Here is a 65438-nt window from a genome sequence, read left to right on the forward strand (position 1 = left end):
TTGTACAGATTTGTTGGTTGTAACAACAATGTAGTTTTTTTGTTAATGAAGAAGAAAAGTGCTAGGAACAACAACTTCATTTTGTTGTCAATTGCAAAGTAAGCCAGAATCCTAAAAAGAATATTCATAATTTTTTTAATGAATGAGCAAAATTTTTGGAACTGACACAATACTTTCAAAAAAATTCCACAACAAAATCTAGGTGACCAACTGTTAAAGGTAAATAAAAAAAATATTGTTAGTTGTGGGTCTAGATAAAAAGCCATTACACCTTGTGTCATATTATTATAAAAATATTGTGAAATTAAAATTAATATGATCATATTCGAGCTTCAAGCTTATTTCAATTGAGTTCAAACAAAATTTAGGATTTGGGTGTTTAAAATTTTATTTTAGGGGGTCAAAATGAAAAAATTTTAAAAATTTTATTTATAAAAATTTTGATTAGGCCAGGTCAGGGGGTTCATTTGAACCCCCTGGCCTTAAGCAGTATAATGTAACTGTCTAAAAAAGAGCTGTCAATATTTCGAGAAAGTTCTCAATCATCAATACATCTCAGACAGCAGCAAAGATCCTACTTCCTGTTCGTCCGTATAAGTATATGTTTTTCAATAACTAATTTATTTATGAGTTATGACATAGATTCTTATCTTATATTATGCATTCTTTATTATAAAGTACAAAGATTCGACATAGCACTCAAAACGCTATGCTACCCACAAAAGTTTGGTCCCACACTAACCCTAGTGCTTCGAATGCAAGGGAAGAAGAAGAAAAATGATTTTTTTTTGGAAAAAAAAATGTTCACCAAAGGGGGAACAGAGTTAAGTCAATACTGAAAAAAATAATTTGGGAGTAAAATTAGAGAGCACTAATTATGATTTTAAAGTACATTTTGAAACTTTGTTTTTTAATAGAAACAAACACACATAGGGGAGAGGGAAAGATGTTCTAACACAAAGGCATACTAAAACTCCACTCAAAAGTCATGGTAACTTTTAAAGAAGGGAATGACAAGTTATACTACACACAACACATATTTTTAAGTAATGTGAAACAATTACCCTTTTTTTTTTTTTGAGAAACAAACACACACACAGGGGAGAGTGAAAGAGATTCTAACACAAAGGCATACTACAACTCCATTCGAAAGCCATGAAGCAGAAGAATTATTCTCAAATTATGAAAATGTCCCATTAGTTTATGAAAATCTCTTAGGTAAAAAATTATTAATAACAGGTTAAAAAGTGATATCAGTAGTACATGTAATTAACTAGTAATAAAATGTCAATTAAAATTTTTCATAATAAATTTTTTTTTATCTTCCTCAAAAAAAAGTTTTATTATGAAAATATTGTGAACATAATATAATTTTTATTTTTTTAAAAACACTACATATTCTCATTTAAATGACCTAATTTCCTTATTAAAATAGAATCTACTATTTTATTTATAAAGATTCAAATTTTTTTAATGTAGAATTATATTTTTCATACAATAAATAAGAGGAAAAAAAGTTTACACCAAAAGTAGAAGTTAGTTTTTTTTTTGGCTGAAAATAGTAGAAGTTGATTTAATTTCATTTTTAAATTGTACCAAAATGGAGAATAGACTGCCTATAGTGGTTCCACTTTAAGAATAGAAAATAAAAGGTCTGCGGAAAAAAGCACGAAACTCGAGTGAGCGCAAAAAAAGAAAACCAGAAAAATAATAGCCATAAATTTTAAGGGTCCCGTTAATATGTGTTTTAATGGCACACATTAAGACATTCATTTTTGAAAAAATATTTTCGAGAATTGAAAAAGCTGTCAATACTTTTTCAATTTTTGAGAAAATTTTTCTAAAAATAATTAATTATTGTGTGCTCTTAGGGCACACATTAACAAAATCCAAATTTTAATACCACCTAAATGCTAAATCTTATACTGTTATCAATCATTCAAAAAATAGTTCTAATCAATAATTTATTTATAATACGAGTTCTAGTTAACTTGATTAGTAAAGTTTTTTTTGTATTCATAAAAAAGAAAAATCGCGTATTCTAATAAGTATTATCGTTTCCTGAAAAAAAAAAAAAAAAAAAGGGATATTTATCTTATATTGGTTATGTGTGTTAAAGTTTCAGTCCTTGTAACCCCAAACTACTACTACAAAGGTTAGACCCTTATAGTGGTATTCTGGTTATGTAATATATTATAAGCCTGTTTAAAAAACTCTATATACTACTTTCGTGTTTTTGTGTTCTAATAAGTATTACTATTTCATAAAAAAAAAAAAAAATCAAAGCATGTCAACTTTTTGATTGACTTTATAATATCATGTCATATAAGGCTTAAGCTTTTGAAGTTTCACAATTATATAATAGAATTTCGACACATCATATATATATATATAAATGATAGAATACATAGTTTCATATATAAATACAATTATAATAAATAAATACTTACTAATAATTTTAGACAAATTAATAATTAGTATTATTATTATCAAATTTTTATTTAAAAATATTAAAATAGAAAAAAAATCATAATATGTTCTCGTGCTTACGAGATACCATAATATTGACCAAATATCCATAATCATATTTTTACCACACTAATTTATAAGTGCACTTTTAGTCCCTACATTTTGACCCTATTTCTATTTTGGTCCCTACATTTTCATTTCACAATTTTTAGTCCCTAAACCAATTAACGCGTGTTATTTTAGTCCTTATCGTCACTCAACTAACAGAAAATGCTGACGTGGTTAATGGCACAGTAAAATAATAATTAAAAAATCTATTTTAACATTAAAAAATTGCCGGCGTTTAAATTAATTTTAATTAAATAAAAAAAATTAAAAACAAAAAATTAAACGTGAACATCAACAACAACAAACCCAGAATCAAGAACATCAACATCAACAATAACAAAACTAGATCAGACCGACCCAAACCAACAACAACGAACCACATCCAAACCAACAATAACAAACCCACACCCAAACCAACAATAACATACGCACATCGATCAGACCAACAAGCTCAGACTAACAACAACAACGGCTTCAACCTCTCATCGGCTTGACAAGCTCCCATCACTTGCAAATCCAGAGCCTGCAGCCATTGAAGAACGCGGCCCTTTCGATCTCCGCTGAAGCAACAAATCTTCGTCCCCTTCGTCCACGAGAATATCCGTCAAACGCTCCGTCAGCCCAATCTCGCTCCTCGACTCGTTGTTCTCCCACGAACCATTCGAACTCGCTTCGGATCGAACACCACACGACGAAACCGAGTCCTCCATTGACAACGAAGACGACGACGACGACGAATCTTCATATTCCTTGCTGTCGTATTGGTTCACGCGATCTTGACCGTCGATCTTCTTGTTAGCCATAGGAAATCTCTGAGAAAAAAAATATATAAATTTTCTTGAAAAATTCAGATCAAATCTCAATCGGAAACCCTAGAAACGGGGCTCAGATCTTGAAGAAATGGGTTTGTTGTTGTCGTTGGTCTAATCAGTGTGGGTTTGTTATTATTGGTTTGGGTGTGGTTTGTTGTTGTTGGTTTGGGTGTGGTTCGGTCTGGGTTTGTTGTTCATGTTCATGTTCTTGACTGGGTTTGTTGTTCTTTGAGGTTCATGATCTTGATTATGGGTTTGTTGTGGTTAATGCTTATGTTCAATTTTTTCTTTTTAATTTTTTTTTGAGTTTGTTAAAATTTGGGTATGTGATGGGTTGACTGATGATATTGAATTGGGTTTGTGTTCTTGTTCAAGTTAAATTAGATCTTAATTCATGTTACTTTTAATTTTTTATTTTGTTAAATTGAGAAATTATTATTTTAACTCATATTTTTTTCTTTTGTTAAAATTGAGAAATTAATTTTTTTAAATTATAATCTGACGTGGCATGGGTAATGAGTGCCACGGTGGATTTTTAATAGTATTTTAATCCCTCCGTTAGCCACATTAGCATTTTCTGTTAGTTGAATGACGGTAAGGAGTAAAATAACACGCGTTAATTGATTTAGGGACTAAAAGTGGTGAAATGAAAATGTAGAGACCAAAATAGAAATATGGTCAAAATGTAGAAACTAAAAGTGCATTTATGTCTTTTTTCTAATAAAATGTGTTTGCGCCTTGCGGTAACTTTATTTATTTATTTAAAATATTAAAAAAGAAAACACATGTAAGGTTGAGCGTTGTTGCTCTAACCTTACAAAGACGTGTATAAAGAGAGAGATTATATGATAACAAAACATTTTCATATCACTTTTGTTTTTATTGTGGTAAGGTTGCGACAATTTGTTGTGTACTTATTTGTACAATAGAAAATGTTTACCACTATCACTTAGACAAATTGTACTTTGTGTAGTGATTAAAAAGACATTAATAAGATGATTATTATTATTATTATTATTATTATTATAGATGAACAGAAGAATCTAGAACTAGAATCTCATGCATAAATAAATAAATAAAAGTCTAAACTTAGATTTAGACTTGGTTACTATATCAGACTTGCTAGTGAAGATAGTTGAAAATAACTCTTAGATACACAACACTTGCTTTAAACCTTTTTAACTCACACTCATTTTTTAATGTGGGAATATCATCATCTATTTATTTATTAATGATGTGGTCAATTTAATTAACTTGTTTTAAAACAGATACAAAAGATTTTATTAAGTCAATATCTCAGACAGCAGCAAAGATCCCACTTCCTCTTCGTCCGTAAAGGTACTTATTTTTCAATAACTATTTTTTTTATACCATTCACAGGGAAACAAGTACATAGATACAAAGTTCAGATTACAAAATAGTTGGGTTAAACTAGCAATACTGAGTAGGCACTCTAGTTGCCATCTCAGCTACATCACAAACCTGGCCTAGAACTACTTTAGGATGATGTGTTCGTCCAATTCACTTGGGTGCTTAACATTATGCAGAAGTCCTTTGTACTTTGTCGTTTATTCAATCATGAAGAAAAGAGTAACAAAGGTGGACCTGCAAAGTCTAAGCCAGCACTGTCTCCTGTATCTTCAGTATTGGAAGTGCAAGCTGAAAGTCATCAAACAAGTAATCAATCTTGTTATGCTGAAATTTCTGATCAAATGATGTATAATGTTACAGAACTTGTTCAGTGTAACAATGACAACGACCATCATGAAGCATATGTTGCAGATGATCAAGCAGAAGGGGTGAGATATATATATATATATATATATATATTTATTTATTTTGGAATTGAGAAGTATAGTAAATTAATCAAGTACTTATCTTGAGCATTCATGTTTCTTTCGTCAGGTTGATTTAAGTGATGGGGACATAGAACTTCTCATGGGTGCATTCTATGTCCCTCCAGAGGACCCTCCATCCAGTTTATCCCTTACCACTACTGATGTTTCAACTCCGATCACTGTCAAATCTTCTCATAAAGAAACACAATCTGAACCAACATTGGCTCCAGCATCTCAAGAATTGCCTGAGCAAGCTGAATACCATCCAATTAATTGCATAACAAGATTTGACGATGTAGCACCCCTTGCATGTAAAGATGATTATAATGCAAATGCTGCAGAAAATCAAGCGGCAGAAGTAAATACTACAGAAGTGAGAATGAATTTTACTTTCAGCTTAAAACAGTTGTCAATATTATTATTTTATGGGAATTTGAATTGCAAATAACTAAAAATATATACTTATCTCAGTAATTCATTTGTCTTCCATCAGGTTGACCTCGATCTGGATATGGACAAAGCCTTCGAAGGGTTCTATATCCCTCCACCAGGGCCAGTAGATTGCAACCTTTTCTCCCCATCAACTTTAACCCCCGTTACTGCTGTTTCATATTCTACCACAGCTGAAGCTTCTCTTGAAGCACAGTCTATGCGAGTCCCAGCTTCTGTGTCTCCAGAATTAGGAAGTGAAGCTGACAATTATCGCACAAGTTTTCGATGTCTTCCTGAAGAAATTTCTGATGGAATAACAACTAAGACTGTAGTGCCCATTGAGTACAATGGTTATAAAACTTATGTTGCAAAAAATCAAGTGGCAGAAGTGACATCTGATGAGGTGAGGAAAGAATTAAATTCAATCATAAAACAATAACATCTCTCTTCCAAGGGTTGTTAACTAGTTAAGTACCTATCTTATTCATTTATATTTCTAACATCAGGCTGATTTGCAGGTGGAGGCAGGCTCAAATATGTTCCCTGACACACCACAGCCACTAGGTTACGACATGTTATCCCCATTACACTCGCACATGCAAGCAGAGTTAGGTTCTTCTCGCATCCCTTACCCTTTTACCAATGACTTAAACAGCGGTTATTGGAGGGTGCATCACCAAGATATTGCTTTTGATGATGGGACCCTGAAAAACATGGTCTCTGATAAGGACAATGGGTCATGCAGTGGGTCAGATGCCAATCTGGTAAGTGAAAACTCTCAAGATATTGTTTATTAATTGATCTTGCAAGTTTTTCGAAGAAAATTTAAGTTGTGTTAATTTGCAGCTGAAGACTTTTTATACTCCTTTGTGGGTACTTTTTGAGTTATTCAATGTGGTTTATTTGTATCTTTTATCTTCAGATAAATTGGTCTTCTAAAAGCTAACCTTGCAGTGTTATTATGTACAGCTGTTTGCGTTTGAGGATCCAGAATGGGTGTCGCTTGATGAGATCTTCAATCCAGAGGTTTCATCAGGGTTGTTAAAATCAGGATCATCTCTAGGAGGGTCTGCGGGATCAGATCATAGGATCTGATTGAAGATACACTTACTAATATTAGTAAGGGTAAAAATTAAAAGAATTATTAGTCTTTCTTGGAAAGAATTTATCCAAGAAAAAAGAAAGAAAGAAAGTTGTTCTCAGAACAGAGTAAAAGAATTTTTATTACTCTTTGAAGACAAATTGGAGCTCTTCCTTTTCCCACATACATACATTTGCAAACATTCCCCAAAGTCTCCTCAACCCGATTCACTCTTTTTCACCACAAAAGATAATTTTAGTATATTCCAACCATCTTTCCCTCTACTCTCCCCTCTGCCCCTTCCATTTCATTCCAGTCCAAACATAGTGCTATTGTCTTTTACAAACCACAGACCCATGGTATTTTACATTCAAAAGCCTACTTCCTCCTTCAACAACTCAAATTGACTACCACCCTATTTCCCTCTACTCTCCTCTGCCCTACCCCACCCCCCCAAAAAACTCTAAAAAAGACTACCAGATTGGGCTTATTTCAGCTCCAAGCTCCAAGGTGAATTTAAAGGTTTCACTTGGAAAACCCAATCTAGGTCAGGATTTTAATTAATCCTGTTCTTAATAGACTTCTAGTTCTGGTTGAAGTCATTGATTTTTAAGATTTGTAGAATTGTGAGATCGAAGATCCTTGATTGAGATTTTAACAACCCCTGGACTCTGTTACAGAGTGAAACAAGTACAATCGATTACTGTACCGTCACTTCTCGTGTATAATGTTGAGGTGTGCTGGACAGCCTTGGTGTTCTTATGAGAGGACCTTACAAGTACAATGCGTCCTCATTTCCTGGTGCTGTGAACAAATTATATATGTATATACTGAATTAAGCTATCGTTTGGAATTAGTATGAGGATTTGGCAACTACGCAAATGGAAGCAAGGCTTCATTGTTGTTAAATCTGTATGCAGTGTGATTTATGTTTAAGCTGTACTGATAATTGTCTACTTTTGTAAACATGAAATGATATGTATTCTTAAGTCGACCGATGATTTTCGTTAATGTTATCATCTTTAAAGTTTGGATGTTTAAAATGGGTATGCTGGAATGTGGTTGTTTTTAGTTGCTTGTGTGTGTTTAGACAAGAAGAATGCATGAAAACTGAAATCAAGTTGAGCTAGAATTGAAGCATGTACAATGAAAAAGGCTGGTGTACACAGGATTGGAATGAGTGACATGGTCCAGGACCTCCAGATTGAAGGTGTCATAATCAGGTTATAATCCAGTAGTTAAATGCAGGAATGTCTTCAGGTAAAGATTTAATGGTTGTTGAATTTCAATGTTTTATTATTAATGTTGATATTATTCTAAGTGCATATATTCAAGCTTGAAGGATGGGTTGCTTGCTATGGTGGTAGTTTTACAATTGAAACTCACACAATTTTGTTTCAGAATATTCGATAAATCATCTTACATAAGTTTAAGGTGACCTAAAGCTTGGCTAATTCATATTCAGAATTTGTTAGCTATGGTAGACATTTTTATGTACTTAGGATGTTCACTTTTGACTTTCAAAACCTATTATTCTTGCTTTTCTGTTTTCTTAATTTTGTTTTGGAGTGGATCTTTTCCGAGGCTTGCTTCGAAAGGAATTGGGCTGTTTGGTATAGCATTTTCAGCAACAATTTTCAATTTTTCAACATTACACGTATTTTTACACACTTTTTTATCCACACATATTTCCAAAAAATAGAAACAATGTTACTAAAACAACTTTACCAAGCGGGCCCTAAGACTTAGAAGCAACTTTTTTGTTGATTAAAAGGTAAGTTTTTTGAAAAGAAACGAAATATTTACCAAGTACTATTATTAGAGTTAACCTCATGCTCTCTCCTTGTGTTTTTTGTTTCTAAAAAAAAAGAAAAAAAATCCAATTGTTTAGTATAATTTGCCCAGTTCCTTTTAAAAGTTTAAAGTTTTCGATCATGACTCTTTGGAACTTATAATCGTGGTAGCCCAAGACTTAAGACCCCTTTAAAAAAGGCTTCTAACCTCCTTAAAAAAAAAAGGACTAAAAATTGTAAAGTGATAATAGGAATATTACAAAATTTACAATATATCTAAATGAACTTAGTATATTTTTTTGTCTCATTTATAATATGCAAATCAAAACCAAATATTAATAAATCATCCATATAGAGGCTATCGGGCTAACAAACATTTTAAGTTTCCCAATATTTTTAGTTAAATGCATTTGTCACATTCATTTGACTTTTATCCATTGAATTTTCATGCCATTGTTTTGGGGACCTTGTTTAAGCCATATATTTCTCTAATTACATTACATACCTTGTTTTCTTGGCCAAGATCTATAAAGCCTTTAGTTTGGTCTAATAAATTTCTTCTTCTAAGTCTCCATTTAAAAAAAAAAAATCATATTTATATCCAATTGATGAATTTTCAAATCACATATTATAGCATTAGTAATTAGCAATATAATGCATGTAATCCTAGAAACCGGAGAAAATGTGTAAAGAAAAAAAAATCAAGATCATCTTTTTGTTTAAAGCTTTTTGCAACAATTTTAGCTTTTTGTAAGTGTACAATTGCACCTGGACCCAAAGACAATTATGGGCTCAGGCCCAATGAGCCTTAAACAATGAAATTTGTAGAGTGTGGGCTTGAAATCTAGATTAGAGGGACTGAGTACTTGATGACAGGCTATGGTGTGCAAACACTTATAAATAATGAATGATAATTGCAGATGGACCTCCTCGGACGTGAGCCGAGGACTACTTCTGTATTTTTTATCTTTCTTTCTCAAAGATTACAATTCTTCATCCCCCTCCCTTCGTTACAGACTGCCCCCCTTAAATACTTCTTCTGATGATGCTTTATCCACGTGTTGCTCAAATCTCCACCCCTCTAGATATTTCTTCTCTTAGTGCCTTTGAATAGTAACCAGAAGTTTCAGTTCTACTGTTCAGGGATCACTTCCCCATTAATGCGGTTAGGGAGGTAGGTGCAGAGTCTTTAATGTGGAGGTGGCAGCCTTTGCTCATGATATTTTTCTAACACCGGTGTATCTAGAAGGTTCAGGGTTTCACCCTCTTAACCAACAGTCTTTCTGAAATTCTGCCTTGACCTTCGTAGTGAATCTCCGAGTTCTCTTGGGTCTGTCCGAGGAGAAACTCACCCTCAGACGTGTCCTCGGACCCTCGGCGTCTGGGCCGATTCGCAGTACTAACAAATTCTTAGCTCAAGAACAGATCGGCCCTCCTTGCTAGAGCCCAAAGGCCCAAATGCCTACTTGGGTCCTTTTACTCCCCACAATAGCCCCTCAAAACTCTATTTTTCAGCATCCGAGGAGAAAAATAGGGTTTTGATCCAACAAGAACTTACCCCACACGTTTGTAAATAACTGCGCGTGTGGAGATCGTTTCGCGTTCCAGAGAATGCCACTTGGCGGTTTTAATTTCAAAAACGCGCGCATTTATTACCGTAAGTTACACCTTATCCCCTACGTTCAACGGTGAGATGAGCATCTAACGGCCCTTGTTACCCCCTAAAAATTTGGGCGGGACGAATGCAATTTCAAGGCCGCTTCCCGCACGTCGTGACGCTTTGGAAACCTGCGCCTTCATTTATTTCTTTAGAGGCTAATCCCATCAAAACATCAGTAATCACCTTTTCTCTGCAGAAATCCGTGGAAACTCGCACAACTTCAAACTTGTAAGTTCCTATTCTTTTTCTTTAATCTATTCTCCTCGGATCTTGTCCTCGGCTCCCACCTTAATCATTCTTTCCCTTAAAACTTAGTCTTTCGTTCCTTCTTGATGGGTAGATTTAAGTGTTTAGTTGACACCGCCGATGGGATGGAAGGTTTCAGAGCCAAATACCGTATTCCCAATGACGTAGGTTTAAGATACTGTCCGGCGGAAGCCGTGGCTGGGTCTAGGAAAACGGAAGAGGTTATCATCCACATGATTGCCTTCATAGAAGGTGGGATGACCCTCCCTATGAGAAGCGTGACCAGGGAATACCTCCGCAACCACCGGTTGTGTCCTGACCAGTGTGCTCCCAACGTCTTTAGAGTCTTAGGAAGTGTCGATGCTCTAAATGAGCAGATGGGTCTGAACCTTACCTGGCATGACGTCACCTTTATGTACGAATGCCACAAACTCACTAGGGTAGGCTATTATATCAAATCCCGCTCTAGCGTAGTTAGGTTGATCTTCTGTCTACCCAAATCCAATAAAGGCATGAAGGACGACTACCTCATCGCCTCAGGCAACTGGCACAACGGCCTCCACTGCCCAGTTGAGTGGGGAGATCTAGGTGCGACTCCTTAGGATCTAACTTCCCACTCCGTAACTCCACCTAACATCTTAAAATGTGCATTTGCATTTACTTAAGCGTCTAACTTTAGTTTAGTACATGTCCTACAAATCTGACCATGTTCGTTTGTTTTGGTGTCTTTCTTTGCAGATAAACAACACGTGCGATCTCGCTTGAGCCATTGTAACGTCACAGATTTGAACTGAGTATTACACTTAGAGGTGTTCGTCAGTGAAGACTTACAACTTAGGGCGGCTCACTTGATATTAGGGTACGACCCTATCTCCTCGGACTTCCAAGAGATTGAGAACGCCATCGTTGCGGGTGACCGGAGGCGAAGAAGGATTCACGTAGCCAGACCACACTTCTTAGCCAACCATAACATTCCGGACGCCCCCTACACTGTATTGTACTCACAGCCCATTGCGGCAATCCCCCTCGCCACGCACTCTCAGGCAACAGTTGTCCCAGAGGAACAAGTGTCTTCGTCGAACACGTTGGACGAGGAGATAGATAAGTTTCAACTTGAGGACGTCCAAAGGCCTCGTGGAAACCCATTTGTCGTCCTCTCTGACGAAGAAGAGGAAGCCGCCGAGACCTCTGGGATAGCCGGTCTAGTGATAGCACGTCCAGACGACAGCTCTATTGAAGTGGACATGGACGTGCTTAAGGACCTCCTGACCGCGAGAGGGGAGAAAGTTGCCAAAAAGGGGGCGAGAGGATCTCAAGTTCCCCCAACCTTGCCACCACCCCCTCTTCTGGCCGACCCTAAGCCTCCGGCCGAAGACCCGAAGAAGAAAAGGAAGGTGGAGGCCGAGAGGGCTGGTGGCGAGAAGCAAAAGAAGTTGAAACAGCAGCCACCGCCGGCTCAGCAGCAGAAGCTGGACAAGGGCAAAGGGCGCGCCCGTTCAGTTGAAAGCGGCGAGATCAGAGACAGGGCCGAGGTGCGCCGAGCACCAGCTATGTGGTCTCCCGAACTGAGATTGGATGGAGCGCCAATTCCCCTCCAGTCCAACATCAGGTTGTTCCAACAAGGCCATGCCCTCCACCTGGCCGAGGCGTTGAAGAGTCCTCTTCTGCTACCCAAGGACATAGAAGTCTTAGAGAAGATGAGCCAGGCTCAGCTGTTCCTTTTATTGAAAAGGGATTTAACTCTAGTAAGTTCCACCTCACACTTATACTCTAGGTTCATTTGTAAACACTTCACCACATTTAACCCCCTGACATTTTTTTGCAAGCCATCCAAGAAATTTTCACGGCCAAGAAATTCGTGGAGGATTCTCAGAAGCAAGCTGGAATGGAGCAAGAGCTACGATAAGAGACAAAAAGGTCCCTAGGCCAGGCCCTAGCAGAAAATGGGAAGATCACATCGCAGCTGGCCGATCTAAAAAGAGAGAAAGATGGTGCCGAGGCCAGCTTAAGGACGATGGAGAAATAAGTGGAGGGGCAACGTAAGCTTCTTTGCCAAAAGGACGATAAGCTCTCCCAAGCCCAACGGGCGAGCTTTGACTTGGAGAAGGAGCTTAAGTGGATGAAGGAGGAGGCTCGCACCGACAAGCGCTCACTGGAGGCCGCTAAGCAGGCCAACTATCAGGAGGGAGTGACTGCAACGTAGGAACTGTTGACAGAAGCCTTTGCGGCCTTGTGCCGAGAGTACTGTCAACAGGTCTGGGGAGAGGCCTTGAACGCAACAGGGGTTCCTTAAGCTTCCGAGCTGAGGAAGCCTGAGAATGTTTGGCTTCCCCTAGACATACAGGAGATAGAAGACCCTCTTGTTGTTGCCTCTCCTGCCCTTCCTCCCGTGGTGCTAGAACTCGTTCCTGATCCTACAGAACCTGAAGGTTCCCATAAAGAGAAGGACGGGTGTGAAGCTGTTGAGCAGGAGCAAAGCTAGAATGTGGAGCCCATCCTTCCTCTAACAGACAAAGGGAAATAAGTCTTGTCTACCTTTGAGTTGGAGCTGAAGAGCACAGGGGCTGGCAGCAGCTCCCTCCAAGACCCCCCTCCCAAAGCTTAGGGCCTAGCATAGGATTTTTTCTGTACTTTGCAGTTTTCTTCACGTAATGATGTATTATGCTTATAATTAATGAAGAACAATGTTTATTCAACCTTTATTCAAGTTGTATTTATTTTACTTTATTCTTTTTGTGCTTTGTCATGAAAGTTCTCACTAACACATAGTTAAAGGAAGAACAGAATAAATAAGTTTAACTCCAACAGTCAAACAATTATAACTTATAAACAGCCATATGCACACTTGCTTTGTAGAGTGAATCATTCAAGAATCTGGCAAAAACTAACTTAGCTTGGATGGTATGCAGTTCCTTACTTAGAAAGCCCACATGATAGTTAAACTTTGTAATCCAAAATATCAATTTTAGTAGAGTGTAAGGTTCGAAGATCATACCTTACAGAATCTTTATTTCGATATTTACAGTTGCTTACCTTAAGATCCAATTTAACAGATGGTAAGGCCTTTGACTTCCACAAAGTATGTGATAAGAATAAGAACAATGTCTAAATAACAAGATATCAAGGTTCTGTTTAACAAATGATAAGATATCAATTTCCACAAGGTTTGTGGTCCGAGGACCATACTTAACCGAGTTTCTGTTTGACACTTAAGAATAGTAACTTCAAATGTTAATTTCCCCAAAGTAGGAGGTCTGAGGACCCGGCATAACTAAGGTTCTGTTTAACAAATGATAAGATATCAATTTCCACAAGGTTTGTGGTCCGAGGACCATACTTAACCAAGTTTCTGTTTGACACCTAAGAATAGTAACTTCAAATGTTAATTTCCCCAAAGTAGGGGGTCCGAGGACCTGGCATAACTAAAGTTCTGTTTAACAAATGATAAGATATCAATTTCCACAAGGTTTGTGGTCCGAGGACCATACTTAACCAAGTTTCTATTTGACACTTAAGAATAGTAACTTCAAATGTTAATTTTTCCAAAGTAGGAGGTCCAAGGACCCAGCATAACTAAGGTTCTGTTGAACAAATGATAAGATATTAATTTCCACAAGGTTTGTGGTCCGAGGACCATACTTAACCAAGTTTCTGTTTGACACCTAAGAATAGTAACTTCAAATGTTAATTTTCCCAAAGTAGGAGGTCCGAGGACCCGGCATAACTAAGGTTCTGTTTAACAAATGATAAGATATCAATTTCCACAAGGTTTGTGGTCCGAGGACCATACTTAACCAAGTTTCTGTTTGACACCTAAGAATAGTAACTTCAAATGTTAATTTCCCCAAAGTAGGAGGTCCGAGGACCCGGCATAACTAAGGTTCTGTTTAACAAATGATAAGATATCAATTTTCACAAGGTTTGTGGTTCGAGGACCATACTTAACCAAGTTTCTGTTTGACATCTAAGAATAGTAACTTCAAATGTTAATTTCCCCAAAGTAGGAGGTCCGAGGACCCGGCATAACTAAGGTTCTGTTTAACAAATGATAAGATATCAATTTGCACAAGGTTTATGGCCCGAGGACCATACTTAACCAAGTTTCTGTTTGACACTTAAGAATAGTAACTGTAAGCCCCAGAGGTATTTATAACTTTGAAATGTTAACTAACAAAAGCACATTTTATTAATAATAATACCTTCTAAGGTTATTTACATTCCATGGGCGTGGTACAATTCTTTCATCTAGGTCAGTTAGCCGATACGACCCTATGCCTGCTACTGAAACAATGCGATAGGGGCCTTCCCAGTTTGGTCCTAGCTTACCCCAAGCTGGGTTCTTAGAAACGCCCACAACTTTTCTTAGTACAAGATCCCCAGGTGCGAGTGGCCTTAACTTCACGTGGGCATCATATCCCCATTTAAGCTTCTGTTGATAATAAGCCATTTGGACCATAGCTGCCTCGCGCCGTTCCTCAACTAAATCCAGGCCTTTCTCCAGGAGGCCATCGTTATTCTCCGGGCTAAAAGAACTCGTCTTTAGGGTAGGAAAACCAAATTCTAGAGGTATCACCGCCTCGGCTCCATAAGTCATAGAGAATGGCATTTCTCCCGTGGACCTGCGCGGTGTAGTCCGATACGTCCACAGAACATGTGGGAGTTCTTCTACCCATCTGCCTTTCGCATCGTCCAAACTTTTCTTGAGCTCACTGACTATGACCTTGTTAACGGCCTCGGCTTGCCCATTTTCCTAAGGATAAGCTGGGGTAGAGTATCTATTTATGATGCCCATATCACCACAATATTTTCTAAAAGTCTTACTGTCGAATTGAACGCCATTGTCCGAGATAAGTGTGTGTGGTATACCGAATCTAGTGACGATGTTTTTCCAGACAAACTTCTTGGAATCAACGTCTTTGATATTTGCTAAGGGCTCGACCTCAACCCATTTAGTGAAGTAGTCTGTCCCCACGAGAAGCCATCTTTTGTTTCCTACAGCCCTCGAAAATGGCCCCACTATGTCCAATCTCCATTGTGCGAAAGGCCAAGGACTGGAGAGAGGGTTGAGAACCCCTCCAGGTTGATGAATATTAGGGGCGAACCTTTGGCATTGATCACATCTTTGGGCATAGTCCTAAGCCTCCCTCTGCATATTGGGCCACCAATAACCCTGAGTCAGAGCCCTGTGGGCTAAGGATCTTCTCCCGGTGTGGCTCCCACAAATCCCTTCATACAGTTCTTCTAGAAGTGCTTCCGTTGATTCGGGGTGCACACATAACAAGTATGGTCCTGAAAAGGATCGTTTATATAGTTTCTGGTCCTCGGATAACCAGAAACGTGGCGCCTTTCGACGTATCTTATCCACTTCAGACTTGTCTTTAGGAAGGATGTCGTTCTTAAGAATAGATATGACCGGGTCAATCCAACTAGGTCCAGGCCTTATTAGATGGATGCGAGTTGCGTTGACTGTGGTAAGAGTTGGCTCTAGCAAATCCTCTACGAGGATAATCCTGGGCAAACCCTGAGCCGAAGACATTGCCAATGTGGCCAAGGAGTCTGCATGGGTGTTTCCACTCCTAGAAATGTGAGCTAAGACGAAGGAGTCAAATTCAGCTTGCTGACGCTTGACCTGGGCCAAATATTCTTGCATTCTTGGGTCCCTAGCCTCCATGGTCCCCGTGACCTGACCGACCACTAACTGAGAGTCCGAGAATGCATGGACTTCCTTTCCACCCATCCTATGTACCATGTTCATTCCCACCAAGACTGCTTCGTACTCGGCCTCATTATTAGTAGCCGAGAACGACAGCCTCAGAGATTTTTCGAAGACAATTCCGTCAGGGGATATCAGGACAAGTCCGACACCAGACCCTCTCTGATTAGCTGCCCCATCCACATACGCTTTCCAAGTCGGAGGTGCTGCGGCTGCGATCACACCAACTGATTTTTTACCCATGTGTGCTTCTTTCAGAGTTTCTTCTAGCAATGGTTCGGTAAACTCTGCCACCAAGTCAGCAAGGACCTGGCCCTTCACCGAGGTGCGAGGCCTGTATTTAATGTCAAAGGCTCCCAAAATAGTTCCCCACTTTGCCACCCTGCCAGAGTAATCGGCGCTGCGTAACACCGTCTTGAGAGGCAATTGGGTCAGAACCACTACAGTGTAGCACTGGAAATAATGAGGAAGCTTCTGCGTGGAACTATGGCCAAAAGTGAGTTCTCCAAGAGTAGATAGCGCACCTCGGCCTCATTCAAAGACTTACTAACGTAGTATACCGGTCTTTGCACCCCGCTTTCATCCCTTATGAGTACCAAGCTGACCGCGTGGATGGCCACTGCCAGATAAGCGAACAAGACCTCGTCCGCCTCGGGGCGAGACAAAATGGGTGGCCGAGAAAGATATTGCTTAAGCTGTTGGAAGGCTAACACGCAGTCCTCGGTCCATTGAAACCCTTTCCATTTATTCAACAATTGGAAGAAAGGACGGCACCGGTCAGCTAACCGAGAGATAAATCTGCTGAGTGCAGCGATCATCCCGGGCAATTTTTGAATCTCTTTTGGGTTCCGAGGCGGCTGTAAGTCCTGAATAGCCTTGACCTGCATTGGGTTTACCTCTATGCCTCTATAAGTAATCATATATCCCAAGAACTTTCCAGATCCCACGCCAAAAGAGCACTTTGAGGCGTTAAGGCGCAACTTGTACTTTCTTAGCACCTGGAAGGTGTCGGCCAAATCTTTAACGTGTGAAGGTATTGTTTTACTCTTCACCACCATATCATCCACATATACCTCAATGGTCTTCCCCAGTTGCTGTTCGAACATTCTGGTCATCATTCTTTGGTAGGTAGCCCCAGCATTCTTCAACCCAAACGGCATAACCTTATAGTGGTAATTCCCTGTTGGAGTAATGAAAGCAGTTTTCTCTTGATCCTCCAATGCCAATGGAATCTGATGGTAACCTTGGAAGGCATCCAAAAAACTCATACGAGGATGTCCGACAGTGGCGTCCACAAGCTGATCAATACACGGCATTGGGAACAAATCCTTGGGGCAGGCTTTGTTCAAATCCGTGAAGTCCACACATACTCTCCACGTCCCATTTTTCTTTTTTACCACAACCGTATGCGCCAACCATTCGGGGTAGAAAACTTCTTTAATAGCCCCAACCCTCTTGAGTTTAAGCACCTCCTCCTTGACAGCCTCGGAATGTTCCTTGGAAGAACGCTGATGTGGCTGCCTTCTTGGAACAATGGCGGGGTTGACATTTAAATGATGACAAATGAAGCTCGGATCTACGCCTGGAGCCTCATAAGGGTCCCACGCAAAAACATCAATATTGCCCTTCAGAAATTCCAACAACTCCATCTTCTCCTGGTGTGGCAAACGTATGCCGATTTGGAAGAACCTCTCTGGGTCATCCGCTATCAAAAACTTCTCTAACTCCTCACAAAGAGCCTCCTCTCTTGTCACCGCTCCAGGTGCATCCGGAGCTGTTAATTGCTATGAGTCTTTGATGAGCAAAGCTGATGACTCAGCTTCTATTTGATGAAGCACTGCGGCCGATATGCATTGCCTGGCCACCGATTGGCTACCGAGGACCTCTTCAACATATTCCCTAGAGGGGAACTTAACCTTAGCATGCAAGGTAGAGAAGACGGCTCCCAGAGCATGCAGTCATGGCCTGGCGAGGATGGCTATATATGGGGAGTACGTGTCAGCCACAATGAAATCCACCTCAACCGTTTCTGAACCAGATTGAACGGGCAAATGAATCTGTCCCTTCGGCACAATGGCCTTTCCTTCAAAGCTGATGAGTGGCGAATCATAAGGAGTAAGATCTTCCAGCTTCAACCTTAGCCCCTTAAATAAATCAGGGTACATGATATCTGCACCACTGCCCTAATCAATCATCACCCTCTTCACGTCATAATTCCCTATCCTAAGAGTGACCACAAGAGCATCGTCATGGGGTTGAATGGTACCAACTTTATCCTCCTCTGAAAAGCCCAAGACGAGTAAATTCACCTTCAACCTCTTCGGCCTGAGAATGGGAAACCACCATCACCCTAGTGGGACCTGAGCCGGTCCTGCCAGGTGCAGCAAAGATAACGTTAATTGTTCCCAATGCCGACCAAGATGGATTATTCTTCTGATTGTTTGAGCTAGATTGACTGCCCTGCCCATTAGGTTAACACAAGTGCTGCTTCAGTTTTCCTTCACTGACAAGCTGCTCCAAGTGGTTTCAAAGGGTCCGACAGTTCTCGGTAGTGTGGCCCACATCCTGATGGTACTGACAAAAGAGGTTCTGATTCCTCTTCGCAGGGTCTCCTACCATCTTACTAGGCCACCTGAAGAAGGGTTCCTTACGAACCTTCTCCAGTAATTGGTGTACTGGTTCTCGGAACACAGTGTTCACAGTCTGAGGTGCTGCCGAGCCGGACTGCCCGATGTAATCTCTCCTCGGCTTGTTGTTGTGGTATCTGTCCGACTTGAAATCCCTTCTCTCCTGCGGGATAACCTTCTCCTTACCCTTTCCTTGCTGCTGGTTTTCCTCTACCCTTTTGTATTCATCAATACGATCCATGAGGCGACGTACGCTACGGACGGGCTTTTTGGTCAAGGACTTCCTCAAGTCGTGATTAGTAGGAAGGCCTACCTTAAAGGTATTGAGTGCCACCTCATCAAAATCACCATCTATCTCGTTAAACATCTTCCAGTACCGGTTGGAGTATGCTTTCAACGTCTCCCCTTCCCTCATGGTCATGGATAACAGCTAGTCCAATGGCCGAGGCACTCTGCTACACGTAATAAACCGCGAAGCGAATGCTCTAGTAAGCTCCCCAAACGAACCTACAGACCCCGATTTAAGGCCGTTGAACCACCTCATAGCAACAGGTCCCAAGCTAGAGGGGAAAACTTTACACATCAGGGTCTCGTTATGAGAGTGCACCGCCATCCTCTGGTTAAAGTGACTCACGTGCTCTACCGGATCAGTCCGGCCATTGTAGATGGTAAAGGTGGGCTGGGTGAACCTCCTGGGGAGCCTCCCCTTCTCAATCCTCCGTGAGAATGGAGATTTGGAGAGTTGGTACAACGCCCGACTCATAGCATCGTTCCCCAAGCCCCTGGAAGGAAGTTTCTTGTGTCTGCGAGCTGGCGGGTCATCCTCCTCACAAGAGGACATTGCGCTGGGGGGTGAGCATGACCTCGAGCTGTAACTATCTCCCCGGACCTCCACTGAAGATGGATTAGATGAGGACGGTGAAGGCTTACGTCTGGTGCGGCGCAGTTTTCTTTTCAAAAGATTAATCTCCTTCTGTATGGCTTTAGCACCATCCTCGTGGGTGGCGCTGGCCCGCCATGAGTATGGCTAGCCCTAGGGTATTTTGTATGGACACTTCCCTCACGATCCCTTCAACGCTCAAGACGCTCTAAAAGATCCTCCGGTTGTGATCCTTGAGACTCTGCATGGTGTGAGCCTAGGCCTGCCATAGTATCCCAGCTCCTTTCAGACTAGATTCTCACAAACGACGCCAATTGTAAGTGCACAATTGCACCTGGACCCAAAGACAATTATGGGCTCAGGCCCAATGAGCCTTAAACAATGAAATTTGTAGAGTGTGGGCTTGAAATCTAGATTAGAGGGACTGAGTACTTGATGACAAGTTATGGTGTGCAAACACTTATAAATAATGAATGATAATTGCAAATGGACCTCCTCGGACGTGAACCGAAGACTACTTTTTTATTTTTTATCTTTCTTTCTCAAAGATTACAATTCTTCATCCCCCTCCCTTCGTTACAGACTGCCCCCCTTAAATACTTCTTCTGATGATGCTTTATCCACGTGTTGCTCAAATCTCCACCCCTCTAGATATTTCTTCTCTTAGTGCCTTTGAATAGTAACCAGAAGTTTCAGTTCTACTGTTCAGGGGTCACTTCCCCATTAATGCGGCCAGGAAGGTAGGTGTAGAGTCTTTAATGTGGAGGTGGCAACCTTTGCTCATGATATTTTTCTAACACCGGTGTATCTAGAAGGTTCAGGGTTTTACTCTCTTAACCAACGGTCTTTCCGGAATTCTGCCTTGACCTTCGTAGTGAATCTCCGATTTCTCTTGGGTCTGTCCGAGGAGAAACTCACCCTCGGACGTGTCCTCGGACCCTCGGCGTATGGGCCGATTCGCAGTACTAACATATTCTTAGCTCAAGAACAGATTGGCCCTCCTTGCTAGAGCCTAAAGGCCCAAATGCCTGCTTGGGTCCTTTTACTCCCCACACTTTTAAACTTATTTAGCTTTTAAACTTATTTATAAATCCATTTGAATTAAGTTTCTTTGTAAGGACTTTTATAATCAGATGGTAAGTCTACTAATTTCCCAGTTTTATTAAAATTTAATGAATTTGTTTCATTGTTTACAACTTTTTCCCAAAATACAGGATTAAATGATGCTAAACTTCTTTTTGATTTGGAGGGATTTCCTTAATATTGAAGCATTATAATATGATCTATAATCTCTCTACTTTAGTTCTTTTATTTCTTATAAGTTTAATTTAAAAATTTCTTGTGTTTGTAAAGGAAAAGTAGAAGATTGACACTGTGATAAAAGATTTTCTTGAACTTCTTTACCCCCACTAATTTTCAATTTAAATGGAATTTTGTCATTATGAAAAATTGCATCACTTAATTCTAAAATTATATTATTTTTAATGTAAAAAAATCTATAGGTTGTACTCTAAATTTTATAACTAAGAAAAGTAGAGGTAACAGCTCTAAGTCCTATTTTAGGTATTTTAGAATCTGTAAAGCCTTACATAAGCAAGAAAACCACACACTATTAAATATCTTAAATTTAACTTTTGCTCTTTCCGCAACTCAAAATGTGTGATGCTTTTATTTTTCTTATGTGGAACTTTATTTTAAACATGACAAGAAGTTAATATTGCTTATACCAAAAGGTTTACGAGCGCCTAATTCTATTAATGTAGCATATGTTAACTTAATTAGATTTTTTTTTTCTCTCACGCACTCCATTAGAAGTATGTGAATAATATATCTCAAAAAAGAAGAAGTATGTGAATATAGTTGAGTCGCTTTATCAATAAATCCTAATGTAACACCCTGGCCTTTTACAAAATAAATAAACAAATAAAAGGGTTGTTTTGGAAATTATTTCAGTGGGGGTATTTTTGTGATAAGACTCAAGCCTAACCCTAGCCTTATATGTAACCCATGTTGGCTTCCTCCTCTATTTTTCTCAAGTGCCACCTTCCATCATCTTTCCCTCTTTTCCTCTAGTGTTCCCATTCCCCATGACCGAAAATCCTCTCTGTCATCCTCATGTGAAGTTTATTCACTTTTGCCTCTTAAATTTCTATCTTGGCCGACTCATGGAAGATTCTTTTCTAATCAAAATCAACCACCAAGAGTTCTAGTGGCTAGTTTGGCAGACCCTTTTGAAAGACCATCCCTCTAAGTTTGGTTAATTCAATAGATGAGGTAAAAATCTAAATTTTCTGTCATTTTCTTCTATGAAATCCTTTGGGCTTTGTTAGTTTATGATGTTTATAGTATATACTTGATGGGTTTAGTGAGTATTGGAAGTTTAGAGGGTTATGAGGATTTGGGCAGCATGAGTTTTTATTAAATTTGAAAATTTCAAACTATTTGGGGGTGTTTGCTTTGATGGGGTGTTTTGGTTGTCTGTTTTACTAATGGGTATTTGAGGTTTGGTTTTCTAGAGCAGCTATATGGGTTTTGTTGTTGCATGAGTTGATTCCAAAGTGTTTCCTTTGCACTTGATTGGCTCTGACAGATGTGAATGTGAGCATGTGCTTGTTGCATGTCAAGTGCTTAGTAAATTGCTTATATGAGTTAGAGGATCGAATTTCTTGACTCATGTTGTGATGACTATTATATGAGGTTATTGGTTGTATTTATAGTTGTTATCATGTGCTAAAACATGTACCTTTGAGGTTAATCAAGTTTGAAAGTTTTTGGCATAGTATTAAGATTATAGTAGTTTTATTTTGGAATTGTAAATTTGTCCCTAATAGATTTGAGTCAGCTACAATACATGATTTTTAATAAATTACAGAAAATTCTTTTTGGGCTGAATTTTTGATGGTACATACTACACATATAAGATCTTATCCCTATTTAATTTCAAGCTAATCGGATAACTTTTTGTGGACCAAACAAGTTTTACAAAATGGCTGACCTGCTGTGTATTGAATTTGAAAGTGCGATGAAAATGCTGGGATTTTGTGGAATTTACTTCAAATCTTTGTTAAATGGATTGGTTTGTAAATTCATGTGCTTTCTTCGACATGTGTTTTACTTAGTTAAGTCTAATAAATGTTTGGTTTAATCATTTAGTACTCTAAAGGGAAACTCATGAGATATGCTACCAGTATTATGAATTGATGTGTTTTATGTTATGTTTGTATGTGCACATTGCTTGTAGTGGAGAATTAAAATGCTTTAGTTTTGTGTTATGGCACTACGAGTTTGTATGCTTGTTTGATTCCCGTTTGGGAATGAGTACTTGTCTTAAGTTGGGCAAGCTAGGCTTTAGTGCATTTGATTTGTTTTAGGAGATCCTATTCGATTTTGGAGACAAATGTGATGATAAACTTTGTGATAAGTCTTGTTATTAATAGGCTTGTTCCTAATGTTTCTAGATTTTGAGATTCTTGGTGATGGACCTAGTGACGGGATTGGTTGATTTCTTTTATTTTTGCAACTAAGAAGTAAGTGGTGTTTACTAATTTTGGAGATTTTCCCAAAATAGTGTTGATTATTAAATTATTCTATATCAAAGAAATATGTTAATATTCTATATATAAATTGATATTTTATAAATGTTTGATGTGCACATTGACTATTCGTTTTATGAAAAATTTGTGGGACAATCTAAATTTATTTAAACTTGTATGTGTGAATATATCTTTATATCTTCGAGAATTATGAATGAATTATTTTTGTGAGTATATTGAAATGTAAATGAGATTCTAGTCCTAAAAGGGGACATCATAACCCTGTCAACGGGGTATAAATGTTGACCACGAGAAAAGCTTAGAAAATTGTTTATATGATGGTATTGGTATTTGTATTATGATGGCTCTCAATATAAATATATTTTCTTTTATATGAAATATTTGATGATAAAATATTGATGAGTTACAAGTTATGAATTTGTTGTAAGAATTATTTTATTTGAAATGTTTGTTCCCATACCCCAATGCTAGTGAATTCCACTTATTAAGTTATCTCACTCCCTTTTATGGCATTAAACATTGTACTGGGGAATTATTTTGAGGATGTTTTGTCTTTGGTGGATTAGAACTTTGACATTTATGATGAAATTTTAAGTTGCTGGTTTCTTTTATTTAATATTTTTTTTATGGATTATTCAAATTAAATAGACTTTTATAGCTTATGATTTTGGGGTGTTATACCTAAGATTTAACAAATTAGTTAAATCTAATAGATTCATACTCTTGGCATCTATCCATTCTATATCTTTTAATTTTTCTATTGAATTGATTTTCAATTTCTTTAAGAAATTCTAAGAACTTTTTCAAAACTATCACACTTTTATTTTTCAACAAATAAGCAATTGTTTACCTAAAAAAATCAAAAATCAAAAATCAAAGTGATAAAGTGTCAATTTGCTCCCGAAGTTAAAATTCCTTAAAATTCACATAAATAAATGTGAATTAATTCAAGATTTCTTTCAACGTTTTGAAATTAATACATGATTTCTTTCGACACTATACAAGTTCAAAATTTTTAGCAAGCGTTTATACGTTGAACCTTGCAAGTTGGTGTGTTGTAATATGTATATATGTGGTGTATTTAGCCAAAATTAAAAATAACAAAAATAATGAAATTCTATTTCGTCTACATCAACAACCCCTTAATCCATATTTTTCGTTAAGTGCCACAAAATATAACTTGCTATGTGAGCTTAGTTCATGTAATAAAATGATGCCATGTTGTTTTTATCAAGTCATGCCATTTTTAATTATTTAAATCTTTTAGGTTACGAAAATGATGTGAAGAATCTAAACACCCCAAAATATCAGGGGGTAAAATTCAAATTCTAAAATTTCAGGATGTAAAATCCAAATACCTCCAAAGTTTAGGGGTAAAGTTTGCAATTTAACCTAAGTTTTGTTATATAAACCTTATAGATTGAGATATCTTTTATCATCTTCTCATAAAAAAAAAAAAGACATATCTTATATCATTAAAAAAAAAACACTTAAAAAAATCTAACATAAAAAATCATTTAAATATTTATTTATTACATCGATTAAGTGATACCAATTATATTTTTGAGATCTTATCAGTTGGTAAAATTTTGTAATTAAATTATTTTGTAGTAGTTTTAGTATTAAAAAAAAAATTAAAATGCAAACACATATGGTGTTGTCGAGCTGTTATTACTCCTGAAGTTAACAGGTTTGAAATGCACAGAAATGCACACGCAAAATTTGATAAAATCTTTAGGTATATTTGGGCTTTGGGTTCAAGAAAATAGAATTCGGCACCCCCTCCCTCCAAAATCTTGGCCCTTATCCAAATTCTAATACAAATAGCATCACAAATCAAACTAAAAAACCACGTATAAGCCCAAACAATCACAAATCAGCCCACAATATTTAATAAAAACTTTACGAAAACTAATTAAAAAAGTTGATACCCACAGATCCACAGATCAGCCCATTTTATCATTGAGATATTGACCAAAAAAAAAAACTATGACTTTGTGTTTTGGAGACAGTTAGAAAAGGCTATAAAAGTAGTTAAAGTTACCTAGAAATGACAAACTCGGGTGTGGGGCAGTGGCTAAATGGGCTACATTGTGGTGGCAGAGGGTAGAATGATACAGTGAGTGAGTGTAGACCATGTTCTTGAATGATTTATAGTATATTCTAACTATTTTTTAGATAGGGACAAGGATATAATAAAATATAAAAATGTAACACAAATTTAACCAAATAAAAATTTTCACTCTCGCCTACATTGCTAACTTATAATGCTATAAATTAATTAATTGAAAACTAATAAATCTATAAATTAAGAAGAATGAAATTTATAATTAATGCATCATGCATATCACTTATAGTTTTGTGTCTTTACTTGGTGATAACAATTAGTACTTTTGTGAAATAATAAATGTAATTCTTATTTGATTTGTGTCATTATCTTTGTTGGTAGATGAATGCATTGTAATGTATTAAGAAATAATTATTTTGTTATGTGTTTTTGTTTATAATTTCTTAGTACTAAATGGATGCTTATTGGAGTTTTATGAATTTTTTTTCTTACACCTTGATGCCCTAACTTGAAATCCTGATTCTGTGTCCTGTGTATATAGAAAACCAAAGACGTCTATCACATGAATTGTTCTTGTATAGTGATGGTAAGAAACAATTGATAGATAAAGAATCTAGAATTAATCTCATGAAAAATCTAAGTACAAAATTATAAATTTCACTTGGTTACTTTATCAACCTTTTTAGACAAGTTATGTTACATTGTTAGACAAGTTATATCCTTTGTTTACCCAAAAAAAAAAAAACGTGTACCAATGCCAACTGACTAATTATACTTTGTATAGTGAGCAGAGGATATATTCTTATTATTTTAAAAGAATTGATAGAAGAAGAATCTAGAATTACATTCACAAATCAAGTCCAAAATTATATTTTAACTTGGTTGCTGTATACTTTCTCAAAAAAGAAAAAGAAAAGAAAAGAAAAAGAAAAAGAACTTGGTTACTGTATAGACTTGCTATTGAAGTTTGGTGGGAATAACTTCACTGATAAGCGACGAGGACTATAAATACAAGAAGACCAAGGAGTTCCTACCACCAAAAAAAGAAGACCAACACCAACAGCGTTAAAGCCCGTTTGATAGAATAGTTTAACAACGTGTTTTCAATTTTTAAACAATATTACACATATTGTTATATACCTTTTCCACAATAACATTACCTAAAAGCTCATGTTTCTCAGTTTTCGTTTTCTTTCTCAGATAGTTATGAAAAAAAAGTTGAGTTTAAAATTGCCACTTGGGTACAGATTTTATCCGAAGGACGAGGAGATCATCGAACTCTTCCTGAAGCCGAAGATCACTGGGAATGATAAAGATATCAACCATGTTCCCGAAATTGAATTTTATGATCATGAGCCTTGGGATTTACAGCGTAATCTTCTTATTTATATTATCACACACCCACCTCTATTTCTTGGATATTTTATACTTTGTTGTCAAACGTAGGAAACTGTTGTCTTTTTTTCTCTCTCTTTCCTTGTATTAGTTTGTTAATTGTTAACGTTGGAATTCTGTTATAGATTGTTGCATGCGTCAGATTTTTTTTTTCCTGGTTAAGTGTATTATATGGTATGGCAGCCAACTGAATCTATATTGGAGTCCTAACCGTGTGTGTATTTTGTTTTTGAATAATTCTAGGACATACCCAATTCACAAGAGGTTGGTGTGTGCGTGAGTTTTGGACATTTTCTGCTCCCTCATATCTGCATGGACCTGTCACTTTTGTTCTATCTGCATTGGTAACATCATTGTTAGTTTTTCAGTATATTTACTTGCTATGTTGAGTTTGGTAGTACTATTATTTTGGTAACTGTTTTAGTAGTGCCATTATTTTTCCTTTTTGTTAACTCTGATGACAAAATTATGAATCACTCTTTGTAAGAACTTTTATTTGTCTTTCATTGTTTTGTGACTTTTTGGTCTCGCAACATAAATTTTGAAAGTAGCACATTTGTTTAGTATGCCCTTAAGATTATCTCATTAATGTTGAGCAAATAATAATATTTATAAATGCTTATGTGAGTTTCTCATTTTGAGTGTCAAAATTTTGTGTTGAGTCTGGCTTCCTGGAATGTAGATATATGTGGGATAGATTCAAACGACCAAGAGAGGTGCTTCTTCAACGCACAGAGCCTGAAGCATCAGAATGGGAATCGGAAGAACAGGACAACCAGGGAAGGGTTCTGGAAAGCAACTGGTAAAGATAGGGAAATCTGGTACAGAGGGAGTTTGATTGGAATGAAAAAGACTTTCGTCTACCATAGAGGGCGTACTCCAAACGGAGAAGGGACCAAGTGGGTGATGCATGAATACCGCATAACCCAGGAAGAGTTCGATGGAACACACCCTGGTCAGGTTGGCTTTTGCTTTTCAGTTTGTTTAATTGATGTGATATTGACCTGAAAGTTTTTCTTGATTGCTCAAGAGAATTTTTCTTTTGTTTATTTTGCCTTTTTATTTTTTGTGCTGATTTAAGATCGTTTTGCCTTCAAAATCATTGGACAACCTCCTCTATTTCATTATTGTTAGTTATAACGTTTCTGACACATATTTGCATACTGTTATTTGCATTTTTGTGGAAACTCAATTTGTTGTGTATATCACGCAATGATGTTACGTTCACCCAATTCACTTGGGTGCTATACTTTATGTAGAAAGCCTTTGTCTTCTGCCGCTTATTCAATAATGAACAAAAGGGTAAAAAAGGTGGATCTGCGAAGTCCAAGCCAGCACTGGCTCCTTTATCTCCAGCACCAGAGGTGCAAGTTGAAACTCTTCAAACAAGTATTCAATCTTGTTATTCTGAAATTTCTGATGAAATGATGTCTGACGTTACATTACCTGTTCAGAGTAACAACAACAACACCAACTATCATAATGCAGATATTGCAAAATATCAAGCTGCAGAACTGACATATACCGAGGTGGTAGGAACTTTGTTCGTCATAAGACACTTTCTATTTTTTTATTTTTGGAATTGAGAAGTATTATAAATTAATCAAGTACTTATCTTGTGCACTTATGTTTCTTCCATCAGGATGATTTTAATGTGGCAGAATTTTTGAATATGTTCAATGTCCCGTCTCCAGGGGACACTCCATCAAGTTTATCCCTCATCGCTCCTGACGTTTTGACTCCCAATAATCAAGACGAGTGCTTTCATAACACATCTTGCAGTCAAAATAATCTTGCTGTTGACAATGAGACCCTCAAAAACTATGGGTCATGCGGTGGGTCAGATGCCAATGGACAGGTAAGTGAAAACTCTCAAGATGTTGTTTACTATTTGATCTTGCAAAATTTTCCAGAATATTTTAAGCCGTGTTAATTTGCACCTCAAGACTTGTCATTGTTATTATTATTTGGGGAATTAGAAGTGCAGATAACTAATCATATACTTATCTTGGTTATTCATTTTTCTTCCATCAGGTTGACCAGGATCTGGATATCTGGGAAGCCATTGAAACAGGCAATATCTGTCCACCAGGGCAATCAGAGTGCAACTCATCTCCATCAAATTCAACCCCCGTTACAACTTTTGTTTCTTCTCGTACCATAGCCGAAGCTCCTCTTAAAGAAGCAGAGTCTATGCTAGCACCAGCTTCAGTGCCTCCAGAATTAGGCTGTGAAGCTGAGAATTATCCCACTAGTTTTCGATTTTCTCCTGCGGAAAATTATGATGGAATAACATCAAACACTAAAACACCCATTGAGTACAAGAACGATGGTTACAACACTTATGTTGATAGAAATCAAGTGGAAGTAGTCACATCTGATAAGGTGAGAAAGGCTAGTTAACTGGTTTAGTACGTATCTTTTTTATTTATGTTTCTGACATCAGGTTGATTTGCAGGTGGAGGCACGCACGAATATGTTCTCCGTCTCTCCAGAGCCACTACTTGGCAACATGTTATCCCCATTTCACTCACAAGTGCAAGGAGAGTTAGATTCTTCTTACACCTATCACCCTTCTGCCAATGATTGTCATTGGGGGGTGTATAACCAATATGGCACGAATGAGTACTTTCGTAACGCATCTTTGAGTCAAAATAATCTTGCTGTTGACAATGAGACCCTGAAAAACTATGGGTCATGCGGTGGGTCAGATGCCAATGGACAGGCAAGTGAAAACTCTCAAGATGTTGTTTACTATTTGATCTTGCAAAATTTTCCAGAATATTTTAAGTCATGTTAATGTGCACCTCAAGACTTGTCATTGTTATTATTATTTGGGGAATTAGAAGTGCAGATAACTAATCATATACTTATCTTGGTTATTCATTTTTCTTCCGTCAGGTTGACCAGGATTTGGATATCTGGGAAGCCATTGAAACAGGCTATATCTGTCCACCAGGGCAATCAGAGTGCAACTCCTCTCCATCAAATTCAATCCTCGTTACAGCTGTTGTTTCTTCTCGTACCATAGCCGAAGCTCCTCTTAAAGAAGCAGAGTCTATGCTAGCACCAGCTTCAGTGCCTCCAGAATTAGGCTGTGAAGCTGAGAATTATCCCACTAGTTTTCAATTTTCTCCTGCGGAAAATTATGATGGAATAACATCAAACACTAAAACACCCATTGAGTACAAGAACGATGGTTACAACACTTATGTTGATAGAAATCAAGTGGAAGTAGTCACATCTGATAAGGTGAGAAAGGCTGGTTAACTGGTTTAGTACCTATCTTTTTTATTTATGTTTCTGACATCAGGTTGATTTGCAGGTGGAGTCACGCACGAATATGTTCTCCGTCTCTCCAGACCCACAACTTGGCAACATGTTATCCCCATTTCACTCACAAGTGCAAGGAGAGTTATATTCTTCTTACACCTATCACCCTTCTGCCAATGATTGTCATTGGGGGGTGTATAACCAATATGGCACGAATGAGTACTTTCGTAACGCATCTTTGAGTCAAAATAATCTTGCTGTTGATGATGAGACCCTAAAAAACATGGCCTCTTTTATGGACAATGGGTCATGCAGTGGGTCAGGTGCCAATGCACAGGTACGTCAAAACTCTCAAGATGTTTTATTGTTGCAAGTTTTATTGTGGCAAGTTTTTCCAGGATAATTCAATTTGGGTTAATTTGCACCTCAAGACTTGTTATACTCCTTTGTGGGTACATTTTTACTTGTTCAAAGTGGTTTATTTGTGTCTTTCGAAAACTAACCTTGCATTGTTTTTATGTACAACAGTCTGAGCAAGAGTATCAAGGTTTGGTGAGGTTTGAAGAGAGATCATCAAACCAAAGGTTTCATCATCTGTGTGAGGGTCTTCGGATCTGATCAAAGGATTGAAGATCATAAAATTCTACAACTAAAAAAACGTCAATGATTTAGATAGATACATAATTAGTAATTCTAAAGACAAGGCTAAAATCAGAAGAATTATTAATCTTTCTAGGAAAGAACTTACAAGAAAAAAAAGTTTTTCCTCAGAAAGAAAAAAAGAATTTTTAGTGCTATTTGAAAACAAAGCTACTGTTTCTTAAAAGGTTAAAAACGAAGTTTAAATATTCTTTGAAGACAAAGCTAAAACTCAAAGATTTATTAATATTCTCTTAAGTCTAGTATGTATTGTTACGTTCCATCAAAATTTTGGGGATTTTGTTGAAAATGGGAGCTCTTCCTCTTCCTAGTTACATTCGCAAACATTCTCCGAAGTCTCTTTTGAAGGGATTCACTCTTTTTCGACTCAAACAGACTTCGTCTTATAGCCTTTTCCAAGTCAAATAGAGTTATTAGTATTCTACTCTTTTTCAAACCACCGACCTATGGTCTTTTACATTCAAAGGCCTATGGCTTCCTGACTTACAGTCATTGGAACCTGGATTGTTACCCTTCCCCCACAATCTGGGTTTGGATTTTTTAGAATCCCCTATTCTTAGAAGATTCTAATTGTGGTTTAAATCATTGACGTTTAAGAATAGTAGAATTGTGAGATTCAAGATCCTGATCAAGATTTTAATAACCTCCGGACAGACTCCATTACAGAGACAAACAACTATGGTAGATTATTGTATCGTCACTTCTGTGTATAATGTTGATGAACACTGGTAATGCGTCCTTAGTTGCTGGTGATGTGAACGAATTCTATATGTATGTAATGAATTAAGCTATCGTTTGGAATTAGTATGAGGATTTGGCAACTACGAAATTGGAAGCAAGGCTTCATTGTTGTTAAATCTCTATGCAATGTGAATTATGTTCAGCTGTAGTGATAATTGTCTACTTTCTGTAAACATGTAATGTTATGTACTCTTTAAGTCAACCAATGATTTTCGTTATTGTTATCATCTTTAATGTTTGGGATGGTTAAAATTTGTTTGCTAGAATGTGTTATCATCTTCTGTGTGTTTTGACAAGAATGTTGGGTTAAAATAGATTGACTCCGGTTAATTAATTCAATTACCCAAGTTAAATAAAAGAATTTCTGCAGGTAAAGCTTTAATGATTGCTGAATTTCAATGTTCTATTATTAATGTTGTTATTATTCTAAGTGCATACTCAAGCTTCAAAGATGGGTTGCTTGCAATGATGGTAGTTTTACATTTGAAACACACAATAAGTTTAAGATGTCCTAAAGTTTCAGAATATTTGATAAATCTTCTTACATAAGTTTCATGTGTCCTAAAGTTTGTTAATGCATATTCAGAATTTGTTAGTTATGCTAGACATTTTTATGTACTTAGGATGTTCTCTTTTGACTTTCAAAACCTATTATTCTTACTTTTCTTTTTTCATAAAATTGTTTTGGAGTGGATCTTTTCCGTGGCTTGCTTCGAAAGGTTGGACTTAGAAGCAACTTTCTTTTCTTTTTTCTTGTTTTAAATCAAAGGTTTTCGTAGCTGCTTGATTAGGGAAGAGGAGAGTCATAGAGTTGAAGGGAGTTTGAATTATTATCAAGTTGAGTTTGATGGAATAATAAATGGAAAGTTGAAAAGTTAAGAAATGTTAATTGAGAGCAAGAGAAAGAGATGGTGGTTGAATAGAAAATTGCAATAGATTTGGCTTGATGGAGTAATAAATGAGAAGTTGAAAAGAGAGAGAGAGAGAGAGAGAGAGAGAGAGAGAGAGAGAGAGAGAGAGATGAATTATTGATGTTCACGAATTAGGTTTGATGGAGTTTTTTTAATTATTATGTGATGGAGTGATAATTGGGAAAATATCAATTTGCAAAAGGAAGGAAAAGAAAAAGAAATAAAAACATTGTTTACAGCTCAGTTTACATTGATCGTACATTCCAATACAAAGAGCTACATTTTAGATGTCATGTTTTACTACCCATATATCAATATATTTTTGTCATGATCATGGTTGAATGATCATGATAGAAATTTTGTAACAAAGCCACTTGTAGTTCCAATAATAAAAAGCCTCCCATCAAAATTTAAGCTCTCAAGGTTTTGCATTAAGTTGGATGCTCCGATATTGTCCAGAATAACATAAAATCCTACCATTGAATATTTAGTTAGTTGTTTTTTTATATCACCTAATAAATCATTGCAAAAAGAATAACGAAAAACATCAATCTCTATTAAATTTTAAGTAGGATGCTCCAATATGATCCAGAATAATATCAACTCCTGCCATTAAACATTTATTTAGTTGTTCTTTTGTTTATCACCTAATAATCATTGCAAAAGGAATAACAAAAATCATCAATCTCTACAAACATTGAGGAAAACTAAGGTTTTGATATTAAAGGAAATACATTTTCCACTTGTTTATTCCTTCACCCTTTTAACAAAGTCCTTTGTCTTGTAATTGATGCACACATCAGCCCCAAGATCCTTGCAAACAGCTAATTTTTCATCACTCCTTGTCAATCACAATCTAAAACTATATGAATACTTGGAAACCAAACTTATTCTTTAGAAGAAAAGTGATATTGGACCTGCAATAACAAACACTTGCTCCATAGTATTTAGCTATCCAAATTGCAAATGTACCAATACCGCTTGAGCCCCCATGAACCTGAAATTTTAATATTCACTAGTTTTGCATTGGAGACACCATGTTGCAACAAACAAAAAAGATTGAAATTATCATTTTAAGCTTGTATATATCAAGCATAAATTATCAAACCATTTGTAAATTGGACCAAAAATTACACTAAATAATCATAAAGGCTCAGAAATTAACAAAAAAAATCTACCAAAAAATTGAGAGAGAGAGAGAGAGAGAGAGAGAGAGAGAACCTTTTTTGTGAGAGGAAACTATGCATAGAATGGAAGGGAAAATGACAAATTTATAATAAGAGAGTGAGAATATGAAGAGACAAAATAGAAGATAATGTGAAAGAGTAAGAGTGAAATTAAGGTAGAGGGTGGTGGAGAGATGAAAAGGTAAGAGAGGGAGAAAGGTTTGAGAAAGTATAAATATTAAAAAAATGAGTGAATGAGTAATGTTAAAAAAATTATAAGAAAATTTAAAATAAAAAAGATAATGACGTAAACGCTGATGTAACTCAACTAAAGTGTAAAAACAATAAGTGCTACGCTTTAGCTTTTAGATATACTAGTCGCATACCCACGCGTTGCGCGTGAAATTTTTTTAGGATAGTCTCATTAAATATTTTATTAATACTATAATTTTAGTTATTAACCATTGGTTTTTCATTAGTTTTTAAGTTAATAAAAACCTTAAATAATATACCTTTATAAACACACACACACACACACACATATAGAGTGAATCTTTACACATACCTTTAAGAAAAAATTATACATTCCACTTTTTTGGATACGTAAAATTATAGACTACTACTCCATAATGGTAGTGGCTAATTAATTTTATATATATTTTTTAATAATCTCATTTGTAACGCTTCTTACCATTATCATATATTTAATAACTGATGATTTGCATAACAAAGAAGATAAATGAGAGTTAGCATTGTTCATTAGATTTTCAAAAGTAATAGTGTATGAAAATTAATTAATTATATATATATATATTATAAATAAGGTTAAATGAAATGTCAAAAAATGGATTTTTAAATTTTCTAACTTTATTTCTTATGTAATTTCTACTACTATTAAAGAACGTCTCTTTTTTAGTTATGATTAATATGGTTTCCATAGTTAGAGTTTGATGAGTTTTAAATTTAAATTTAGTACTATGATTATATTTAATTGTTGATTGTTGATTTAATTTTTTAAGTGAATTTAATAGTTTATGCTACTACATTGTAAAGTTTTTAATGTTCTCCACACGGTAATCTCTATTTTATTTTTTACTTCTCTTTACAACGTCTTTGTTTTCCAATCAATGATTACTAATTGATGTTTGGTTTTTTTTTTTTCATTATCTACTCTTTATTACTTTGTATTGGTTTTTTTTTTCTATACCATCTCTCTCTCTCTCTCTCTCTCTCTCTCCATTGGCAACCTATCATTTTCCAAAATTTGATGATGATTCTATGACATTAAATATGCATTATTAGTTTTTTTTTTTTTTTTTTTTTAAATTTAGTGTTTCTAACTTGATTTGTTTTGTATTTCATTCTTCCTTTGATGCATTGGGTGCGAGAATGAGTATTTCCCTAGCATTACTCCACTTTATGTGGAAAATTTTATGTATTTAATTTAGGCAAAATTTTATATTTTTAATTTTTAAAATAAAAAAGAGTGAAAATATAAATAATTTAATGATATATATGAGGGATGTGGCTGAATTTAAATGTTAAATAAAATGATACGAGAAAAAAAATAAAATAAAATACATAACAATAAATAATAACTTATCCAAATAATTCTATGTAATATAATAATAATAATAATACATTCTTATATACTATTTTTAATTATTTATAATGCAATATGATAATATTTAACAATCAAAGTCATAAAAAAAAATTTTAAAACACAAAACTAAATCCCATCAACTAAAATAGAGTTCTAAAGAATACAAAACTTTATCAAGCTAAAATAGAGATGCAAGAAAAATAAAAATAGAAATCCACCAAAAAATTGAGGGAGAAAGAGTGGGTAATAACCACTTTTTTTTTAGAGAAAATTATGTAAAGAATGGAAGAGTGAATAACAAATTTATACTAAAAGGATGATAATAAAAAGAAACGAAATAAAGAAAGATAAAAGGAAAGAGGAAGAGTGATATCAAGGTAGAATGTTTGGGGAGATGAAAAGGTAAAGAGAAGGAAAAAGGTTGGAGAAAGTGTAAATGTTAAAAAAAATGAGTACAATTTGATGAGCACAATTTTCTTTTATTTGAATTTAAGTAAAATATTACATTTTTTTTTATTTTTTAAAACAAAAAGAGAGAGAGAGAATATAAATAATTTAATGATAAGGAGGATGTGGTTGAATTTCAATATTGAGTAAAATAGAAGAGAAGAAAAAAATAAGAAAAATTAAAAGATAAAACAATAAACACTAAATTACCCAAATTATGCTATCTAATGGAATACTATTTTATATTTATCTACTATCTTTAATTTTTTATAATGTAATTGGATAGAATTTAACAATCAAAGAGAATAATAATAATAATAATATTAATAATATTAATAATAACTTCTTAAAACACAAAACTAAATTGTATCAACTTAAATTAGAGTTCTTAAAAACACAAAAATTTATCAACCTAAAGCGGAGATGCAATAAAAAATATAAATCCACTAAAACATTCAGAGAGAGAGAGAGAGAGAGAGAGAGAGAGAGAGATAACCTTTTTGTGAGAGAAAACTATGTAAAGAATGGAAATGAGTGACAAATTTATAGTAAGAGAGAATGGATAAGAAGAGACAAATAAAGGAAGATGAAGGGAAAAATGAATATCAATATTAAAGTAGAGGTTAGTGGAGAGATGAAAAGATGAGGGAAGAAGAAAGGTTGAAGAAAGTGTAAATATTTAAAAAATAAGTGAATGTAAAAAAAATTATAGGAAAATTGGCAATAAAAAAGAAATATATATAGATGTTAAAACCGACAAAAATGAATATGTAATGTTGATAATCTATTAATATATTTTGTAAAAAAAAAAGGAATAAATAATAAATAATAATTATGTGGCGAATGATGTGGCGCAACAGGAGTTCAGCAGCAATAAATGCCACGCTTCAGCTTTTAGTAATATATATATATATATATATATATATATATATATATATATATATATATAATGAATTTGTCTCATTATTTACAACTTTTTTTCCAAAATACATCGTTAAATGATGCTAAACTTCTTTTTGATTTGGAGGGTTTTCCCTAATATGGAAACATTATAATATGATCTAGAATCTCTCTACTTTAGTTCTTTTACTTCTTATAGGTTCTAATTCAAATTTTTCTTGCGTTTGTAAAGGAAAAATAGAAGATTGACATTGTGATAAAAAAAATTTCTTGAACATCTTTACCCCCATTAATTTTCAATTTAAATGGTATTTTTTCATCATGAAAAATCACATCACTTGATTCCAAAATTATATTTTTTTTAATGTAAAATCTGTAAACCTTATATAAGCAAGAAAACCGCACACTATTAAATTTCTTAAATTTAACTTTTGTTCATTCCATAACTCAAAAGGTGTGAAGCTAGTTTTCTTACATAGAACCTTATTTAAAACTTGACAAGCAGTTAATATTGTTTATACCAAAAGGTTTACGAGATGCCTAATTCTAGTAATATAACATATGTTAGCTCAATTAGAGCTATTTTTTCTCTTATGCACTCCATTAGAAGTATGTGAGTATGGTTGAGTAGCTTTATCGATAATTCCTAAGATTTAACAAATGAGTTAAATCTAATAAATTCATACTCTTGGCATCTATCAGTTCTATATCTTTTAATTTATCTATTGAATTGATTTTCAATTTCTTTAAGAAATTCTTAGAACTTTTTCAAAACCATCACACTTTTATTTTTCAACAAATAAGCAGTTGTTTACCTTAAAAAAAATCAAAACTCAAAGTGATAAAGTGTCTATTTGCTCCAGAAGTTAAAATTTCTTAGAATTCACATAAATAAATGTGAATTAATTCAAGATTTCTTTCAACATTTTAAAAATTAATTCAGGATTTCTTTCTGATACTATACAAGTCCAAAACTTTTAGCAAGCGTTTGCGCGTTGAACCTTGCTAGTTGGTGTGTTGTAATATGTATATGGTGTATTTAGCCAAAATTTTTAAAAAATAATAATGAAACTAGAATAAGTTTTAGGCTAAATTGAAAACTACATCCCTAAAATTTAGGAGTATTTGAATTTTACATCTAGAAATTTCAGAATTTGAATCCCCCCCCCTCTGAAAATAGGGATGTTTGGATTTAACACCCTGAAGTTTTATAATTTGGACTTTATACCTAAAAGTTTCAGAATTAAGATTTTATCCCATAAAATTCTATTTTGTTTGCATAAGCAGCCCTTCCATCCATATTTTCCGTTAAGTGCCACAAAACTTGCTACACAAGATTAGTTCATGTAATAATATGATGCCACATCATTTTTATTAAGTCATGCCATTTTTAATTATTTAAATCTTTTAGGTTACAAAAATGATGTGAAAAATCCAAACACCCAAAAACTTTAGGGAGAAAAATCCAAATTATGAAATTCCAGAGTGTAAAATCCAAACTCTCCCAAAACTTTAAGGGGTAAATTCAAGTTCTGAAACTTTAAGATGTAAAATCTAAATACCCCGAAATTTCAAGGAAAAAGATTCAGATTCTAAAATTTAAGGGTGTAAAATCCAAATACCCAAAATTTAAGGGTGAAGTTTGCAATTTAGCCTAAGTTTTATTATATAAACCTTATAGATTGAGATATATTTTATCATCTTCTCATAAAAATACAAAATAGATATCTTCTATCACAAAAAAAAAAAAACTTTAAGAAAATCTAACATAAAAAATAATTTAAATATTTATTTATTATATTGATTAAGTGATACCAATTATATTTTTGTGATCTTATCAGTTGGTAAAGTTTTATAATTAAATTTGTTTTTAGTAGTTTTAGTATTTTAAAAAAATGCAAACACATATGGTGTTGATGAGTTGTTATTACTCCTAAAGTTAACACTTTTTTTTTTGGATACAAGATATAAATTTTACTCTAGCCTAATGTATGTATATAAGTGTATAAAACCCTCTCTTAAAAACATGAACCTTGACTCTTGCCCCATGCACACTCAAAATTTAATAAAACCTCTATGTATATTTGGGCTTTGGGTTCAAGAAAATAGAATTTGGCACCCCCTCCCTCCAAAATCTTGGCCCTTAACCAAATTCTAGCACGAATAGCATCACAAATCAAACTAAAAAAAACCATGTATAAGCCCAAACAATCACAAATCATCATCCCACAAAATTTAATAAAAACTTTACTGAAATTAATCAAAAAAGTTGATACCCACAGATCCACAGATCAGCCCATTTTATCTTTTGAGATATTGGCCAAAAAAAAAAAAAATCTATGACTTTGTGTTTTGGAGACATAGAGTACTTAGAATAAGCTATAAAAGTAGTTAAGTTATGTAATAGAGACTTAGAGTGATAGAGTGAGTGAGTGTAGACCACGTGCTTGAATGATTTATAGTGTATTCTAACTATTTTTTAGATAGGGATAAAGACATAATAAAATAAAAATGTATCACAAATTTAACCGAATAAAAATTTTCACACTCGCCTACATTGCTAACTCATAATGGTATAAATTAATTAATTGAAAACTAATAAATCTATAAATTAAAAGGTAATTATTGAGTATTCCCGGAGTGCCATAAATATGTACTCCCTCTTCTCACATAATTGTGGGTCTTACTAATTAAATTTATTGCGGGACCCATAATTCATATGAGTATTCCGGAGTACGCATTTATGGTATTTCCGAAGTATTCAATAATTTTCATAAATTAAGAAGAATGGAATTTATAATTAATGCATCATGCTTATCGCTTATATTTTTGTATTTTTCTTTACTTAGTGACAACAATTAGTACTTTTGTGAAAAAATAAATGTAATTCTTATTTAGTTTGTGTCATTATCTTTGTTGGGAGATGAATGCATTGTAATGTATTAAGAAATAATGATTCTATTCTGTGTTTGTGTTCATAATTTGTTAGTACTAAATGGATACTTATTTGGGGTTTTATGAATTTTTTTTCTTATACCTTGACTCCCTAACTTGAAATCCTAGTTTCGTGTCCTGTGCGTATAGAAAACCAAAAATGTCTACCACATGAATTGTTCTTGTATAGTGATGGTAAAAAACAATTGATAGATAAAGAATCTAGAATCTCATGAAAAAATCAAGTCCAAAATTATAAATTTCACTTGGTTACTTTATCAACTTTTTTAAACAAGTTATATTACCTTGTTAGACAAGTTATAGATGGGAATAGCTTTACTGATGAGTGATTGAGTAGTATCAACCTTGTTAGACAAGCATCCGCATATCCCCTGGAAGATTTTGTTTCCACAAGCTTTGTGGTTGATTTGGCTTTAAAGGAACAAGTTTGTGTTCCAAACAGGTAGAACTGATCCTGGTACTTATTCCCTGTTAACGTACACTCATATGTGGGCTTGGCCCATTTAGATCACTTACTTGTACTGCACACTGTACTACTTGTACTGCACTCATATTTACTTGTACAGCACTCATATGCCTCCTATATAAAGGCACTCATGTATATTATTTTACTTGAGAAAGACAATACTATTCAATTCAGTATTTCTAACATGGTATCAGAGCCACTGCTCTGACCTTTTCTTCGCAGTCTTGTCTTTATTGGTGTAACTCCATTCTTCATATTGCTTCCGCTGTCACAACAACTGCCACAGTCTTTCGCCGTTGAACCTTCAAGTCTTCCAGATATTGTCCTCAGGTTCCGGACCTGTAGCAGCCGCCGTTGGGGAGTTCGAACACTGCAAAGACCACTGCCTTTTCCGGCACCGCCGTTAATATTGCCCCGAAAATTTTTCTGAAGGTACCACGAAGATCGTCTTGCTCCGATCTGCCTGTTCGTGAAAACCTTACAGTCATCAGAGTCTCCACACGCCGTCACACGCCGACCAAAGTTTCTGCACTGCAGGTCACGCGCCTCCACGCGTCGAACCGAGCTGCCAAGCGCTGCCACGCGCCGCCACGCGCCAGATTCATCCTGCTGACATCAGCCCTAGCCACGTCATCTGCCACGTCAGCTTGCCACGTCAGCCTGCCATGTCATCGCTGACATCACCTTCCAGCGCGCTGCTGACGTCACCTCTGACCGTTGACCGTTGACCGTTGACTTTTGACTTTTTTTTTCTGGAGTTGACTTTTTCAGGCCAGGTTCTCCTTACTCAGTTTTTCGTGTAGATTTCATTTTTGCAGTCTCTTTTTGCATATTGTGTCTCTAAATGGATAAAAGGATGTTTTTCTTCCTCGCCCCATCAATACTGTATTGGAGGGGACTAGGAATTACTTATCTTGGTCTCAAGCTATGCGCAGTTTCCTTAAGGGTCGCATGCTCTGGCATTATTGCACTGGTGCAATCACTATTCCTGTGAAGGGGGCAAGTGAAGAAGATGCTGCTTTTCTCAATCGCATGATTGAATGGGATAGTCACAATCACATGATCCTCACATGGATTCGAAATACTTCCATTCCCTCCATCTCCAATTCTTCGGCGCTTTGATGATGCGAAATCGCATGGGATATGTTGGCCAAAAGATACTTTACCACTCACGGATCCATGAAATATCGGTTAGTGGTTGAATTGCATTAACTCGGTGCAAGAACCGGGCGCTCCATCAATGACTACTATGATCGGCTTCGCTTCATTTGGGACCAAATTGACCTTTCGATCCAACTTCGGCATGCTCAAAAGATGCCCAACAATACGCTTATTAGAGATGAATTTCGTCTCTATGAGTTCACGATGTCACTCCACAAGGACTATGAGCCCATTCGAGGTCGGCTTACGAACCGTTGTCCTCCTCCCTCTTCTTGATACCGCCTGTGAATGAGTTAGTCAGAGAAGAAGCTCGCCTTGCAACTCTTCGAGCCCAGGATAAGTTTAATGTTCTGGCCCTTACTCCTTCCATAGAGCAACCTCAGCACTCAGGTGATTCTTCTGGCTCCAGCAATCGTCGCAAACAGACCAATAAAAAGTTATGCAACTATTGCAAGTGCCCTGGCCACACTATTGAGACTTGTTATCGTCGCAACAAATCTACTGCTGCAGTTGCTAACACTGAGTCTACTCCGCCAATGCCTCCCATTTCAGCTGAGTCCCAGTCTTCTGGATCCACTATCAACCTCTCACCCACTGACCTACAGGAGATCATAGCTCGAAATTGTTCGTATGGCTGGTAATGCATCTCTTTCCACTGCTCTCTCAGTTTTACCCGGTAAGTCTCAAACTTGGCTTTTTGATTCTGCCTGTTGCAATCACATGACACCTCACTCGTCCTTATTCTCCAAACTTGACCCTGCTCCATATCCCCTCAATATTCACATAACTGATGGTTCCACCATGCATGGGAATAGTCTTGGTTTTGTTTCAACCTCCGGCTCTGCATTCTCGGGGTCTACCATGTTCTTTGACCTATCTTATAATTTGTGTTACGTGGGACAATTAGGCCGAACTAGGTTATCGCCTTATTTTTGACTATTCTGGGTGTATTGTGCAGGATCCGAGGACGGGGCAAGAGCTTGGGACCGGCCCTAGAGTTGGGCGTATGTTTCCAGTGGATAATCTTCATCTTCCACCTGTTGCTCCGGTGTCTGTTGCTGCTGCTACTGCTGCTGCGGTGTCTTCCCTACCTTCTCTCTCACTTTGGCACTCTCGTCTTGGTCATGCACCCTCTTCTCGGGTACAACAGTTAGCTTCTAAGGATCTGTTAGGTTCTGTGTCCAAAGACAATTTTGATTGTACTTCATGCCAGTTAGGAAAACAGCCAGCTTTACCTTTTAATAATAGTGATTCTATTTCTAATAGTATTTTTGAGTTAATTCATTCTGATGTTTGGGGACCTTCTCCTGTTGCTAGTATTGGTGGATCTCGATATTTTGTTGTTTTCATCGATGATTATTCTCGTTACAGTTGGATATTTCCTATGAAATCTCGTTTTGAAATTTTGCCAATATACAGCAACTTTGCAAAAATGGTTGAAACTCAATTCTCCAAAAGAATCAAAATATTTCATTCTGATAATGCTCTTGAATACACTCAATATGCTTTTCAAGCTCTGTTACACTCCTATGGCACTATACATCATCTAACTTGTCCAGGTACCTCTCAGCAAAATGGTCGAGCTGAATGTAAATTTCGTCATATTCTTGACACTGTTCGTACTCTTCTTCTTTCTGCCAAGGTTCCTCCTCTATTCTGGGGTGAAGCTGCTCTTCATGCTGTTCACACCATTAACCGCATTCCAAGCACTGTCATCCATAATCAAACTCCGTATGAGCGCCTCTTTGGGTCACCCCCTGACTATCATCACCTTCGCTCTTTTGGATCTGCTTGTTTCGTTCTTCTTCAGTCTCATGAGCACAACAAACTTGAGCCTCGATCTAGACTTTGCTGTTTCCTTGGTTATGGCGAAACACAAAAAGGGTATCGCTGTTATGATCCTGTCTCTCATCGCCTTCGTGTTTCTCGTAATGTTGTCTTCTGGGAACACCGCTTGTTTGTTGAACTCTCTCATTTTTGTTCTTCCCTCACTACCTCATCTGTACTTGAAGTTTTTCCAGAGGAGTCTCATGTTCCTTCTCCAACTCCAATTGATCCTCCTTTAAACTTTTCTATACAAACACCCGATCCTTTTAATGTCTCTTCTGGCCAGGTCAAAGATGAGCAGATTGATGACGAGCTATCCCAACTCGAGCCTGGGTCCCCCGCTCTTGCTCCGCCTGAAGATCCTCCACAAGACCTTCCACCTCCACAAGACATTTCACATCGTCACTCAACCCGAGTAAGATCCATTCCTACACATTTACTTGATTACCATTGTTACACTGCACTTGCTACACTCCACGAGCCTCAAACCTATCGTGAGGCCTCCACTGACCATTTATGGCAGGTTGCAATGAAAGAGGAAATTGATGCATTAACCAAAAACCATACTTGGGACTTAGTTCCTCTCCCTCCTGGACAGTCTGTGGTTGGTTGTAAGTGGATCTACAAGATTAAGACTCACTCAGATGGGTCCATTGAGCGCTATAAGGCTCGCCTTGTTGCAAAAGGTTTTACACAGGAGTATGGGATTGATTATGAAGAGACCTTTGCACCAGTTGCTCGCATCTCATCTGTTCGTGCCCTCCCGTTCTGCGTCGCTAGAAAATGGGATCTTTTTCCAGATGGATGTTAAAAATGCATTCCTTAATGGGGACTTGAGTGAAGAAGTTAACATGCAACCTCCTCCAGGTCTCTCCATTGACTCCAACAAGGTTTGCCGCCTTCGTCGAGCATTGTATGGTCTTAAACAAGCTCATCGAGCCTGGTTTGCAAAATTTAGCTCTACTATTTTTCACTTGGGTTCTTGCCGGTCCTTATGATGCTTTGCCTTATTTCTTCGTAGTCGATAAAGGCACCATTCTACTTCTCCTCTATGTGGATGATATGATCATAGCGGTGATGACCTTAGTGGCATACAAGAACTCAAGGATTTTCTTAGTCGGCGGTTTGAGATAAAAGATCTTGGACATCTTAGCTATTTCTTGGGGCTTGAAATCACTCGTTCCTCGAGATGGTCTTTATATTACTCAAGCCAAGTATGCTTCGATCTTTTGTCTCGTCTTGGACTCACTCGACAAAGAAAAGCTGGTGACACCCCAGTTGAGCTTAATGCGCATCTGACTCCCTCGGGGGGAAAACCTTTGTCTAATCCTTCTCTTTACAGACGATTAGTTGGCAGCCTAGTTTATCTCACAGTTACTCGTCCAGACATTTCTTATGCTGTTCATCAGGTCAGCCAGTATTTGTCTGCTCCATGGTCGACTCACTATGCTGCTGTTCTGCGCATTCTTCGTTACCTGAAGGGCACTCTCTTCCATGGCCTTTTCTACTTAGCTCAATCTCCTCTTGTACTTCGTGCATTCTCTGATGCTGATTGGGTAGGAGATCCCACTGATCGTAGGTCCACCACTGGCTATTGTTTTCTACTTAGCTCTTCCTTGATTTCTTGACGAAGTAAGAAACAAACCTTTGTGGCCCGCTCCAGTACTGAAGCAGAATATCGTGCTCTTACTGATACCACATCTGAGCTTCTTTGGTTACGATGGCTTCTTACAGACTTAGGTGTGTCTACATCCTCTGCTACACCTCTTTATTGTGATAATCAGAGTGCCATTCACATTGCTCATAATGATGTCTTCTATGAACGGACTAAACATATTGAGATTGATTGTCATTTTATCCGTTATCATCTTGTTCATGGTGCTCTCAAGCTCTTCTCTGTCTCCTCCAAAGATCAACTTGCAGACATCTTCACAAAGTCCCATCCTAAGGGACGCCTTCGTGATTTGGTTGACAACCTCAAGTTGGTCTCACATCCACCTTGAGTTTGAGGGGGGCTGTTAACGTACACTCATATGTGGGCTTGGCCCATTTAGATCACTTACTTGTACTGCACACTGTACTACTTGTACTGCACTCATATTTACTTGTACTGCACTCATATTTACTTGTACAGCACTCATATGCCTCCTATATAAAGGCACTCATGTATATTATTTTACTTGAGAAAGACAATACTATTCAATTCAGTATTTCTAACATTCCCATTGCATAAAAAAAGAAACCGAATTATATGCTATTGTTCCTGATGAGTCCATCAAACCAAATAGAACCCAGGTGCAGGTGAAATGGACTAAGCCCCCTCCCAATCTGGGTGAAGCTTAATACTGATAGGTCAGTGTGTGGGAATTCTAAGTTGGCTAGTGGTGGTGGGGTCCTTGGGATAACTTCTGTTATTATGGCTGAGCAATGGCCCTTAAAGATGGCCTATCCCTGGCTATGCATCTGGATTTTAACAACATTAATGCAGAAGTGGATGTTGATATGCTTGTTTATATGCTTTCTAACTTGTCCTTTAAAAATCTTATGTTGGAACAATCCTAACTAATTGTAGGAACTTGACGAGGACCTTCATCACAAAGTGTCACGTGCTTATAGGAAAGTTAATAGATGTGCTAACAGCTTAGCTGAAATGGGCGCTACGCAAAGAACTAATTTCCTCTTTTTGTATGATTAACCACCTATGGTGGAAAGTATGCTACCTTTTGCTAAAGCTGAGCATTTTCGTAGCAGAATGGTTATTTCTAGTTAATATTATGTGCTTGTTTAACACAAACAAAAACACAAACAATAACATTTGGTAATGTTATTCTAGTAACTCTGTTTGTATTTTTTGAAAATACGTGTGGGTGTAAAAGTTTGTGAAAATACGTGTAATGTTGTTTAAATACTGAAAACTATTGTTCAAAATACACTACCAAATAGCCCCAGATTTCTCAAAACTCGGCTAATTTTCTCCTCTTGAAATCCATTACGGAAAACAAGAGCTTTTCCGGTGTCTAATTCCTAATATTTTTCTTTCTTTTTATGCATCATCAATATTCTTACAATATTAATTTGTAAGTTTTTTCTAATAAAATTTGTTTATACTAGATTTAGAGCCTGTTTATTTTACCATCTCAAACTCACATTTTTACATTTTAAACAACATTACACACATTTTCGCATACTATTTCACCCACACGTATTTCAAAAACTACAAAAAATCTCATCTCAAACTACTCTATCAAACACCCCCTTAGTATTTCTTTATTTATTTTAATTTTTAAAAGCAACACATATGGATGGGCTAACGTTTTGCTCCACCCGTATTTACAAAGATGGTTTTGGTGTGCCATTATTATGTTTTCACAAACTTATTTGTTAATGACCTCAAAAAAAAGATATTATAGCCTTATTTGAAACTTGAGTACCTGAGAGTTGAGTTCCAACATGAAGAACTTGACTCTCTAAAACTTGAGTTCTATTGTGGACTTCACTAAGTAAATAAATAATCTCAACTCAGGGTTTTTTTGTCCATAGAACTAAGACTCGAGTTACCCTTTAGAACTCGACTCTTAGGGACTCAAATTCCAAATGAGGCTACATAACTAATATGTTTTGTTTAAAGCCATACAACGAATAAGTTTGTGAAAATAGAATAATGGGAAAAATAGTACTACAAAGACGTGTATAGAAAACCTGAGATTGCAGGTGAGGGAGGGCTCCTTGAAGATTATTAATGGACAATGGAACAAAGGTTTCACAAGACATGAGTAACACCAACAATGTCACAACTGAAATTTGGGCTCCACGTGATGGATTGCTATTGGCTAAAGAACTTGAACATTTCATATCTTATTGTAGAACCTGACTTTAGTGCTATTGTTTAGTTAATGCTTAATTCTTCTATAAATGCTCTTATAGAACCTCTTTTGACTCATTGCAGTAACCTGTTCCATGTTATACCCAACCCAACAAGCAAATTAGGCATGTCTTCTGAGAAGTTAACAAGTGTACTGATATGCACTTGCTAATATAAGAACTACTTTGTTATCTAATCATATAACAGACTTATTAATAGCTAATTTACTATATATTAAAAAGCACGAACACTTCATTTAGGAGATGTACCCGTATTGTACCGGTCGTTTCACATTATAATTTTCAGAAATTGCTCGTGTCACCATGTCTTAGCTTGTACCGTGTCTGTGTTTCCTAGATTATCTATCCTTTGTTTACCCAAAAAAAAAAGTTTACCACTACAAACTGACTAATTATACTTTGTATAGTGATTAGAGGATATATTCTTATTATTATAAAAGAATTGATAGATGAAGAATCTAGAATGACATTCACAAATCAAGTCCAAAATTATATTTTAACTTGGTTACTGTATACTTTCTATAAAAAAAAAGAAAAAAAGAAAAGAACTTGGTTACTGTATAGACTTGCTATTGAAGTTTGGTGGGAATAACTTCACTGATAAGCGACGAGGACTATAAAGACAAGAAGACCAAGGAGTTCCTACCATGCAAAAAGAAGACTAACACCAACAGCATTAAATTTTCTCAGTTTTCGTTTTCTTTCTTAGATTTATGAAGAAGTTGAAATTGAAATTGCCACCTGGGTACAGATTTTATCCGACAGACCAGGAGATCATCGAACTCTTCTTGAAGCCGAAGATCACTGGGAATGATAAAGATATTAACCATGTTCGCGAAACAGAGTTTTATAACCATGAGCCCTGGGATTTACAGCGTAAAATCTTCTTATTTATGTTATCACACACCCACCTCTATTTATTGGATATTTTATACTTTGTTGTCAAACGTAGGGAAATGTTGTCTTCTTTTTTTCTTTTCTTTTTTCTTTCCTTGTATTAGTTTGTTAATTGTTAACGTTGGAATTCTGTTATAGATTGTTGCATGTTATAGATTTTTTTTTTTCTGGTTAAGTGTATTATATGGTATGGCAGCTAACTGAATCTATATTGGAGTCCTAACCGTGTGTGTATTTTGTTTTTGAATAATTCTAGGACATACCCAATTTCACAAGAGGTTGGTGTGTGCGTGAGTTTTGGACATTTTCTGCTCACTCATATCTACATGAACCTGTCACTTTTGTTCTGTTACTCACACTAGCACAAGTCAACAAGTTGTGAAATTGAGAGTGAAAATCGAATTATTGTATTGTTTATTGTTTTCTGATCTTGGTGTAGTCTGGTTGGGTTCATGTAGTTAGCGTTTTCTTATGTTTAGTCTTTGTATAAAGACTGATGCCTTCTTGGGCTGTGTTCCTCTGCACTTGTATGGTTGTTTTTTCCTTCTTTAATGCACTTACAGATTTACTTACCCAGAAAAAAAAAATGATTGAATTTTGGTTGGTAGTTTTTCTTTTTCATTATTGTGACAAGAAAATTGATTTTTTTTTTTTTGTATGAGTTATAAGTATGATTTAGAACTTACTCAATATGAACATATGATTTTTTTTTTTTTAAAATTTTTTTTAAACCTTGCATTGGTAACTTCATTGTTAGTTTTTCAGTATATTTACTTGCTTTATTGAGTTTGGTAGTACTATTATTTTGGTAACTGTTTTAGTAGTGCCATTATTTTTCCTTTTTGTTGACTTTGATGACAAAATTATGAGTCACTCTTTTGTAAGAACTTTTATTTGTCTTTCATTGTTTTGTGACTTTTTGGTCTCGCAACATAAATTTTGGAAGTAGCACATTTGTTTAGTATGCCCTTATGATTATCTCATTGTTGAGCAAATAATAATATTTACAAATGCTTATGTGAGTTTCTCATTTTGAGTGTCAAAATTTTGTGTTGAGTCTGGCTTCCTGGAATGTAGATATATGTGGGATAGATTCAAAGGACCAAGAGTGGTTCTTCTTCCACGCACAGAGCCTGAAGCATCAGAATGGGAATCGGAAGAACAGGAAAACCAGGGAAGGGTTCTGGAAAGCAACTGGTAAAGATAGGGAAATCTGGTACAGAGGGAGGTTGATTGGAATGAAAAAGACTTTCGTCTACCATAGAGGGCGCACTCCTAACGGAGAAGGGACCAAGTGGGTGATGCATGAATACCGCATAACCCAGGAAGAGTTCGATGGAACACACCCTGGTCAGGTTGGCTTTTGCTTTTCAGTTTGTTTAATTGATGTGATATTGACCTGAAAGTTTTTCTTGATTGCTCAAGAGAATTTTTCTTTTGTTTATTTTGCCTTTTTATTTTTTGTGCTGATTTAAGATCGTTTTGCCTTCAAAATCATTGGAGGTAACTTTAAAGAGGGTTGATTCAATTAAAAAGGGTTGTGGAAGCTGTTAAATTTGTTGATTTTAAGTGAGAGTTAACATTCTTGCTGAATTAATGATCTCTTGATATGTTTAATTGGTGAATTAAGCAAGTTATCCTTACTTTAAAAAGGTAGGCTGTTGGCTTTTATGATTCTAGCTCTTATAACTTCAGAATACACAATTACTATTATAACTTGCCAAACCTCTACTAATGGAATTAAATCCGAGGGCCATTTCCCCTTAACCCTGAAAGTCAGTTTTTTGAGCCTATTTTGGTCGGTTTCACACCAAAAAAAAAGAAGAAAGCTTTTCCTCTTATTCTTTTAATATATATTATAGCAATTAGCAAAGTGAATCTAAACTCCACTTTGTTGTGTGTTATGATTCTAAGGAGAAGTAAGAAAATGAGATAGTCTTATTAATAGAGTGTTAGTGTAGCTTTTGTGTTGTGTGTGAGAATCATAACACAATGCTTTGCCAAGAAAATGAATGGCTAGAACACCTTGATGTATTAAGGATTTGGGTTTTTTATGTTTATGTTTGTGTTAGTGGTCATAATTCATATAATTAATAGTAGATTTTGGTTGGGTACATTACTACTCTATATTCATTATTGGCAAGAACACCTTGTCAACCCCCAAATTTTGGGACTAGGACATTGTTTGTTTGTATGTTTTGTGAATGCGCTTCTATTAGCCCTAAATCACTATTTTTTTTTAATCACTGTGGAATTACCCTCACTGGACTCAAAACAAAATTTATGTAGATTCCTTTATCGTTAGTTTGCTTTTGCTTTACTGAAGGCGCTTCCTTAAACTGACACCTATTATATAACAAATGTTTCTGTAGGACAACCTCCTCTATTTCATTATTGTTAGTTATAACGTTTCTGACACATATTTGCATACTGTTATTTGCATTTTTGTAGAAACTCAATTTGTTGTTTATATTAGGCAATGATGTTACGTTCACCCAATTCACTTGGGTGCTTTACTTTATGCAGAAAGTCTTTGTCTTCTGCCGCTTATTCAATAATGAAGAAAAGAGTAAAAAAGGTGGATCTGCGAAGTCCAAGCCAGCACTGGCTCCTTTATCTCCAGCATCAGAAGTGCAAGTTGAAACTCTTCAAAAAAGTATTCAATCTTGTTATTCTGAAATTTCTGATGAAATGATGTCTGAGGTTCGGTACCTGTTCAGAGTAACAACAACAACAACAACAACTATCATAATGCAAATATTGCAAAATATCAAGCTGCAGAACTGACATATACCGAGGTGATAGAAACTTTGTTCATCATAAGACACTTTCTATGTTTTTATTTTTGGAATTGAGAAGTATTATAAATTAATCAAGTACTTATCTTGTGCACTTATGTTTCTTCCATCAGGATGATTTTAATGTGGCAGAATTTTTGAATATGTTCAATGTCCCGTCTCCAGGGGACACTCCATCAAGTTTATCGCTCATCGCTCCTGGCGTTTTGACTCCCAATATCTCTGAGGATTCAACTCTTATCAATCCTCTTAATAATCAAGATAAGTGCTTTCATAACACATCTTGCAATCAAAATAATCTTGCTGTTGATAATGAGACCCTGAAAAACAATGGGTCATGCGGTGGGTTAGATGCCAATGGACAGGTAAGTGAAAACTCTCAAGATGTTGTTTATTATTTGATCTTGCAAATTTTTCCAGAATATTTTAAGTCGTGTTAATTTGCACCTCAATACTTGTCATTGTTATTATTATTTAGGGAATTAGAAGTGCAGATAACTAATCATATACTTGGTTATCCATTTTTCTTCCATCAGGTTGACCTGGATCTGGATATCTGGGAAGCCATTGAAACAGGCTATATCTGTCCACCAGGGCAATCAGAGTGCAACTCTTTCTCTCCATCAAATTCAAGCCCCGTTACACTTGTTGTTTCTTCTCGTACCATAGCTGAAGCTCCTCTTAAAGAAGCAGAGTCTATGCTAGCACCAGCTTCAGTGCCTCCAGAATTAGGCTGTGAAGCTGAGAATTATCCCACTAGTTTTCAATTTTCTCTTGCGAAAAATTATGATGGAATAACATCAAACACTAAAACACCCATTGAGTACAAGAACGATGGTTACAACACTTATGTTGATAGAAATCAAGTGGAAGTAGTTACATTTGATAAGGTGAGAAAGGCTAGTTAACTGGTTTAGTACCTATCTTATTTATTTATGTTTCTAACATCAGGTTGATTTGTAGGTGGAGGCACGCTCGAATATGTTCTCTGCCTCTCCAAAGCCACTACTTGGCAACATATTATCCCCATTTCACTCACAAGTGCAAGGAGGGTTATATTCTTCTTGCACCTATCACCCTTCTTGCACCTATAACCAATATGGCACGAATGAGCCAGATCCCATTATTTCTAAGTCGTGGGATTCAATTTATAATCCAGATGAGTACTTTCGTAACACATCTTTGAGTCAAAATAATCTTGCTGTTGATGATGAGACCCTGAAAAACATGGCCTCTTTTATCGACAATGGGTCATGCAGTGGGTCAGGTGCCAATGCACAGGTACGTCAAAACTCTCAAGATGTTTTATTGTTGCAAGTTTTATTGTGGCAAGTTTTTCCAGGATATTTTAATTTGTGTCAATTTGCACCTCAAGACTTGTTATACTCCTTTGTGGGTACATTTTAACTTGTTCAAAGTGGTTTATTTGTGTCTTTCGAAAACTAACCTTGCATTGTTTTTATGTACAACAGTCCGAGCAAGAGTATCAAGGTTTGGTGAGGTTTGAAGAGATCATCAAGCCAAAGGTTTCATCATCTGTGTGAGGGTCTTCGGATCTGATCAAAGGATTGAAGATCATAAAATTCTACAACTAAAAAAACGTCAATGATTTAGATAGATAAATAATTAGTAATATTAAAGACAAGGCTAAAATTAGAAGAATTATTAATCTTTCTAGGAAAGAACTTACAAGAAAAAAAAAAGTTTTTCCTCAGAAAGAAAATAAAAAGAATTTTTAATACTCTTTGAAAACAAAGCTGTAAAGTTCAAAAGAATACTCTCTGTTTTTTGAAGCCAAAAGAATACTGTTTCTTAAAAGGTTCAAAACAAAGTTTAAATATTCTTTGAAGACAAAGCTAAAACTCAAAGATTTATTAATATTCTCTGAAGTCTAGTATGTATTGGTACGTTCCACCAAAATTCTGGGGATTTTGCTGAAAATGGGAGCCCTTCCTCTTCCCAGTTACATTGGCAAACATTCTCCAAAGTCTCTTTTGAAGAGATTCACTCTTTGTCGACTCAAACAGACTTGGACTTATAGGCTTTTCCAAGTCAAACAGCGTTAATAGTCTTCTACTCTTTTTCAAACCACAGACTTATGGTCTTTTACATTCAAAGGCCTATGGCTTCCTGACTTACAGTCATTGGAACCTGGATTGTTACTCTTCCCCCACAATCTAGGTTGGGATTTTTTAAAATCCCCTATTCTTAGAAGACTCTAATTGTGGTTTAAATCATTGACGTTTTAGAAAAGTAGAATTGTGAGATTCAAGATCTTGATCAAGATTTTAACAACCTCCGGACAAACTCCATTACAGAGACAAACAACTACGGTAGATTACTATACCGTCATTTCTGTGTATAATGTTGATGAGCACTTGTAATGCGTCCTCAGTTGCCGGTGATGTGAACGAATTCTATATGTATGTAATGAATTAAGCTATCATTTGGAATTAGTATGAGGATTTGACAACTACGAAATTGGAAGCAAGGCTTCATTGTTGTTAAGTTTGTATGCAGTGTGAATTATGTTTAACTGTACTGATAATTGTCTACTTCCTGTAAACGTGTAATGTTATATACCCTTTAAGTCAACCGATGATTTTTGTTAGTGTTATCATCTTTAATGTTTGGGATGGTTAAAATTTGTTCACTGGAATGTGGTTGTTTTTAAGATGCTTCTGTGTGTTTTAACAAGACTGTTGGGTTAAAATAAATTGACTTCGATTAATTAATTCAATTACTCAAGTTAAATACAAGAATTTCTGCAGGTAAAGCTTTAACTGTTGTTGAATTTCAATGTTCTATTATTAATGTTGCTATTATTCTAAGTGCATATTTAAGCTTCAAAGATAGGTTGCTTGCAGTGATGGTAGTTTTACATTTGGAACACACAATATTGTTTCGGAATATTTGATAAATCTCCTTACATAAGTTTAAGGTGTCCTAAAGTTTGGCTAATGCATCTTCAGAATTTGTAAGTTATGCTAGACATTTTTATGTAATGAGGATGATCTTTTTTGACTTTCAAAACCTATTATTCTTGCTTTTCTGTTGTCATAATATTTTTTTGGAGTGGATCTTTTCTGTGGCTTGCTTTTTGGATCTTCAATAGTATACTCCCTTACTAAGGAGCTATTAAATGTGCATTGTCGCCTTTTCTGGGACCGTCCCTTGCTAAGGACTAACTACAATATGATTGTCCCTTGCTAAGAACTAAATACAATACTGAGTTTTTAATCACAACTTGCCATAGGTTTTCAAAACCTATTCAATATGCTCACAAAAATAATCCATTCATATTTCTCAAAATATAAAGTTATATTCACACATACAAGTTTAAATAAATTTAGGTTGTCCCACAAGTTTTTCATAAAACGAACAGTCAATGTGCACACCAAACATTTATAAAATATCAATTTATATATAGAATATCAACATATTTCTTTGATATAGAATAGTTTAATAATCAACACTATTTTGAGAAAACCCTCCAAAATTAGTAAACACCACTTACCTCTTATTTTAAAAAATATGAAACCAACCTCCCTTGAATCACAATAACTCAGTAGGATTAGAGCCTAGCAACACCAAAAATAGGTCCATCAATACACAATTTTCTACTTAAAATCTGTTTTCACACTTAAACGATTAGACAATACTAACATATCAAAAATTCTCTATTTATTTTCTTACAGCCCAATTCACTTTTAGCTTTGATCCAATTGTTCTATTTCACATATTCTCGTTATCTATTAATTGGCATGTTTGTACTACAACTCTATGGAACTCTAGGATTTTATTACGTGTCTAGCCATCATATAGATTACTACAATTCTTAGAATACACATAATATAATCTTGATTGATTAATCCAATATTCATATTTGATCATTCTTTCTCTCTCTCTCTCTCTCTCTCTCTCTCTCTCTCTCTCTCTCTCTCTCTCTCTCTCTCTCTTTTTATAAGCAGGAAATTAATATATTTCAATAACCATATCAACCTTGTCACCAAGAAACAAAACACAATAAAATCCTAAGAAGAGGACACGCGAACCTAATGGCAGAGTCATAAGTATGGAATAGATTCAAGTAAAATAAAACTTCAATATAGACCGAATGATGGATATCTGATCCATCTAATAATAGAAGCCATATATTATATCTTAGTTCATCAACCCAATGACCCATAATCCTCTTGATGCCGCAAAACATAAGGACATTGCCGGACACGTATATGGACAATGACAATGGCGGTGAAATAGAGTGAGACTATAAACAATTATATATAAACCACAAAGCACCCCTTGTTCTAATATAATAATCCTAGTTTTAGATCCATAACAGCAGCCCCTATTTTTATTTTTATTTTTCTATTAGGTACGCCAATAATAGATGCTATAAGAGTGGGAACAAAAGCTAGCCATTAAGTATTTCAACTTTCCTAAGTTTAGAGCAGAAGAGAGCAATACTTGTAGTCTCCACTCATAGCCATAGTGAAGCAAAGTAAGGTTCAGTAGTGTGTTGCTGCTGAAGCAAAAGGAAGCCCCATCAGCAAATACACATGTAGCTTAAGAAGTAAAAGACTAGGGTTTTTTTTTTAAAAGCTTATCAAGGCCCATATATATACTTATGCCACCTCACTTGGGCTTTATATTCCATAGTATTTATTTTATTTTTAATATCTTAGGCCCAAATCAATTATATCCATTTAATTGTGGGCCTCCTTTTTAATTTACGTATAAGAATTAGATAAGTAATAAAATTATGGAGTGTTATAGTATCAACCAAACAAGTTATAGGTGGGAATAGGTTTAATTAGAAAGCACAGACATTTCATTTAGGGTGTCGTACTCGTGTTGTATCCAGGTTATACCCGTGTCATACCAGTGTTGTTTCGACCGTTTTATGTTATAAATCACAAAAGAAATTAAATTCTATGCTATTGTTCGTGATGAAACCTCCAAACCAAATAGAACCCAGGTGCAGGTGAAGTGGACTAAACCCCCTCCCAAGTTGGGTGAAGTTAATAGTGATGGGTCAGTGTGTGGGAATTCTAAGATTATGTTTGGCATTGGTTGAAAAATGCAGCTTTTTATTATTTAGCTTATTTTTGCTATTATTTAGCTTATTTTTACTACTATTCATGAGCTTTGTTGTACTTTTTAGTACTATTTATGGGTCTCACTGTATTATTTCAATTAGCTTTTAGTTTTATTTACAGTACTTTTAGCAAAAAAATTTCAGTTTCAGCTAAATAAACTATTTTCAAATGGACACTAAGTTGGCTGCTGGTGGTGGGGTCCTTCTAGGGATAAGTTATGATATTATGGTTGAGCTATGGGCCCTTGAAGATGGCCTATCTTGTTTATATGCTTTCTAACTTGTCCTTTAAAAATCTTATGTTGATTGCAGGAACCTGGCGAGAATCTTCACTAATTGCACAATGTCGCATGTTTATAGAGAAACTAATAGATGTGTTGACAGCATAGCTAAAATAAGACTACATAATTAATATTGTTACGTTTAAAGCCATGCAACGAATAAGTTTGTGAAAATAGAATAATGGGCAAAAAAAGCCCTACAAAGACGTTTATGGAAAACCTAGGATTGTAGCTAAGGAGGGCTCATTAAAGATTATAATGGGCAATGTATTAAAGGTTTTTGGCAAGATACATGGGTAATACCAATATCATCACCACTAAAATCTTGACTCTAGTGTGTGGTTCAGTTGATACTTTATTCTTCTATAAATGCTTTTATGGAACCTAGCTTTCAATAATTGCAGGAACCTGTTCCATTACTTCTATACTATACCCAACAAACAAATTAAGCATGTCTTTCAAGGAGCTAACGAGTGTATTAATGCACCTGCTAATATAATAACTACTTTGTTATCTAATTATGTTTCTTCTATTGAGCATGATATACTTATTAATAGCTAAACTATTATATATTCTTTGTTTACCCCCCCCCCCCCACCCCTGACCAGCCAGTTGCCTCCTTTACCCCATCCTTGGAAAGGGAAGGGTTTAATGATGGACCCTGGTCTCGTCTCTAAAAAGCGCACCGTCCTCCTCCACAAGGATTCGCAGTACGCCATTGGGCAACTTTCATTTATCATCAAGGCTGATGATTACGAGGACTTAGGCAACCATGCAACTGAGGTTATGGGGGAGATGGGCCTCTTTAGCCTGGCACAGGTATGCATCCGTCCTTCTTTCTTTCCTGTTGCTTCATTACCTTTGTTACTAATGATGTTTTGTTTTTCTCAGGAGGTGCTTATGATGAAGGGCCTAATGGACCATTGCATGGCCCGAGAGCAACTGGTGGATCGTCTCAAAGAGAGGGCTAAGACCACGGAGATGGGGCTTCGTAAGCTTAACGCCTAGAAGGATGTTCAGATCAAGAAACTTGACTTGATGAAGAAAGCTTTAAAGGAGTCAGAGGAGCAAACTGAGGTGCACACAAAGGTTCTTAAGGACAAGGAGGGGAAGTCTCCTCGCTAAAGAAGCAAGTTTGTCACGCCAAGGAGGATGCTGTATGCCTTCCTATATGAGCTAGGCGGTTGTTTTGCCAATGACTTCAACGACTGCCTCTGTCAAGTCAAGGCATTCTTCCCAGATCTAGACTTGTTCCAGATTTCAATTAAAATCATGGCCCAAAACCCTAGCTCGACCCGTCGGCCTCGAAGGCACTGACGAATTGTTTATGGACGACCTTACTCCCAACAATCAAGGTGACGGAGAGGCCCGCTCTTCATGACGATCAGGTGAAATCCGTTGAGGATGAGACCTGTCCTCTTAAAGAAGCCAAGATGGTTGATAAAGAGAAGGATGAGGAGACCCTTGTTGATCAATCATAAATTTTTGAATTGTCATCGTTATCTTTTTAATCTTTTTCCCCTTTTTTTTCTTGTAAAAATTCCTGGGAGAACAAAATTCATGTTATTATTACAGTCGCCCATTGTTTTTAGGTTTTGGATGTAAACATTTACCCTCCATGGGCCTTTATCTACTATGTTTTTATATCTGTTAAGCACACCCATTCATTCATAAACTTAGCAATCTTTGAATTTAATAAATACCCGTCTATAATACAGGTTTAGAAGGCACTCGTCGAGATGCATCTGTCCACATAGGGACAGCGCACCTTTAAGGCGTCCCCGAGATGTACCATCCCCATAAGGACATGGTAATTTTCAAAGCATCCTGTGAGATGCACCATCCACGTATTTATGTAGTAAATTTTAAGGCATCCCTTGGGATGTATCTGTCCTTTTAAGGACTTGGTAAATTTCAAAGCATCCTTTGAGATGCACCGTCCATGTGTGGACGTAGTAAATTTTAAGGCATCCCTTGGGATGTATCTGTCCTCTTAAGGTCTTGGTAAATTTCAAAGCATCCTTTGAGATGCATCGTCCACGTATGGACGTAGTAAATTTTAAGGCATCCCTTGGGATGTATCCGTCCTCTTAAGGACTTGGTAAATTTCAAAGCATCCTTGGGATGCATCCGTCCACGTATAGACGTGGTAAATTTTAAGGCATCCCTTGGGATGTATCCATCCACGTATGGACTTTAATAATAGATGCATTTTTGTAGAGACTTATATACACACGACATATTTGAATAACTTCTCTTATTATGGTCAATAAGTGCATAAGCCAAAAAAAATTCTTCGAAAAAGTAAAAAGCTGCCCTTTGGGCTTAAAAATTATTGTAGATAATAAAAATTAATTGAAAAAAAATAAACTGGAAATGAGGAATGGTGCTCTACGTGCCGTTGTCTACTAGTAGTATTTCTTTAGGTGCTGGGGGTTCCATGGATTGTGTAACTTTCATCCGTCGAGTGTTTCCAGGTGATAGGTGTATTTCCTCTGCCACGAAGTGATTCTATAAGGTCCTTCCCAATTGGGTCCTACCTTTCCTTGGGAGGGATCTCTTGTAGCACCCATCACCTTACTCAAGACAGGATCTCCAGCTTGAAAATCCCTGTGTTTTATTCTGGAATTGTAGTGCTTGGCCATGAAGTCCTGGTATCGTGCTAACCTTTGTTCGCTTGTCGCTCTGACCTCGTCCACTAAGTCCAGTTGTAGGCACATGGCCTCGTCATTCCTGCTCTCATCATGGTTCTCCACCCTATAGCTTGTGAGTTCGACTTTAGTGAGAATAACGGCGTCGCTCCCATATGCTAGTCGAAAGTGTGTTTCTCTTGTAGGTGATCTGGCCGTCGTCTTGTACGCCCACAATACGCTTGGAAGCTCGTTGGGCCATATGCCATTTACCCCCTCGAGCTGAGTCTTGATGATATTGAGTAAGGATCAATTCGTGACCTCAACTTGCCCGTTGGCCTAAGGGTGTGCGGGTGAGGAGTAGTGATTCTTGATCCCCAATTGTGAGCAAAAATCCCTGAACGGTTCGTTGTCAAACTGCTTTCCATTGTCCGAAACCAAGACTCTAGGGATCTCGTACTTGCAGATGATGTTTCTCCAAACGAAGCTTCGTACGTTTTTCTCCTTGATGGTGGTCAGGGCTTCAGCTTCTACCCATTTGGTAAAGTAATCTGTGCTGGCTACTAGGAACTTTAGTTGCCTTATTGCTGTTGGGAATGAGCCCATGATGTCCAACCCCTATTAGGCACAAGGCCATGAGGCCGTCATCGGAGTGAGCTCTTCTGTTGGCTATCTGATGATGTTGTTGAACTTCTGACACTTGTCGCAAGCTTTGACATAGGCTTAGGCATCCTTCTGCATGGTAAGCCAATAGTATCCTGCTCGAATCAGCTTGTGTACTAGTGATCGTTACCCTGAATGGTTCTCGCAAATTTCTTCATGAACTTTTCTCATGACATAATCGGCTTTTTCAGGGCTTAGGCATCTTAGGTATGGTCGGGAGAAACCTCTTTCATAGAAGACATCCTTTATTAGGACGAATTGTACCGCTTGAACCTTCAACTTCCTTGTGGCCTCCATACCGGCAGGTAATGTTCCGTCTTTCAGGTAGGAGACTATTGGTGTGGTTCAATTACTTTCGGAACCTATCTCCTGCACACTAATGCCATCTATTAAAGCTAAAAGCTAGACAAAAGAAAGTACCTTACTGGGGATGAGCATGTGTTCTGCTGATGCGGCCTTGGCAAGACGGTTGACATGCTCGTTCTCTTCCCTTGGGATTTGAACAAACTTAGCTTGAAGGTCATCCACCCGTTTCCTTTCTTGCTCTGGGTATTTCTTCATCCTTTCACCTTTGCATTTGTAATCACTGTTCACCTGACTTATGACTACATGAGAATCGTAATAAACAACCACACTTGTGGCCCCTACTACTTTGGCAAGATCCAGTCCTGTCACCAGAGCTTCATACTCCGCCTCATTGTTGGTTGTAGGAAAGTCGAGATGAACCATGCATTTAATCTTGTCTCCTTTTTGAGAGTGGAGTACTATATCTGCTTTGTCAGCCTACATGTTGGACGATCCGTCCATGTGGATACTCCACTAAAGATGCTCTTCTGCCCTCTGGCCTTCCATATTAGTGAATTCTGTAATGAAGTCAGCGACCACTTGTCCCTTCATGGTAGTACGCGGTTCGTACTGTACGTTGAATTCACTCAACTCAATAGCCCATAGTGTCATCCGTCCTGCGGCTTCAGGATTACTTATTGCTCTCCGTAGAGGCTTGTCTATCAGAATGATCACAGTGTAGGCCTGGAAATACGGTTTGAGATTGTAAGCTGCAGTTACTAAGGTGAAGGCTAGCTTCTCCATTGGGGGCTACCTCTCCTCTATGCCTCAGAGTGCTCTGCTATTGTAGTATACAGGCTTCTACACCGTGTCTTCTTCTCTGACCAATGCTACACTGACGGTAGCTAGAGAGATGGCGAGGTAAAGAAATAACTCTTCTCCATCTTTGGAAGGATATAAAAATGGCGGGGAGGAAAGATATGCTTTTAAGTCCTTAAATGCTTGTTGGCACTCGGCCGTCCACTCAAAGGACTTCTTCAATGTGTGAAAGAAAGGCAGGCGTTGTCCATTGCCCTTGATACAAACCTATTCAGCATCGCTACCTTGCCATTAAGGCTTTGCACCTCTTTAATGTTCCTGGGTGGTGCCATCTCCATTATGGCTTGAATCTTGTCTAGGTTGATTTCAATGCCCTTTTGAGACACCATGAACTCTAGGAATTTTCCAACCGTTACTCCAAATGCGCATTTACTTAGATTAAGTTTCATGTTGTAAGAGCGGAGGGTATCGAAAGTCTCCTTAAGGTTTTCCAGATGGTCATCTTCCCGTCGACTTATCACTACCATGTCGTCCACATAGACTTGGACATTCCTCCTAATCTAATGTGCAAATATTTTGTTTGTTAGCCTTTGATACGTTGCGCCCACGTTCTTGAAACCAAATGGCATCACTTTGTAGCAAAAGAGGCCTTGGTTGGTGACGAATAAGGTCTTCTCCTGATCAACCTCGTCTAGCTTGATCTGATTGTAACTAGAAAACGCATCCATGAAGCTCAACAACTAGTGTCTTGCTGTTGAGTCAACCAGGACATCAATCTGCGAGAGCGGGTAGCTATCTTTGGGGCACGCCTTATTTAAGCCTATGAAGTCTACACACATCCTCCATTTTCCATTGGCTTTCTTGACCATCACCACGTTGGCCAGCCAATTGGGGTAGTATACTTCTCGTATGAACTCTGCTTCCTACAATTTGTGAACTTCTTCCGCTATAGACTTGTCTCGCTCCTGGGCTAACATTCGTTTCTTCTGTTGGATAGGGGAAAAAGAGGGTAATACATTCAACTTGTAAACCATGACCGAAGGGTTAATCCCGGGCAAGTCTTTGTTGCTCCAAGCAAAGACATCCTAGTTCTCTCTTAGGAATGTTGTGAGTGCTTGACAGACTGGGGGGCTAGCAAAGGGTGTCGATCCTAGTCATTTGCTCAGGTTTGGAGTCATCAAGGAGTATCTCTTTCAACCCTTCAACGGGCTCTGTAACCGTTTGTTGTTCTTCTATGCTTGTGGTCTATAAGTGGTCGTCCATCTCCAACATTGCTATGTCGCACTCGCGCGCCACTTGCTCCATGTACCTCTCCTACTCCGTACTCAATGGGGAACTTGATCATCAGGTGATAGGTTAAAGTTACGGCCTTCCATGAATTTAGGGTAGGACAACCCAGTATGGAATTGTAAGCAGACGAACAGTTGACGACATGGAATGTAACATCCTTAGTAATTTGTTGAGGGTAATCACCAACCGTCACGGGCATTATGACTACATCGAAGGGGTGTACTTTCATTCCTCTGAACCCAATGAGTGGTGCATTGGTCAGTACGAGCCATTCTCTCTCGATCCTCATCTGCTGGAACGCCGAGTAATAAAGGATATCAGTAAAGCTTCCATTATCAACTAGGTTTTGGTGTGTGTCGTAATCCTTTACCCGTATGCGAACAATGAGCGCATCGTCGTGTGGGTGGTAGAGACGTCTAGAATCTTCCTCTGAGAACCCAATCATGGGGTTGTCGACCCGTGCCATCTTTGGAACGAAACCCGTTAGCTGGACGCTCTGAACCATTCTTAGGTAAGTCTTACGTGCCTTTCTAGACGAATCGGAAGCTGCGGTGCCCCCTACAATCATCCTTTTGTCTCCTAGGGGTGGCTTGGGGCACTCGTTATCCCTTCTTGTAGCTTGCTCCTATGGTGGGTCTGCCCTTTCTTTGCTGATGAATCATAGTAGTTTCCCTTGTCTGATAAGGGCTTCAATCTATTGCTTTAAGTCATAGCATTCAGATGTGTTGTGACCGTGATCCCAATGAAAATGGCAATACTTGTCTTTGGACCTCTTGCTGGGATCTCCTTTCAACTTGCCAGACCACGTCAAGGTTGTATCGTCCTTGATCTGCATCAATACCTGAACAATCGAGGCAGTCAGCGGGGTGAAGTTGGTGAACCTTCTTGTAGGGGGCTTGGAGTGCCTATCCTCTTATCTGTCTCTGGTCCTAGTCATCTTCCATCCCCTGTCCTGCCATGCATCTTCTTGCCTTTCCCTCTTTTTGGGTTTCTCCTCTCGAGCCAATAGCGCGTCTTCTGCGTTCATGTACTTCGTAACTCGATAAAGTACATTTGACATGGTCTTTGGGTCATTTTTGTATAAAAATAACAAAAACTTCCCCTTCCGCAGACCGTTGATGAATGTAGTAACAAGTATCTTGTCATTAGCTTTGTCTATCGAGAGGGCTTCCTTGTTAAAACGGGTTATGTAAGACCTCAGCATCTTGTCCTCCCATTGTTTGATGCTCATTAGGTATGTAGTGGACTTCTTATACCTATGCCCCCTGATAAAGTGCGAGGCAAACTGCTCGCTCAGCTCCTTGAAGGTACCAATGGAGTTGGGCGTCAATCTGCTGAACCACACCCTTGCAGGACCCTTCAGTGCAGTTGGGAAGGCTTGGCACATGATTTCGTCTACCACACCTTGTAAGTGCATGAGGGTTTTGAATGACTCTAGGTGGTCCAAGGGATCTTTTGACCCATCATAGGCTTCTATCGTCGACATACGAAACTTTGCAGGAAGGGGGAATGAAGTGACGGGTGCTGTGAATGGCGAGTCTGTCCGGTGGACCAGCTTGTCAAGGTCGTTTGACACCCGTCCCTTGAGGGTGTTCATCATGAAGTCCATCCTCTCCTTCATCATTTGCATCTTTGCGACCATATGTAGTGGTGCCGTATTTGCGACGGATGGACAGCTAGTATCCTATAGCTCTTATATGCTCGGGGCATTGTTGCCTTTTGGTCCTACTCGGTCCCTTATTTCGGCTCTAATGCCCTCTTGCTCCTCTCCGTGACTGTTGCGCCCAACATCCCTTTAGCGCAGCTGTTCCTCTAGGTTATGGTTTTGCTTAGTAAGGCATTCCATAGCCGTGACTAGGGTCTGTACCTGTCTTTCAAGGGAAGTAGTGTGTGGTTCATCTCCGTTATTGTTTTTGGTTGCCATTGAGCGAGTGACCACCATACAACTCTTTATCTGGGAAGTGTGAAATGGCTACTATTGCTTTCTTGTTCCTTCCCACAGACGATGCCAATTGATGATGCCAAAATTGTCAGTGAGCCGCACAGTCCTCACGTGCTCTAGACAGAACCTGCGAAACAGAATTAAGAAGACCTTGCAGAGAGTACTCGTGTAGTACCGGCCAAATACCCTCTAAAGGTTAAGTTAAAGAATTTCTACAACTCTAAAATGCCAGAGTTAGGAGAATTACGCGTATCTTGATTTGTGAGGGTTTTGGGTTTTTATAGTAATGTAGAGTCGACCTTAATTTCTTGGTGGATAGGGTATTTTCTTGTAGGTAAGATCTTCATCAATATTCACAATTCACAAGATTATTTCCTTATAGGGATGCCTATAATTAAGGTGGGGAGTGTAGCACAAGATGTTTCCATACCAAAATCCTTGGAGACTACCCATTCCATGTGGGTGCCATGTAGATGCTATAAGGGTGACACATGGCTTCAACAGACCGTCTCCTTTTTATCTCTTCACTTAAAAGTGTCTGTTCGTCTCCTTATCTTTCTGTCCGGGTCACAGATCCATCTACCAGCTTTTTTATACCAACTGCACCATCTCCTCTGGTTACTTTGTCTTTAAAGTCTGGCCCTATTAATTCAATCCGTCTACCTTGGGATTTACCCCTATTAGTCACTCTCTTGGAATTGGAGAAAATTGGAGATAGAAAGAAAAACTAAGAAAAAAATAGAAGGGAGAAAGTGAGATAGAGAGAATGAGGAAAAAATTACAGATATAGATACATATTTGTACAGATTTGTTGGTTGTAACAACAATGTAGTTTTTTTGTTAATGAAGAAGAAAAGTGCTAGGAACAACAACTTCATTTTGTTGTCAATTGCAAAGTAAGCCAGAATCCTAAAAAGAATATTCATAATTTTTTTAATGAATGAGCAAAATTTTTGGAACTGACACAATACTTTCAAAAAAATTCAACAACAAAATTTAGGTGACCAACTGTTAAAGGTAAATAAAAAAAATATTGTTAGTTGTGGGTCTAGATAAAAAGCCATTACACCTTGTGTCATATTATTATAAAAATATTGTGAAATTAAAATTAATATGATCATATTCGAGCTTCAAGCTTATTTCAATTGAGTTCAAACAAAATTTAGGATTTGGGTGTTTAAAATTTTATTTTAGGGGGTCAAAATGAAAAAATTTAAAAAATTTTATTTATAAAAATTTTGATTAGGCCAGGTCAGGGGGTTCATTTGAACCCCCTGGCCTTAAGCAGTATAATGTAACTGTCTAAAAAAGAGCTGTCAAGATTTCGAGAAAGTTCTCAATCATCAATACATCTCAGACAGCAGCAAAGATCCTACTTCCTGTTCGTCCGTATAAGTATATGTTTTTCAATAACTAATTTATTTATGAGTTATGACATAGATTCTTATCTTATATTATGCATTCTTTATTATAAAGTACAAAGATTCGACATAGCACTCAAAACGCTATGCTACCCACAAAAGTTTGGTCCCACACTAACCCTAGTGCTTTGAATGCAAGGGAAGAAGAAGAAAAATGATTTTTTTTGGAAAAAAAAATGTTCACCAAAGGGGGAACAGAGTTAAGTCAATACTGAAAAAAAATTTGGGAGTAAAATTAGAGAGCACTAATTATGATTTTAAAGTACATTTTGAAACTTTGTTTTTTAATAGAAACAAACACACACAGGGGAGAGGGAAAGAAGTTCTAACATAAAGGCATACTAAAAATCCACTCAAAAGTCATGGTAACTTTTAAAGAAGGGAATGACAAGTTATACTACACACAACACATACTTTTAAGTAATGTGAAACAATTACCCTTTTTTTTTTTTTGAGAAACAAACACACACACATGGGAGAGTGAAAGAGATTCTAACACAAAGGCATACTACAACTCCATTCAAAAGCCATGAAGCAGAAGAATTATTCTCAAATTATGAAAATGTCCCATTAGTTTATGAAAATCTCTTAGGTAACAAATTATTAATAACAGGTTAAAAAGTGATATCAGTAGCACGTGTAA

At 36.8% G+C, this 65438-nt stretch overlaps 2 protein-coding genes and 2 pseudogenes across 2 annotated transcripts; 3 read left to right on the top strand and 1 right to left on the bottom strand.

Moving 5' to 3' along the window:
- Window positions 1–4930: 4930 nt before the first annotated feature.
- On the top strand, window positions 4931–7751 carry LOC142620072 (uncharacterized). The gene is made up of 5 exons (XM_075793507.1): window positions 4931–5188; window positions 5295–5600; window positions 5721–6062; window positions 6178–6423; window positions 6629–7751. The coding sequence occupies exons 1-5, from the start codon at window positions 4931–4933 to the stop codon at window positions 6752–6754; spliced, it is 1278 nt and encodes a 425-aa protein (XP_075649622.1). The 3' UTR covers window positions 6755–7751.
- A 231-nt stretch (window positions 7752–7982) lies between these two features.
- Window positions 7983–31545, top strand: LOC142620073 (uncharacterized; annotated as a pseudogene).
- A 15808-nt stretch (window positions 31546–47353) lies between these two features.
- LOC142620966 (uncharacterized) lies at window positions 47354–52938 on the top strand (annotated as a pseudogene).
- An 8405-nt stretch (window positions 52939–61343) lies between these two features.
- LOC142620074 (uncharacterized) lies at window positions 61344–62000 on the bottom strand. Its single transcript, XM_075793508.1, has one exon. The coding sequence runs from the start codon at window positions 61998–62000 to the stop codon at window positions 61344–61346; it is 657 nt and encodes a 218-aa protein (XP_075649623.1).
- Between the last annotated feature and the right edge of the window lie 3438 nt (window positions 62001–65438).

The sequence above is a fragment of the Castanea sativa genome, chromosome 12 (assembly GCF_040712315.1).
Source record: "Castanea sativa cultivar Marrone di Chiusa Pesio chromosome 12, ASM4071231v1".
NCBI classification, from domain to species: domain Eukaryota; kingdom Viridiplantae; phylum Streptophyta; class Magnoliopsida; order Fagales; family Fagaceae; genus Castanea; species Castanea sativa.

Bases quoted from the DNA above. Each gene is read 5' to 3' on its own strand.
- LOC142620072 (XM_075793507.1), top strand. From the start codon at position 4,931: ATGCAGAAGTCCTTTGTACTTTGTCGTTTATTCAATCATGAAGAAAAG. The intron at 5,601-5,720 runs GTGAGAATGAAT...GTCTTCCATCAG, and splicing joins CAGAAGTAAATACTACAGAA to GTTGACCTCGATCTGGATAT. The intron at 6,424-6,628 runs GTAAGTGAAAAC...TATTATGTACAG, and splicing joins GTGGGTCAGATGCCAATCTG to CTGTTTGCGTTTGAGGATCC.
- LOC142620074 (XM_075793508.1), bottom strand. From the start codon at position 62,000: ATGATTGTAGGGGGCACCGCAGCTTCCGATTCGTCTAGAAAGGCACGT.